The 70195-nt window shown below is 41.1% G+C and overlaps 6 protein-coding genes across 9 annotated transcripts in view; 3 read left to right on the top strand and 3 right to left on the bottom strand.

The window, feature by feature from the left end:
* The window catches only part of rab3ab (RAB3A, member RAS oncogene family, b), a 17499-nt gene extending 15623 nt beyond the window's left edge, over window positions 1–1876 (top strand). The window contains exons 4-5 of the mRNA XM_021567287.2: window positions 571–695; window positions 1156–1876. Of these exons, the coding sequence (XP_021422962.1) occupies window positions 571–695; window positions 1156–1346 (316 nt within the window). The 3' untranslated portion in view covers window positions 1347–1876. The remainder of the gene's footprint in view (window positions 1–570; window positions 696–1155) is intronic.
* A 7694-nt stretch (window positions 1877–9570) lies between these two features.
* On the bottom strand, window positions 9571–12067 carry LOC110492686 (transcription factor jun-D). The gene has a single exon (XM_021567175.2). The coding sequence runs from the start codon at window positions 10902–10904 to the stop codon at window positions 10086–10088; it is 819 nt and encodes a 272-aa protein (XP_021422850.1). The 5' UTR covers window positions 10905–12067; the 3' UTR covers window positions 9571–10085.
* Window positions 12068–24509: 12442 nt separating this feature from the next.
* Window positions 24510–28973, bottom strand: LOC110492606 (U6 snRNA-associated Sm-like protein LSm4). Of its 2 annotated transcripts, none has more exons than XM_021567067.2 (5): window positions 28836–28973; window positions 28144–28185; window positions 27863–27961; window positions 26237–26420; window positions 24510–26079 (listed from the first exon to the last, which is right to left on the bottom strand). In XM_021567067.2, exons 1-5 carry the CDS (start codon window positions 28836–28838, stop codon window positions 25958–25960), a joined length of 450 nt encoding a protein of 149 aa, XP_021422742.1. In that variant the 5' UTR covers window positions 28839–28973; the 3' UTR covers window positions 24510–25957. The 2 variants fall into 2 exon arrangements, with proteins under 2 accessions (XP_021422742.1, XP_036810700.1); XM_036954805.1 differs by having other exon boundaries at window positions 27920–27961.
* A 45-nt stretch (window positions 28974–29018) lies between these two features.
* On the top strand, window positions 29019–36253 carry LOC110492528 (pyroglutamyl-peptidase 1). 2 transcript variants are annotated; one of them, XM_021566956.2, is made up of 5 exons: window positions 29019–29156; window positions 31807–31859; window positions 32507–32623; window positions 32746–32978; window positions 34687–36253. In XM_021566956.2, exons 1-5 carry the CDS (start codon window positions 29123–29125, stop codon window positions 34877–34879), a joined length of 630 nt encoding a protein of 209 aa, XP_021422631.1. In that variant the 5' UTR covers window positions 29019–29122; the 3' UTR covers window positions 34880–36253. The 2 variants fall into 2 exon arrangements, with proteins under 2 accessions (XP_021422631.1, XP_036810626.1); XM_036954731.1 differs by lacking the exon at window positions 31807–31859 and having other exon boundaries at window positions 29022–29156.
* Window positions 36254–40478: 4225 nt separating this feature from the next.
* Window positions 40479–60528, top strand: LOC110492327 (regulator of nonsense transcripts 1). Of its 2 annotated transcripts, none has more exons than XM_021566754.2 (24): window positions 40479–40898; window positions 41238–41377; window positions 42056–42145; window positions 45166–45333; window positions 45561–45741; window positions 45941–46102; window positions 46452–46539; window positions 46771–46869; window positions 47424–47532; window positions 47787–47946; window positions 48197–48315; window positions 48522–48686; window positions 49005–49119; window positions 49305–49448; window positions 49730–49943; window positions 50380–50497; window positions 54145–54301; window positions 54550–54692; window positions 55136–55310; window positions 55526–55607; window positions 56367–56528; window positions 56805–57031; window positions 57415–57537; window positions 57684–60528. In XM_021566754.2, exons 1-23 carry the CDS (start codon window positions 40728–40730, stop codon window positions 57532–57534), a joined length of 3309 nt encoding a protein of 1102 aa, XP_021422429.1. In that variant the 5' UTR covers window positions 40479–40727; the 3' UTR covers window positions 57535–57537; window positions 57684–60528. The 2 variants fall into 2 exon arrangements, with proteins under 2 accessions (XP_021422429.1, XP_021422262.1); XM_021566587.2 differs by having other exon boundaries at window positions 47409–47532.
* ddx49 (DEAD (Asp-Glu-Ala-Asp) box polypeptide 49) lies at window positions 59821–69759 on the bottom strand. Its single transcript, XM_021566464.2, has 13 exons — window positions 69487–69759; window positions 69158–69281; window positions 68976–69061; window positions 68766–68887; window positions 67550–67737; window positions 67055–67195; window positions 61929–62004; window positions 61725–61801; window positions 61510–61607; window positions 61339–61413; window positions 61094–61182; window positions 60907–60978; window positions 59821–60801 (listed from the first exon to the last, which is right to left on the bottom strand). The coding sequence occupies exons 1-13, from the start codon at window positions 69599–69601 to the stop codon at window positions 60631–60633; spliced, it is 1434 nt and encodes a 477-aa protein (XP_021422139.1). The 5' UTR covers window positions 69602–69759; the 3' UTR covers window positions 59821–60630.
* Window positions 69760–70195: the final 436 nt, after the last annotated feature.

Here is a 70195-nt window from a genome sequence, read left to right as displayed (position 1 = left end):
ACTTTGTATACCAGGGTTGGCTGGCCTTCTCTAGTCACTTGTAGGCTCAGGCACTGGTATACTTTTATTTACAAGCCATTTTGGGTTTACTACCTTTTTATTTGGGCATTTTTATTGTTCAGAAATGTGGTGGGTACTCTCTTTGTTCGCTGGACTTTATCCTGCTAACTGTTCCAAATGTCCAAACTGAATTTGGTAAAAGGGCTTTTATGTACTCTGCGCTATCGTCTTGGAACGCCATACAAAATACTTTTAAACTGGAAGAACTTGTCCTGATTGGTATTTTTAAATCACTGATGAAGGATTTTGAGGCTGATTCCCTGACCCGTCTATGTTTTTAATTTGCTGTTTTTGATTTTGTTATTCTCTTGTGAATTCTATGGTTTTTACAAGATTACTTGTAGTTTTTCATGTTGTCTGTCTGTAATTTTTGTAATTACTTGGTGCTGCCTATCTTTGCCAGGACGCTCTTGAAAAATAGATTTTAAATCTCAATGAGCCCTTCCTGGTTAAATAAAATTTAAATGTAAATAAAAAAAAAATAAAAAAAAAATTGTATGGCTGCCACAGGTCAACCCAGATCAAGACTTACTCTTGGGACAACGCGCAGGTCCTGCTGGTGGGAAACAAGTGTGACATGGAGGACGAGAGGGTGGTGGCAGCAGACCGGGGTAGGCAGCTCTCTGAACACTTGGGTGAGTTTACATCACACAACACCAACTCACAGGTCTCACCACAACTACATTAGCTATGTATGGATATTACATGAGGTACATTCAATGATACTGGTGATGTTAATGCTGCTACTTATCTGATGATTTGATTATATCGTCTGAGTTGTCAGCTAAACAATAACATGTATAATTTGGTTGCAATCGCTTAGTAGAAGTTGCTTTTATCCAGAGTGCATGCCGGAGCAGCGGCATAAGCAAACAAACAATTATAATTGTGCCTAACTGTTTGTTGAACACAGATCTCACATCTGACACCAAATGTCATACAGGGATGACACAATGGCAATACAAAGTTATCTTGTTTAGCTTAATCCCAGACATTAGCTTTAGAAGCCAATGGGCAAGATTACATAAAACATGAGGCTAGCTTGACAAACTACCTCCACCACATTATGATCCAAATTCTGACACCATGTTCCAGGGTTCGAGTTCTTTGAGGCGAGTGCCAAGGACAACATCAATGTGAAGCAGACGTTCGAGCGGTTGGTGGACATCATCTGCGAAAAGATGTCTGAGAGCTTGGATGCCGCCGACCCGGCCATCACCGGGGCCAAACAAGGGCCCCAGCTTACCGAGCAGCCCGCAGCCCCCCAACAGGACTGTGCATGCTAAAGCTTAACGACCCCCCACATCAACCCATCCTCAGGTCCCCTCACCCTCACAACCCCCCACTCACCCATCTCCCCCCGAATGAACCTATCACTCCATATGGGTGAATGGGTGAAGTTCACTCTGTTTTTCCCATGATCCTCTTGTGCCCTCTGCACCCTTTACTCTGGTTGTCACTAGTTACCACAGACACAAAGTCATAATTATGGCTAAACCCCACTTATTTCTACAATGTAAATTCTTCAAATCTGATTTTTAACCTAACCTTAACCACACTGCTAACCTTATGCTTAACTCAAACCTTAAATGAAGACCAAAAAGCTTAAAAAAAAAAAATCATACATTTTATTAGCCAATTTTGTCTTTGTGACTGTGGTAACTAAATCAAATCTAATTTTATTTGTCACATGCACCGTAAACGGGTGTAGACCTTATAGTAAATGCTTACTTACAAGCCCTTAACCAACAATGTAGTAAAAAAAATACCTAAAAAAAAGAAGAATAAGAAATAAAAGTAATAAATAATTAAAGAGCAGCAGTAAAATAACAATAGCGAGGCTGTATACAGGGGGTACCGGTACAGAGTCAATGTGCGAGGGCACCGGTTAGTCGAGGTAATTGAGGTAATATGTACATGTAGGTAGAGTTATTAAAGTGAATATGCATGGATAATAACAAAGAGTAGCAGCAGCGTATGGGGGGGGCCAATGCAAATAGTCTGGATAGCCATTAGATTAGTTCTGGGATATTATGGCTTTGGGGTAGAAGCTGTTTAGAAGCCTCTTGGACCTAGACTTGACACTCCAGTACCGCTTGCTATGTGGTAGCAGAGAGAACAGTCTATGGTGGCTGGAGTCTTTGACAATTTTTAGGGTCTGCCTCTGACACCGCCTGGTATAGAGGTCCTGGATGGCAGGAAGCTTGGCCCCAGTGATGTACTGGGCCGTACGCACTACCCTCTGTAGTGCCTTGCGGTCGCAGGCCAGGCAGTTGCCATACCAGGCCGTGATGCAATCAGTCAGGATGCTCTCGATGGTGCAGCTGTAGAACCTTTTGAGGATCTGAGGACCCATGCCAAATCTTTTCAGTCTCCTGAGGGGAATAGGTTTTGTTGTGCCCTGTTCACAACTGTCTTGGTATGCTTGGACCATGTTAGTTTGTTGTTGATGTGGACACCAAGGAACTTGAAGCTCTCAACCTGCTCCACTACAGCCCCTAAGAATGAGGGTGTGCTCAGTCCTCCTTTTCCTGTAGTCCACAATCATCTCCTTTGTCTTGATCACGTTGAGGGAGAGGTTGTTGTCCTGGCACCACACGGTCAGGTCTCTGACCTCCTCCCTATAGGCTGTCTCGTTGTTGTCAGTGATCAGGCCTACCACTGTTGTGTCATCGGCAAACTTAATGATGGTGTTGGAGTCGTGCCTGGCCGTGCAGCCATGAGTGAACAGGGAGTACAGGAGGGGATTGAGCACGCACCCCTGAGAGGCTCCCGTGTTGAGGATCAGCGAGGCAGATGTGTTGTTACCTACCCTTACCACATGGGGGCGGCCCATCAAGAAGTCCAGGATCCAGTTGCAGAGGGAGGTGTTTAGTCCCAGGGCCCTTAGCTTAGCGTTGAGCTTTGAGAGCACTATGGTGTTGTATGCTGAGCTGTAGTCAATGAATAGCATTCTCACATAGGTGTTCCTTTTGTCCAGGTGGGAAAGGGCAGTGTGGAGTGCAATAGAGATTGCATCATCTGTGGATCTGTTAGGGTGGTATGCAAATTGGAGTGGGTCTAGGGTTTCTGGGATAATGGTGTTGATGTGAGCCATGAACAGCCTTTCAAAGCACTTCATGGCTACAGACGTGAGCACTACGGGTCGGTTGTCATTTAGGCAGGTTACCTTAGTGTTTGTGGGCACAGGGACTATGGTGGTCTGCTTGAAACATGTTGGTATTACAGATTCCGACAGGGAGAGGTTGAAAATGTCAGTAAAGACACTTGCCAGTTGGTCAGCGCATGCTCTGAGTACATGTCTTGGTAATCCGCCTGGCCCTGCGGCCTTGTGAATGTTAACCTGTTTAAAGGTCTTACTCACATTGGCTGCGGAGAGCATGATCACACATTCGTCCGGAACAGCTGATGCTCTCATGCATGTTTCAGTGTTACTTGCCTCGAAGCGAGCATAGAAGTTATTTAGCTTGTCTGGTAGGCTCATGTCACTGGGCAGCTCTCGGCTGTTCTTCCCTTTGTAATCTGTAATAGTTTGCAAGCCCTGCCACATCTGATGAGTGTCGGAGCCGGTGTAGTACGATTCGATCTTTGTCCTGTATTGACGCTTTGTCTGTTTGATGGTTCGTCGGAGGGCATAGCGGGATTTCTTATAAGCTTCCCGCTCCTTGAAAGCGGCAGCTCTAACCTTTAGCTCAGTGCGGATGTTCCCTGTAATCCATGGCTTCTGGTTGGGGTATGTACGCACAGTCACTGTGGGGACGACGTCATCGATGCACTTATTGATGAAGCCAGTGACTGATGTGGTGTACTCCTCAATCCCGGAACATATTCCAGTCTGTGCTAGCAAAACAGCTTAGCTCTGCTTCATCTGACCACTTTTTTATTGACTGGGTCACTAGTGCTTCCTGCTTTAATTTTTGCTTGTAAGCAAGAGTCAGGAGGATAGAATTATGGTCAGATTTGCCAAATGGAGGTCGTGGGAGAGCTTTGTACGCATCTCTGTTTGTGGAGTAAAGGTGGTCTAGAGTTTTTTTCCCCTCTGGTTGCACATTTAACATGCTGGTAGAAATTTGGTCAAACGGATTTAAGTTTCACTGCATTAAAATCCCCGACCACTAGCAGCTCCACCTCTAGATGAGCATTTTCCTGTTTGCTTATGGCGGTATACAGCTCTTTGAGTGTGGTCTTAGTGCCATCATTTGTCTGTGGTGGTATGTAGACAGCTATGAAAAATTCAGATGAAAACTCTAGGTAGATAGTGTTGTCGAGCAAAACCTTAAGACTTTCTTAGATATTGTGCACCAGCTGTTGTTTACAAATATACATACATCGCCACCCCTTGTCTTACCAGAGGCTGCTGTTCTATCCTGCTGATACAGTGTAAAATCCGCCAGCTGTATGTTATTTATGTCGTCGTTCAGCCACGACTCGGTGAAACATAAGATATTACCATTTTTAATGTCCCGTTGGTAGTTTCATCTTGCTTGTAGGTCATCGATTTTATTTTCCAATGATTGCATGTTGGCCAATAGAATGGATGACAGTGACAACTAGTGACAACTCTTTACTCTTCTCCTGATTGTGGTCATGATGGAGTTCTCTATCCAGAGTCTGTCCCAAATCCTTATCATTGTTTACCTTTTTTTCTCTCAGATTAATGCTTTTCTGATATCAGCCTTTGTTGGGGACTGATGGGAATGCCATATTAAACTATGTGTTGTCATAAAAAGGTCAATAATTTGGAAACATTGTGTTGATATTGAAGCCTAGTACATATATATACTGGTCTTGTCCCTCCTCTCTGTGCGAAATATAAGTAAACATATTTCATTTACATCAGTCATTGTTTTTTGTTGTTGTGTGTATTTATTAGAATCCCCAAATAGCTGCTGCTGAGGCAGAGGCTCCTCTTCCTGGCCTCCAAAAAGGAAACAACATAGATTTTTTTAACACCATTCCTTATTCCAGTCTCAAATTTTTGTCCAATCAGCTTTTATTTTTGTATACTGGTACCTCTTTATTTTTTTTTAAAGCTTTTCGTACATAAAAAAAACCTGTAAGGGAATAACGAACAAATTATAGATGAGTTAAAAAAAACAGAGACACCTCTTTATTTATTTTTGTTTTAAATGTTTATGTAAATAATGTGCACTACAAGATATCTATGGTATACATTTCAAAAAATGTAGTTTTCTTTTAGTATAAAGAAAATATCTATGAAGATGTATCAAATGAGAGATCAATGTTGTATATTTTCTCTGGATCCATTTATATATTGTTTAATTAATTTCATTGTCACCCCCCTTTAGCCCATTTAAACATAACTTCTCAGCTCCTACTAGCCCCTCAGATATGTACAAATACACTCACTAATAGCAGTAAAGATGAATGCTAGTTTGCATGGAAAAAAGCTGAAGCCACAAAAGCAGAGCATACTATAGCTGCGTGTGTGTCAGCATCGTTCACCGTTTACATCTGTTTCAATTATCTTGTTTCAAATATTTGGGAGAAATAATGAATTGCAGTGTGCATGTTACATCAGAGGCAAAAATATGAAATAGGCTAAATGAGACTGCACAAGTGAGATAAGATTAAAAAGAGAAATCATACTATCACACATAGGTTTTTAAAAAAAATGCTTTTTAGTAAACTTTCATTTAGGGACAAAAAATATGAATTACCTTTTGCCTCTTGTCTGTGAATTGGTTATTCAGTCCAAGGTCTCACTCCAGGCACGTTTCCATCTAAATGAGAGAATATATTACTAATTGTATGTGATCGAAACCACTATCTCCCTTAAGCCTTTCATTATATTATACCAATGGTTGTTTCAATGGCCTTTACTAGAGAACGGATGAGTGCGAAACAGTTACACAGGTCTTTCAATCATCCTCAATAGATGAAGAGGTCAAATTTATACTTCATTGAGTCCCACCAAAGTTTTGATGTGGGACAATAATGGTAAGTGTGTAACACTAATAATAGGGATAATACTACTGTAGTAACAATTACAATAACAACAGTATCGGATCATCGTGAACTTGAGTACCTTGCAGTTCAGTATACATTTTCAACATAATTTTCTATACCACATGGCTGTGAGTTCTCAGTAGTATCCAGAGATCCCCCTCTGTAAACTGTCCTCCTCCTTTCCAATGCGGTCTTCCTTTCTATGAAACAAACTGTAAATACATTTTAGTTACAGTATATATGTTTAATGTGTGGATTGCGTTGTATTGACTCCAGGCTTGCAAAACAAAAAGGAAAAAAAAGCTGTAACTTTCGTTATTACAAAGCAATACAATACAAATAGCAATTCCGTACTTGATAATTAATATATTTATTATTTTTAAAGGTTTAGTACCTCAGGTTCATTTGGAAAGTGTCGGGTCAGTTTGTCCTCATTCCTATTTCTAGGTAGTATAGAACTGAATTAGTGGATTTATTGCGTTTGTGGTGAGAAATGTTGTATCAGAGATGGCACCAAAGTTACAAAAAAACAACAACTACAAACATTTGACTTGAGTGTAAATTTTGAAAAGTACTATAAGAGTATTTTTGAGCTGATGTTTTTATTCTTTGCTTAGAAGGCAACCTTGTGTTTCCAAACCGACCAATAAGGTTTGCGTTGTCATGAAGGTATTGTAATTTTAGAAAAAGACCCAAAGTGTTGCTTGTTTTTGGAATTTATTTAATAGTTTTATTTGTGTTCTTTTTTTTATTATGCATCCACCAAACACTGTTCTGGAAAGTACTGTTGACTTGGTTTACATGTATTTTTACTTTGTTTTTCAATTGTGAGAATACAACAACTATTATGCAGTAGTTTGTGTAATATAACAAAAAGGGAATATGGTGTCAATGTTAAATTGTGAACATTACCAAATCTACTGAACATGTGGAATTCAATGACAAAAATACAAGTTTGTGCTGTTACAATATTGAAGTGTTCTTTATTTCATGACTACCGTAATGTAATGTAGTGTGCATCTCATATACAAACAGCAGTTGCACCATCTCATTTGGCTCGTAACATTGCTTCCAGGAGCCTGCCACTCGCTGAAACATCACATATTGTATAGCCCCTGTCTATGATGCTGCATTTGAAGCATGTTGAGACCATCTGCTATTCACTATCTCATAGGCGTCTGGCTCATAGGCGCCTACGCTACCCTATACTATCTATAGAGTGGTCTCTGATGCTGCATTCATAGCAAACTCTGACCTTCTGATAGCTACTATCTCATAAGTGTCTGGCTGTCTACACTATGGTGTCTACACTTGTCATAAAATTATCCATGAAGCATCCAGGCTTGATTTAAATTGGGGGGGAAAAACAACGATCTGTGCTACCACAACTTGGTCCTATGCAAACGCTTTTATACTGTACAAAGTAGTCTTGTTTTTCATGTTTTGGACTTAATTATAATATGTAGACTTACCAAATAGCCTGATAAGGCAGCATAGCCAGCACTCAGTTGAACTTAAGATATCAGAGCAAAGAATTCCTATACTCAGAATTCATGCAATCATATTATACCAGTAGAGGGCACAAGACCCCATGATAATACAAATGTTACTGACTGACATCACAGTCAACAGAATTCCTGTGATGAATGGACAGATTTGTATCCAATATGTTGACGGTAAATGCTACAATTTCACGATGGAATGCATTCTCCGGATGCGATGCCAGGAATAAGAATAACAAAGCATGTTATCAAACAATTTATACTACTGAGTCAGCAAAGACCCAATAATGTTGGCTAAAATGCCAACTTTTAAAATTCACATAAATTAGTGGAAAAGTGTGCCATTGGCATACAGAACCAGTCAAAAGTTTGGACACAGCTACTCATAGAAGGTGCTTTTCTTTATTTGTACTATTTCTACATTGTAGAATAATAGTGAAGACATCAAAACTATGAAATAACATGTGGAATCATGTAGTAGCCAAAAAAGTGTTAAACAAATCTAAATATATTTTTATATTTTATATTCTTTAAAGTTGCCTTGATGACAGCTTTACACAATTTTGCCATTCTCTCAACCAGCTTCACCTGGAATGCTTTTCCAACAGTCTTGAAGGAGTTCCCACATATGCTGAGCACTTGTTGGCTGCTTTTCCTTCACTCTGCGGTCCAACTCAGCCCAGACCATCTCAATTTGGTTGAGATCAGGTGATTGTGGAGGCCAGGTCATCTGATGCAGGTCTAAGGCACTGCATCTCAGGGATAGAGGCGTCACTACAGGCCCTGGTTCAATTCCAGGCTGTATCACAACCGGCCGTGATTGGGAGTCCCATAGGGCGGTGCATAATTGGCCCAGCGTTGTCCAGGTTAGGGTTTGGCTGGGGTAGGACGTCATTGTAATTTGTTGTTAACTGACTTGCCTAGTTTAATAAAAATGTCCACTGTTCTTGTTTCTTGGCCCAAGCAAGTCTCTTCTTCTTATTGGTGTTCTTTAGTAGTGGTTTCTTTGCAGCAATTTGACCTGATTCACGCTGTCTCCTCTGAACAGATGATGTTGAGATGACAGTTGATGTTGATGTTACTTGAACTCTGTGAAGCATTTATTTGGGTTGCAATTTCTGAGGCTGGTAACTCTAATAAATCTATCCTCTGCAGCAGAGGTAACTCTAGGTCTTCCTTTCCTATGACGGTCCTCATGAGTGCCAGTTTCATCATAGCGCTTTATGGTTTTTGCGAATGCACTTGAAAAAACGTTCAAAGTTCTTGACATTTTCCAAATTGACTGATCTTCATGTCTTAAAGTAATGATGGACTGTAATTTCTATTTGCTTATTTGAGCTGTTCTTGCCATAATATGGACTTGGTATTTTACCAAATAGTGCTTCTGCCCTTACCTTGTCACAACACAACTGATTGACTCACATTAAGAAGGAAATCAATTCCACAATTTTTTAAATTTTTACAAGGGACACCTGTAAATTTAAATGCATTCCAGGTGACTACTTCATGAAGCTGGTTGAGAGAATGCCAAGTAAGCAAAGCTGGGATCAAGGCAAAGGGTGGCAAGAATCTCAAATATAAAATATATTATGATTTAACACTTTTTTTAGTTACTACATGATTCCATATGTGTTATGTCATAGTTATGATGTCTTCACTATTATTCTACAATGGAGAAAATAGTAAAAATAAAGAAAAATGTGTGTCCAAACTATTGACTGGTACTGTATGTGTTGTGCAACTCCATAAACAAACTGTTGTACAAAAAAAACATGTTTTTATTCATATGAAATCATATATGATTTGAATAAGCTACAAATGTAGGTATATCATTGGATTTTAATGTTGGGTTGGACACAAGTTTTAACTTATTGGAATTCCCAAATATGTATTGAGCAATATCTTACTGTGCCCCACCCATTAATTTAGTCTATTGTGCAAACGCAACTGGTATAAAGGCCTACAGTGGAGACATTGGGTACAGGATCTTGCATCAAAATTTATCAGAAAATTAACACAACAGACAGCAAAACATGTGACTTGTATTATCAAGCAAAGTTTATTTGATATCAGAATCCAAGTAAAAATAGGAATGTGAAATAAACTATTCAGTGCAACAAAAGATGACAGCTTCACATTAATATAAGAAAACACTGAAATAAGACACTGTGGAGCATTGAATATAAAATGTACATGTAATCTGTTCATAAATGCTTGTTTAAAAACGTTAAAATGCATAAGAAATGGCATGTGCCCAACCCTGTTAGGTAACATTCGAGTTTGTCAATAAACATGCAAATACTTTTTACTTTCAGTATAAGGCTATGATATAGTAATACAATGACGGTATGCTGGTTTGGTCAAGTCTTGGGACTGTCTATGTAAAGTACACCAATGAGAAATAATGTGTAAACAGTATACAAAAACGTACATTAGTGAAGTCCTTTCAGTCTGTAACGTCGTTGGCTCCATGCACATAGTGGAAATATTTGAGAGCCAACAAGAAAAGGTTCATGAGCTTATTTATGCTGGTTGACAAATGTCATCCTGCTACTAGTACACTTGAACTTGATGTGGTGATAACTGGCATCCGCTGTTCACATGATTCAAAACCTTTTGTTTTAGCTGAGCCACTTGTTCCCGGAGTACATTTGCCGTTGAGGCTAGGTCAGTGTTTTGAGTTTTTAGGTTCTTAACTTTGTCCTCGAGCCTGGATATCCTCTCCAGTTTCCTCTTTCTACACTTGGACGCAGCAATTCTATTCCGCAGCTTTTTCCTCTCGGCTTTAATGCGCTCCTGCGTGTCCATGTTGATAGGCGACAGTGGCGGACTGTCGCCGAAGCTGTGCACGTCAGGGACTGTCTGCGGCTCATCCTTCAAGGATTGCAGCCGGGAATGAGCTTGCTGTTGTGTGGAGCCTAAATGATGAGAGGGGGGTGGTGGGAAGGGGACAGTGTCTGTGGAGTAATTGACAGTGGTGCCCAAAGGCCCATTGCCGTAACTGTTCAAGTTCGTATAGACGGGTAGGTCCAGGTGTATGGTGACAGGAGCAACGTTGGTGCTTAAGTCCATACTGTTCGTTTGAGCGCACGTTCCGCCGTTCAGCTGGTTCTGTTTGTGTAAATCCTCGAGAGCCTTGACGAATCCCTCTGCAAACTCCTGTTCGTCGGTTACCGACTTGGGGTAGAGGAACTGAGAGGTCGGTGTTGTTGTGACCATTCCGTTGGACTGAATGATGAGTCTCTCTAGCTCCGGGGAGGCCAGTTTCAGCAGGCCAAGGTCCGGGGAGATGAGGATGCTCTCGGTGTCGCGGAGATTGGGCTTTAAATGTGTGGAATTTGCCAGGTTTAAAATCATGTCCTTCTTCATCATATTAAAACAAATAATAATAATTCTTAGATGACAGCAGCTGTAACAATTCAGCACACCCTCACAACAGAAAGAGGGGTTCCCATAACAGCTCAGTTGTTGAAGAGAAAACGATGCGTAATTTGCGCACAATCAAATCAAATACGCGTTTAAAGTTTTCCTACCCTTGTCCACGTTCAGTGTATTGGACGTATTTTCCTTCATTAATGATGTCCTTTTTTTGTTTTTCCTTAATAAGAAACAATTAATAAGAAACAATAGATGACCAGCCTCCAGCTATAGAGGTAGAAGTTTCTATGAGTGCGCTCGCGCGCTGCCTCCATCTTTTCTATCCTCGTAGGTTCCATTGTGTCACTTCAGAGCGCGGAGATTGGACAGAAATGACGTTTTTCCAGTATTTTATTTGAATAAGGGGACGTACCATTCATATTACCATGGAAAAGGCGGGTAAACTGCAAACAGTGCGGTGCATTGTGGTTTGATGTCATAGCAAACCTTTGGATCGAGGCGTGGGGGTTGGTCAGTGCTTGTTTTCTTCCCTATTCTATTTATTTTGCATTTTGTACAGTAAAACAAGTCACTATTAAGTGTCCCATAACATTATTTTGACTTTATCTAAGAAGTGTGGTGCAGAGCTGGTTATAATTCCAATGTCATCCCCCTGAAAATATATAACAAATATTACAACAAATATTATGGTAGAACTCAAATGTGCTGGTTGATAAAAGACAGGTGGCAGCGTGACGATGTGGCGAACTGGTCTGTCTGCCCAATATAAATGATCAAATCAGTTGGAGGAATAAAAATACCATAAATAGGAAAGTATCCCAGTTTCATTTGAGGACCAGGATGTTGACTGCTGTGCTATACAGATTGCAAAATAGCTGGGAACAGATTTTTTGTGTACCGATGCCATGGCACAGGGTGTATGAGTTGATATATAAAACGATGCAAGATTCAAGAGGTATTTTTAGTATTATTATGATTTTTCGGCAGGAGTGTGAGGCGATCTTGGAGGGTTGGTGGCCTGGCGGTTGGGAGCTTGGGCCAGTGGCCAATAGGTCACTGGTTTGGGTCCCCGTTTTGACCTGGTGGGAGACCTGTCGACATGCTCCTGGGCAGGGCGTTGACCCTGGTTGCTTCTGTGGGTTGCTCTGGATGGGAGTCTGTTAGATGACAATGTAATGTAAATGTTGAGCAACTTCACTGCAGGTAGATTGTATGTTTTAATATATAAAAAATAAAAAAACATTTAAATAAAAAGTGTGGTGAAAAGTCAGACAAAGAAAAAAACAAATGGAGAAAAGATGTTGGGCCAGTAACTGAAAAGTAAACAAACCCAAACCGACTGGGTGACAAATCTGTCAATGTGTCATTGAGCAAGGTACTTAACCCATATTGCTCCTATATGTCGCCGTCTGCTAAACTGTCACAATGAGTATGGTTTTTATGTGTTTTTATAATTAGTTTAGTGAAAACATACATAAAATGACTGTCAGTGGATTCAAGGTCACACAACAACTGATTGACACAGGAAAGGCACACTCACATGTAAAGTGCTTGCCAGAATCCCATTACTACTACAGAAACATCAGATATCAAATTACCCTCAATCAACCTCACTGGTGTATATCTGTGTTGTCACTGTAAGGGGATATACAGTTCCTGCTGCCATTGCCTGCCTTTGTGCCCTTTAGCAAGGCACTTAACCCCCCACAACAACTGATCCACAGGCACCCTGCTCAATACTTATGTAAATAAGGTATTTCTGTTTTTTTTTTAAATAAATGTGCAAAACATTTCTAAAAAGCTGTTTTCGCTTTGTCATTATGGGGTATTGTGTGTAGATTGATGAGGGAAAGAAATGACTTAATACATTTTAGAATAAGGCTGTCTACTTCCCCAGCATGGTAAACTGTTCCTGTAGATGTCTAGTCATTGTGCTAATGCTAGTTTGTATTAGTTTGCGAAACTACATTTAACTTCCTTCATACTGGACACAGAGACATAAAAATGGTATCCACCAGTTCATCTGACTCTGGAGAAGTAGCTTCATTGCCAAAATCTTGAACTATTCCTTTAAATACCTGTCCCATAGGCCATACTAAATCAACATATTGTTTCTACACGCAGATGTTATAGAAGATAATTTTCCACTGCTGTTATTAGACACAATCCGATTTGTCTCCTGTGAATGGAGCTGCTCAATTTCTAGAACAAAACATTGAAGTGCATGCACTTTTAATCTTATTTTTGAAACTGGCTCCCCCAGTCTTCATACTGGCATGGTAAGGGTTACACCGAGGAGGCGTGTGTGCGTCATAGGTAGGCCCATCTCTGCAAGGCATCGTGGGGGCGGACCCGCTCAGTGGGCGGACCACGTCTGTCTGTGATGTAAGAGAGAGAGCAGCAATGGAACTCTCAGTGGCGGAAGTAAGGGGTGAAAAGGGGGAGGGGGTGAACGCTGTTCACTGAACAGGCAAGATATTTATGTTAGAAAGAGCTGAATCAACAGTGCAAAGCATGCGGGGGTGGTCCTGTGAGAAAAAAACTGTCAGTTGAGGATAAAAAGAGGCAGTAACGTCTCCTATTTTTTTTGTTGCAATGTGATCAGGGCTGTTGTAGCCTGCTCATTCTATAATACACATGCTGTTGCTATATATGGTATTGTGGCATGACGAAAAAGGCCATGCAGTTGTATGTATTCAGATCATTAACATTGTTTTATGACATCATTTCAAGGCTGAATGATCTAATGATGATCTATTTTCAGTGAATAACCCAACAAGTCATAGATTTAATGAATACGACAAGGTGGTTATATCAGTTGCTGAGAAAGTATATTATGTACAGGGCAAGACCCTATATGTGTTACTGTCAAGGAAGAATGACATCACCCATGTACAGAAGAGTCATGCACCCCGAAAATCTGAGGGAGCACAAAGTACATGAGGATGGCTGGTGGGTGGTCCGGAGAGGGGCTAGGTCCTCCGACCATAAATTTGAGAATTTTGCATTTTTCAAACACGTGAAACAGCTCATTATGCTTAATTCTATGTCAAAAGTATGTACAGTTGAAGTCGGAAGTTTAAATACACTTAGGTTGGAGTCATTAAAACTCGTTTTTCAACCACTCCACAAATATCTTGTTAACAAACTATATTTTTGGCAAGTCAGTTAGGACATCTACTTTTTGCATGACACAAGTAATTTTTCCAACAATTGTTACCAGACAGATTATTTCACTTTTCTTTACTTGAGAACCATTTAGAGTTCAAATAAAACTTTCGAATGAGTGAAGCTTTTAGAGAGAGGTTTAGTGCTTTATATTTAATAATCTCAACCCACCCAATTCATATTCATATTTTGTCCCAGATAAAGCTAAATATTTTTTGCTCATATGATTTGAAAAATTAATCATCAGGAGTAGGCAGCGCCATAAGTAAGTGAGTAAACTGAGATATGACTAAGGAGTTAATCAGGGAAATTTTTCCATAAATAGACAGGTATCCACCTCTCCATGGTTGCAGGATCTTGTCTATTTTTACAAGTTTTCTATTGAAATTCATTGTGGAGAGCTTATTTATATCTTTTGTGATATGAATATCAAGTATGTCTACTTCACCATCAGCCCATTTTATAGGTAAGCTGCAGGGTAATGTAAACGTTGTCTTTTTTTAAGGATCCAATACGTAATATTGTCCACTTGTCAAAATTAGGTTTTAGTCCAGAGAGTACAGAAACGTTATCTAGATCTTTAATGAGACATTGCAGGGATCTAGCTTGTGGACTTAACATAGAACTTGAGTCATCGGCATACATGACACCTTTGTTTTTAAGCCTTGGATTTCTAATCCTCTAATGTTGTTATTGGATCTGATTTTAATAGCTAGCATTTCGATGTCCATAACGAATAGATATGGTGACAGCGGACACCCTTGTTTAACTCCTCTTGACAATTCAAAACTCTCCGAGAAGTAGCTGTTATTTACTATTTTACACCTGGGGCTGCTATACATTATTTTTACCCATTTTATAAGAGAATTACCGAAATTGAAAAAAATCCAGGCATTTATAAATAAAATCCAGTCTTACTTTATCAAATGCCTTTTCAAAATCTGCTATAAATACAATTCCTGGCTTCTTATATGTTTCATGATGTTCTATTATTTCTAGTAGTAGTTGTATATTATCTCCAATGTATTGTCCATGTAAAAAAAACCTGTCTGCTCAGGATGAACAATAACTGGTAAAACCCTTTAAATTCTGAATGCTATGCATTTTGCTAGTATTTTTGCATCACAACATTGAAGTGTATGGGGCCTCCAGTGGTTTAGATAGACTGGGTCTTTATATTTGCCATCTGGGTCTTGTTTTAATAATAGGTAAATCAGACCTTCCTGTTGAGTACCTGACAGACTACCATTTCTATAGGGGTAGTTAAAACAATCTAACAATGGAGCTTTTAGTATATAAAAAAATACATGATATACAGTGCGGCAAAAAAGTATTTAGTCAGCCACCAATTGTGCAAGTTCTCCCACTTAAAAAGACGAGAGAGGCCTGTAATTTTCATCATAGGTACACTTCAACTATGATAGACAAAATGAGAAAAGAAATCCTGAAAATCACATTGTAGGATTTTTTATGAATTTATTTGCAAATTATGGTGGAAAATAAGTATTTGGTCACCTACAAACAAGCAAGATTTCTGGCTCTCACAGACCTGTAACTTCTTCTTTAAGAGGCTCCTCTGTCCTCCACTCGTTACCTGTATTAATGGCACCTGTTTGAACTTGTTATCAGTATAAAAGACACCTGTCCACAACCTCAAACAGTCACACTCCAAACTCCACTATGGCCAAGACCAAAGAGCAATCAAAGGACACCAGAAACAAAATTGTAGACCTGCACCAGGCTGGGAAGACTGAATCTGCAATAGGTAAGCAGCTTGGTTTGAATAAATCAACTGTGCGAGCAATTATTAGGAAATGGAAGACATACAAGACCACTGATAATCTCCCTCGATCTGGGGCTCCACGCAAGATCTCACCCCGTGGGGTCAAAATGATCACAAGAACAGTGAGCAAAAATCCCAGAACCACACGGGGGGACCTAGTGAATGACCTGCAGAGAGCTGGGACCAAAGTAACAAAGCCTACCATCAGTAACACACAACGCCGCCAGGGACTCAAATCCTGCAGTGCCAGACGTGTCCCCCTGCTTAAGCCAGTACATGTCCAGGCCCATCTCAAGTTTGCTAGAGAGCATTTGGATGATCCAGAAGAAGATTGGGAGAATGTCATATGGTCAGATGAAACCAAAATATAACTTTTTGGTAAAAACTCAACTCGTCGTGTTTGGAGGACAAAGAATGCTGAGTTGCATCCAAAGAACACCATACCTACTGTGAAGCATGGGGGTGGAAACATCATGCTTTGGGGCTGTTTTTCTGCAAAGGGACCAGGACAACTGATCTGTGTAAAGGAAAGAATGAATGGGGCCATGTATCGTGAGATTTTGAGTGAAAACCTCCTTCCATCAGCAAGGGCATTGAAGATGAAACGTGGCTGGGTCTTTCAGCATGACAACGATCCGAAACACACCGCCCGGGCAACGAAGGAGTGGCTTCGTAAGAAGCATTTCAAGGTCCTGGAGTGGCATAGCCAGTCTCCAGATCTCAACCCCATAGAAAGTCTTTGGAGGGAGTTGAAAGTCTGTGTTGCCCAGCAACAGCCCCAAAACGTCACTGCTCTAGAGGAGATCTGCATGGAGGAATGGGCCAAAATACCAGCAACAGTGTGTGAAAACCTTGTGAAGACTTACAGAAAACGTTTGACCTCTGTCATTGCCAACAAAGGGTATATAACAAAGTATTGAGATAAACTTTTATTATTGACCAAATACTTATTTTCCACCACAATTTGCAAATAAATAAATTAAAAATCCTACAATGTGATTTTCTGGATTTTTTTCTCATTTTTTTCTGTCATAGTTGAAGTGTACCTATGATGAAAATTACAGGCCTCTCTCATCTTTTTAAGTGGGAGAACTTGCACAATTGGTGGCTGACTAAATACTTTTTTGCCCCACTGTACCTCTACCGGTATGCCATTAAGCCCTGGGGTTTTTCCAGACTGAAAGGATTTAATAGCCTCAAAAAGTTATTCCTCTGTAATTTGTCCTTCGCACTGATCTTTCTGTACATTTGTTAATTTTCCATTTTTTATATTATTTGGAAAGAAAACCTTACCATAATCTTCATTCAGTGGGAGAGGATGAGACGGAAAAGAGGACATCTGCCTAAAATAATTTGCTTCTTCTTGTAAAACATAATTTGGAGAATCATAGATGACTCTGTCTTCAGTAACGAGTTTTTGCAAATTATTTTTGTTAGCATTCCTGTATTGGAGATTCAGGAAGAATTTTGTGCATTGTTCTCCATATTCCATCCAGTTTGTTTTATTTTTGTAATAGATTACATTAGATCGTTCTTGAATAAGTTCCTCAAGTTCTTTTTGTTTTTCCTCTAACTTATTTTGTATCTCTGTAGTATTGTTTTTATTGCTATCTACCTGTACTATTAGTTCATGGATTTCCCTGTTAGTCTTGTTTCTTTAGCCAGAAACTGCTTTTTTATTATTGATGTATATTGAATTGAATGACCCCTGAAGGTACATTTAAAGGTATCCCAAACAATAAGGGGATTTACTGAACCTATATTATCCTGGAAGAATTCAGTTATTAATTATTTTGTCTTAGTTGAAAATACATTGTTCTCCAGTAAACTTTGATTAAATTTCCAATATCCCCGTCCATGTGGAAAATATATAGGAGTTATGTGAATGCCAATTAGATGATGATCCGATTGCATTCTGTCTCCTATTAAAACTTTCTTAACCTTTAATGCAAGAGAGAAAGAGACAAGAAAGTAGTCAAGACGACTAGCTTGATTAAGTCTCCTCCATGTATATCTCACTAGGTCGAGGTTTTTTAGTCTCCAAATATCCAGTATTTCTAATGTGTCCATAATATTTGTAATTTCCTTAAATTACAAATATGATAGTTTGATGATAGTTTGTAGAGTGATTACCTTTTTGTTAATTAATATAATCACACCCTTTGAGTTCCTTTGTCCATGACAGAAAATTATTTCACCACCCCATTCCTTTTCCCACGCAACGTCATCTAAGGATGTAGAGTGAGTTTCCTGTACAGTATATGTTATATTCCTTTTCTTTTAGCCATGTAAAGACGGATCTTTTAAAAAAATAATAATCTGCCAAACCGTTACAATTATAACTAACTATACTTATTTCCCCCTTACCATAACTAGATACTATTCTCAGGCTAAATTGACCATAATTAGTGCTTGTAAAGTTACTGCCATCAGATGTATTATGAAGGTCAAAACTAGAGCTTTCAAATGTTCAGTTTTTTTGCCAGCTGATTCCAAGCAACGCTAGTGTGTAAATACTAGCGCTGCTAAAAGCAGTTTGCTTCTGGGTAGCTAGTTATGAGGTTGAGAACCTATCTGGGCTAACTAAAGCCAACTTCATAAAATTGCTAGGTGGTTAGTAGTATTAGAGGGAAATAACAACCAAAAATAACATAATAAACATACCCCCCCAAAAAATGTTTACAGAACAAATGAGGGGCAACGTGCCCCAGTGCCCCGTCAGGGTATGACACCCTTGGATGTAAGGATCTTATTCCCTCAGCAATTGAGCTATTCTCCAAGTATATATCAACTCCTAAATAAGAGCATTCCACCTGCATTTAAACCTCTTGAATGCATCTAACATTTGGAGGCAAAGTAATACATTGCTATTGATCAGATACACATGTAACTATGAAAACCTGGGTCATATTTAGTAAACACGAAATCAAAGAAAACAGCCCAAAAGAGAGTGAAACAGGGACATATTATCTGAACTTGTGCAATAAGAAATGTTTGTATTCTGTTTAACAGATTCGCTACAGTTTACCCTAATGAACAGAAACCTTAACTATAATTGATACTGCAATAGCAGGTTCATTATAACAAAGCAGGATAGGAGAATCAAGCCTGTACAGACATATGGTGAATTTAGAGTACACATATTTCAGTGCTACAAGTCAAGGCACAGTGTGATAACACATCAGGAATGTTTGGCATCATTAATGCATGCTGGGAATGGAACACCTTTAAGCCGTGGCCAGGCCCAGGTAATGAATAGGTCTAGTGTGTGCTAGGGTTGAGCAACATGTCACTTGCTGAGCTGTTGTATCAGAGGAATCACCCAATATTTATGTCCCCGATTGGAGTGGTTTAACGTTGTTTAAGGTATTTGGTGAGAGCATGTCTTCATCAAATCAAATTCTTTTTTTAGATGCATGCTGTAGCCTCGTTGTTACAGAACACTTTACATCCCCTCCAATGACAAGTCTGAGATGGAAGTAACAAGCAAACCTGATGCCAGGTTTCAGTGCATGTTATCACGGCATGATTGCTTTGATGTGAGTGTGTTTTCTGGCTTCACCACAGTTCGGTTTTGCAGTGTTTTTACCGTTAAAATGAGCAGGGGCAGCAGTTTCATGATACATGGCCTGTCTTCACCTCTGTTCCCATCATGTGCACTCCTCTTGGCCCATGACGCAGTTTCAACGTGTAGGTGAGGCTCCACACTCACGGCTATGGGGGAAACCCTGTGTGCAAGGAGGTAGAGGACTAGTTTCATGTGAGGTTAGAGCCTACGGTGGTTAGAGGGACACTATAATACCTGTCACACACACACAGACCCACACACACTCAAAGCCACAAAGCCACAGTAAGCCCACGTATCACAGCAGTGGTATTGTGCAGTGATTTCAATGCTGATGTGTTGACTGACATTTATCAATTAGTTGATTAATCATCAGATGTCCTTCTAAATAAGAAAAAAAAAGTTTTTGAAATGTCAAAGGTTTTTCCATTCATTCTCATCTCACTTTTGAAAAGAAAATAGAGGCATGCATATTAAGGATGTTTGGGGGGGGGTCAACAACACATCAATAATTGAACAATATTTTCATGGAAACCATACGATTAGTATTGGTGTATGAGCGAAAAAAGTTTGTTTAGTGGGATCAACGGTTCTGTGTGTGAATTGACTACTAGAGAGAGGAAATGACATAATAAACTATATTCTTTGTTGATTTTTCCTGATAGTCAAAGAAACCATAAATCACTGCAGTGAACTAAGCCTGGAAGGAATTCTGTGGTTCAGACAAAAAAAGTTGACCTGCCCTCAGTGCCAAAAACAATGCCTTTTTCAACATGCCCATCTCATATCAAGTCACAATGAAAAAGTAATCACTTTGACAGTGACACCTACTTGATGAAAACACAAAGATATGGGAATGCATTTAAGACATTTCACAATGGCAAAAAATATATATATGCCACTCAGCCACACAAATATGCCAAGGCTTTTAGCACTTGTGTTTGCCTAAAAAAAGGGTTGAGTCAGTATAATGCAATGAAGCGGAAGCATAACGGAATCAATGCAAACAGCCTAGAGGGGCTCAAAATGTTGACAGATGTCCTTACAAGAGAGCATGCTGTAGGCCTTCGATGTCTCAGATTAATCTAGTCAGTGTTAGTTCAAGGAAATAACCCTGTAACGTCATGTCTCACAGTCAGTGTTAAATACATTGACAGGAGACTAGGCAAACTCAGACAACCACTGGGGAGACAATCTCCAAAGTAATAGGAGGCCTTTCAAAACAGCAGCACTGAAATTCTCATTTCACCACTGAAATTAAATAGAGGAAAGGAAAAGCTTCTCTTTAATGGTAATGGTGAGAGAAACTGTAATGTTTCCTGGCAGCCTACATTAGATATGGGTTTCCATAAATACATGGACAGGCTGGTATATTTGTGCCCTGCAGTAAAAAATAACCCAGTTTCCCAAGAGAAGTGATGACATCAGCAGCCTGCCTGCATCAGCAGCCATCATCTTCCTCGGGTAGCAAGGAGGGGGCCATCGCCACGGCAACACCGTCATGCAATGTGACGCAGGTGAGAGAGTTGCAGATTAGAGCGAGGCTGCGTTTGGGTGAGCTGGTGCAGTGGTGTATTGGCAAACAATGCGTGGGAGGATGGGAGAGAAGGAGCGGAGGAGAGGAAGACAAAGACTAACTCTGAAATTACCCCCTCCTTCCACCCCCCTGGTCAAAGCCAGTTATCACAGCTAACATTTCAGGAAATAAATTACAGCAGATCTGATCCGCACGCAGATCTGATCCACACACCCCTTAAGCAATGACTGAGAAGCAGAGCAAATGGTTTTCCTCCCTCAGCAACTCACCTTTTTACGTCGTTCTGCATTTATGGTGAAATTCTGTCTCTCAGAATGAAAGGGAAACTGACAGCGAATGAATTCCAATGCAGCAAGAAAAAAGCTTTTAGCAACACAGTTAACACTAGGCATACTAGTGATTCAGAGATGCCGAATCCTTTTTTTTTAAAGAGAGGTTTCCTTTTCTTTAGTCCAGCCACATATATGGTATTGTAGGGATAGTGGGAATGTGTGTTCCAATGCATCTGACATGACACAGATTGATCAACCACATGAAAGCTGATGGTAAAATGTATATCCTTCCAATCTTCAACTCCTTGGGGACTACTTCCTTTGTTCTCGCGTGATTTACGTGAAATATGTGGACACCTGCTGGTTGAACATCTCATTCCAAAATCATGGACATTAATATGGAGTTGGTCACCCCTTTGATCCTATAACAGCCTCCAATCTTCTGGGAAGGCTTTCCACTAGATGTTGGAACATTGCTGTGGGGACCATTTAGCCACGAGCATTAGTGCGGTCGGGCACTGATTATGCCTTGCTCGCAGTCGGTGTTCAAATTCATCCCAAAGGTGTTCGATGAGGTTGAGGTAGGGCTCTGTGCAGGCCAGTCAAATTCTTCCACACCGATCTTGACTCACCATTTCTGTATGGATCTTGCTTTGTGCATGGGGACATTGTCATGCTGAAATAGGAAAAGGCCTTCCCCAAACTATTGCCACAAAGTTGGAAGCACAGAATCGTCTAGAATGTACGCTGTAACGTTAATATTTCCCTTCACTGAAACTAAGGGGCCTAGCCCACTACATGAATAACAGCCCCAGATCATTGTTCCTCATCCACCAAACTTTACAGTTGGCACAATGCATTTGGGCAGGTAGCGTTCTCCTGGCATCCGCCAAACCCAGATTTGTCCGTTGGACTGCCAGATGGTGAAGCGTGATACATCACTCCAGAGAACTCAAGAGTCCAATGGTGGCGAGCATTACGCCACTCCAGCCGGCAGTTGGCATTGCGCATGGTGATCTTAGGCTTGTGTGCTCGGCCATGGAAACCCCTTTCATGAAGCTCCCGACGAACAGTTCTTGTGCTGACTTTGCTTCCAGAGGCAGTTTGGAACTCGGTAGTGAGTGTTGCAACCGAGGACAGACGATTTTTACTTGCTTCAGCACTCGGCAGTCCTGTGAGCTTAAGTGGCCTACCACTTCGCGACTGAGCCGTTGTTGCTCTTAGACGTTTCCACTTCACAATAACAGCACTTAGTTGACTGCGGAATCTCTAGAAGTGCAGAAATTTGATAAACTGACTTGTTGGAAAGGTGGCATCCTATGATGATGCCATGTTGAAAGTCATTGAGCTCTTCAGTACGTGACATTCTACTGCCAATGTTTCTCTATGGACATTGCATGGCTGTGTGCTCGATTTTATACACGTGTCAGCAACGGGTGTGACTAAAATAGTAGAATCCATTAATTTGATGGGGTGTCCACATACCTTTGGACATTAAGTGTATGTACGTTAGTGATGTGCGGGTTGACTCATATCCCACAGTCCCTGTGGTTATATCCACACAGGTTGATTAAAGAGAAAACAATACCTTAAAAAATCCATAAATGTATCATTCTTGTGCAATTCATATCTATAGGCTACATTGAGGTCTGTACACAGACTGTAGGTCTAAAGCTGCTCACAGAGCCATAATATTAACTCCTGCAGAATTTAGCATTTCTTGATGCCAGGTTACACCAAATGCAGGCAAAATGTTTTATCCGGGAACAGTGTGAAGAAATATGATTTCTTTCTTTCAGCATCTTGAAAGAATGCTGATAGTATTTCAACCACATAAAATATGTATCCAAGCTGAACTAAAATCTTATGAAAAACATGTTGGGTGGTTTTCACAGCTTACAAACAGTCGAACAGATTTTATTTTGAAAATATGATATATTTTTTTCCCATTTTCTCCCCAGTCCCGCAGTCTTTGACTGTAGCCGAATAGCGCATTTGCTATATTTGGGGGTTAGGTTCAGGTGCGGGCATCAGATTTTCTCTTCATCACGTACACTGAGTGTATAAAACATCACAAACAACTTATTTCCATGACAGATTGACCAGATAAATCAAGTTGAAAGCTATGATCCCTTATTGATGTCACTTGTTAAATCCACTTCAATCAGTGTAGATGAACAGTAAGACAGGTTTTAAGCCTTTAGACAATTGAGTCGTGGATTGTGTATGTGCCATTAAGAGGGTGAATGGGCAAGACAAAAGATTTAAGTGCTTTTGAACAGGGTATGGTAGTATGTGCCAGGCACACTGGTTTGAGAATGGTCCACCACCTAAAGGACATCAAGCCAACTGGACACAACTGTGAGAAGCATTGGAGTCAACATTGGCCAGCATCCCTGTAAAATGCTTTCCACACCTTGTAGAGTCCATGCCCTGACAAATTGAGGCTCTGAGGGCAAAAGGGGGTGCAACTCAATATTAGGAAGATGTTCCTCCTAATGTTCTGTACACTCAGTGTATAGTCGGGTGGTTGCAGAAGGGTTAGCATCCATTGTGGGTGGGTGCGGGTGAACAGCTGACCTGTGCACCACTAATGTACGCCTACATTCATACAGGGTTATTATCATCATGAGTCACAGGCCTTCTGATGTCCATTGTCTACTAGCTAACTGTACTAGTTCCAGTTAATTAGTATGGGGACAAAATAATTGCAATCTATATCTATAATCTATATCTATAATATTTTACAGTCTACAACGTTTTAAACTATGAGCAAAGAAATAGGCTAGTAGTTATTGGATTGGCATTAACTCTATGGTTATAATTTTAAAATGGAAAGACAGAAAATGTTTATTAGTCACAAGCTTGAAGGCTTTATCTTGGAGAGAGCCATTTGTCTTTATCTCAGGGGTCTTTATCTGTGGCATATCTTGGCAGAGGAAAACCTTCAACTGGAGACCATTAACCATCTCTCCCCCTCATTCACACACACATCAATACCCTATTCTCTCTCATAGTAGTTGCCCACAATGGTTTGGAATTGTGGCTTATAGGGACAACTAATACTTAGGAGTAATGCTATAGCCATGGATTTGGGTATAGGGTAACTTCAACATTCATTAAAGTATCTCTCATTATCGAGGTCTCTACAAACTAAAAGAAATGCCAGCAAAGTCGGAAAAAGAAAGCCCATTGGCTTGAAACTTCTGTTAATGGAATCTTTCACGTCCTAAAAGTGCTGTTAAAAACAAAATACATTCACCACAGGCAGAAAAAGGCAAACAAGCGTTTTTTATGACTGAGCGCCAAACTTGGAGAACAAAATTCTGTTAAAGTGCTACATAACTTTGATATCCAGGGTCATATTCTTCAAGAAAGAGATGTGGCACATTGGTCTCATAACATTTATGGGACACTAAACCAGTGCTTAGGGAGTTTGGTATTGAAAAACACTTTTTTTTGCCTGATACAAATATTTCAGAGGTAGAGAAACCATCTCCTCATAATTTCCACCAACCCATTGTCAAATAACTACCATGCATTTTACATTTTCAATTGAAGCTAGCTTTTCATGCAAATTAAAGTGAGAATGTTTTTTTCCAGAGCTTCATGTTTTAACTGAAACTAACAGCGATTATGTTCCATTCTGATTCATTTCAAAACAGCCACAAGACATGCAAGACTACAGTAATAAAACTCATAGAACAGCATCATAAATCAGTCACCATCTCACGTGATATTTAACTCCATGAATTATAGCGTCATGTTAATCAGGGCTGCATTATTGCTGATTCAGCAGCTGTGTGATTGCGGTTGTGCTTTAGGGGGCTAGAGAAAGGGTTACACCAGCTTTGTTATATGCATGCTTGATTGTTTATGTTGACTTTTTATTTTTATAGCTGGTTAGTTATACAAGAACATAAACCTGCCATGCAAATTGTGTTTTGTCATTTTAGAGGTAAGCTAGCATGAGCGTAGCAAAATACCTTTTCATTATGTATGTAGACCCATTCAAAACAAATCCAATAGTTATTGTTCTTTCATACATTCAAGTACAGTATACTTAACAAAACATTTATTCTCATGTTATTTTGTATAGGCTAAATTACAACATTATTGTCTCATGTTGCAATTTGCAAATAAACTCCACAAAAGTAAAACATTTAGAAACCCCCAATTGGGACTCTGAAAATAAACTGCCAGACTTCTTGACATTTCTTTAACCAACTAGGTATTATTCCTCATAACACAATCAACTTAAGTCTTCAAATTCCAAGGGCATAAAATGGATGCCAAAAATGGGTGCTTTACATAGCTTATATTACACTGAAGACAATTGGGTACAATCAACGTAGTCGATTGCTCTGGGCACAATAAAACAATAACATTGAACTTCTCAAATTTCGGTTACTGTTGAGTTCTTGTGGACGATAATTACATGTTTCTGACGGTGGCCCAAATTGAAAACTAAACAAAAACTTTAAGGCAAAAATCTGTCTACAAAACCCTGCCCTTTCTGAACTGCACAGAATATTCATAGTTCTCACGTTGTGATTTCACAAATTGGTGGAGGTCAAACACAAATGACTAAGAAATGGCAGTGAGGGAGCAGTAATAGCCATTACAACAGCCATTGTGTAAGGTGACCTCCACTGACTGATAGAGTTGTCATTCTGTGAAAACTACACTCGTTCCTTACATTTGACCTGTCTGTTCCTCTCCTCAGTGCTGGTTCTTGACTCCCTGAGGTTTGCCACCAGCAGGCTTCTTCTCCTGCTGCTGGCCTCTGCCCACTCCTGGCATTCCCACTCCTGGCATGCCCCGACCACGGCCTCCAAAAACACCTAAACATAGAGCATGCATATACAGCATGACACAAACCATTTCAACAAGGAAACACTTAGAAAATGATACTGTCATATAGGCCCCAATTGCTTCACCCTACAAGCACCCCAAACAAATTTTCTCCATTTGCCACTCCAGAGAGGGGTTCCATCTTACCTCTGCCTGCTCCTCCCCCTCGACCCTTGCCCTGCTGTTTGTTCTGCTGCATGCCTCCTCGCCCACGGCCCTTGGACACCACCTCTTCCTTCACCATGTCAATGATCTCATCAGGGATACGCAGGTACTTTATGGTGCTTCCTCTGATGTAACACTCAGGCATCCTCCAAAATTTATCTCCATCCTAAACGATGGGAGCGAATGGGATAAGGGGAGAGTTTCAGCATTAACTTAGTCTCAGTAGAACTCCTACAAACTGAATCTTTTAACTGTCAATAGTGCCATCTTGTGGTGGTTATACATGGTCATTTTTCTGATCGTTGATTCGGAAGTAAGACTTGGCCATGTAGCAAGCCTCTTTTAGAATCAGAGAGTAAAATACGTACACACTCAAGTCTAACATGTAGGCGCAGCATTCCCATTGTAGCGCAACAGTCCCATTACAAGTCAAAATGTTGAACAAACTTAATTTCAACTTACTTTACCTGTTGTTCCTATGTCAAAAGGTAATCTGATATAAAATATCCACAAGGAAGTGTTATCAACCCAATCTGCAGTTTGCTGGTCTGTATTTACGGTTTTTACTTCCAATACTGATGCAATTTGCACAATATAGCCATACCTAACCGAATGGCAAACACTTCCTGCCGGTTGCGAGGAAAAGTGCTTCGGTCGACTACGTTCGGCTATTGTTTACATATTGTGCTTTGCGTGTAATGCATCAAAGAGATAGAAAACACACAGTGACAGAACATACCGGCGCCGCAAAAAAAGAAATCTGGTCTCCACCTGCTGCCAAAAGGACCAACAGCATGTTCAACCAGTAAAATAAGTGTAAATATAATTTTATTCAACATTCTGTCTTGTAGAGACTATTGCATATTTTTTAGGGCGACTTCCGACAGACTGATAATCGATGGAGTAACCATGGTAACAGTCTGATGTTTAGGCAACAATCTAGCCTATTCATTTGTGGTTGTCACTCACAAGCAACCAGTGGTGCTCAAAAGTCATACTTGAGTAGAAGTAAAGCTACCTTAAAAGAAAATGACTAAAGTAAAAGTCTCCCAATAAAACACCCACTGAGTAAAAGTCTAAAAGTATTTGGTTTGAAATATACTTAAGTATCAAAAGTAAATGGAATTGCTAAAATGTACTTAAGTATCAAAAGTAAAAGTATTAAAATGTCAAATTCCTTATATTATGCAAACCTGACAGCACAATTTTCTATTTTTTTAATTTACAGATAGCTAAGGGCACACTACAACACTCTGACATTAATTTACAAATAAATAATTTGTGTTTAGTGAATCCGCCAGATCAGAGGCAGTAGGGATGACCAGGGATGTTCTCGAGGTGTGTGAATTGGACCATTTTCCTGTCAAAATGTAACATGTATTTTTGGGTGTCAGGGAAAATTAATGGAGTAGAAAGTACATTATTTTCTTCAGGAATGTAGTGAAGTAAAAGTTGTCAAAAACATAAAAAGTAAAGTGTAGATACTAAAAAAAACTACTTAAGTAGTACTTTAAAGTATTTTTACACCAATGCAAGCAACCATGTACATATTTCAGATCAGTGGTCACAACTCTTGAGTCTCGACAAGTACTCAGACAAACCCTTTACCCTTGAGGTGCAGATGACTTCTCGTAAATTTATATTCATCCAGTTGTCACAACTGACCAAGTGTCCGTTATACGTCTCTCCATTCTTCAACTCCACCAGCTGAGAAGTATAGGGAAGAAGAATTGGGGTTAGAAATCAAAGCTGTGTGGGTTATGTTTGCACCACAAAAACTAAGGACCAAATCGATATGAACAAACAGAGACATTTGAACTCACATGACTCAAAACTATTCGGAGTAAAATACCACTAGGCAAAAATTGACTAATTTAATCCGTCCTTACCATAGGGTGGTTCTGTGCAGTCTTCAGCAAAGATAGAGGTAGCTGTGAATTTCAAATATAGAGTTAAAAAGTCATAAACTGGGTGGTTTGAGCCCTGAGATCTGATTGGCTGAAAGCCATGTTATATCAGACCGTATACCACGTGTATGACAAAACATTTAGTTGTACTGCTCTAATTAAGATGGTAACCAGTTTATAATAGCAATATGGCACCTCGGGGGTTTGAGGTATATGTCCAGGCACTCCACGATGCGTCGTGTTAAGACCAGCCCTTAGTCGTGGTATATTGGACATATACCACACCCCCTCGTGCCTTATTGCTTAATTATACCAGTACATGTTCAGAACACATGTAAAGTTAGCCATGCACATTTTTACCAACTGACGTTAGCTGGTTTATAATAACCAGTTAGCTAGCACGATAGGTCACATTTGACTTGAAATGCAAACCGTGTTTAAATACAAAATTCCAATCTGTTTATTCTTATAGTAGCTATTTTATATTTTGTGTTAGCTATTAGCGTTAATACAATTAATTAGCAATTTAACTACGTCCACGTTACATTAGCACATAGCTAACGTTAGCTGCATGGTAAACAACAGCCGCGCGTTTGTGCTCGACCCATTCTACGGTCCCACACAAGCAAATAACAGTCGTCATATTACTGTAACTCTATAAAATATATACTTACCATTATAACAGATTATATTACAAACTATCCGGTCAACTGAACTGAATATTTTGGGCATTAATTCTTTACTAACGCTAATGTTTAACGTGCGGAAGTTTAACGGAAGTTGTCGACACAAGTGTACCATAAGTCAATACGTCAGACTTTGGGAGAAAAACGAGACGCGAAAAGCAGCTCGAGAAATAGATGACTGCTTTGGAAGGACAGCAAAATCGGAGACAGGAAAGCTGCGTTCCTTGTTAAATGTAGAATAACAATCGAAAACATTCTCTACAGATACGAAGAATATGGACAATAGTAAGCGGAATGTTGTTGTAACAGGTTAGTGGGTTTTCCTCTACTTGCTCGACTGTACGTAGTTTCTAGTTGGGTCTTTTCAGTCAAGCTCGACACATTAATAATGTGTTTCTTGTATTCGAAAATAAACAGGCCCATGAATAACTGAACATACTAGACATAATTGCACTATTGTTTAACGTTAACGTTAGGAACGTGTCAATGTATACCCTGACCAACTGTATGTTGCAGAATAATATGAAAGTTGTAATATTTCAGACCTCCAGACATGCAGTATTGAGGCTATTTGGCCCATTTTGCATGTGTTTTACTAAATCAAATTCTAGTTTCTAAAAACATGTTTTACATACTGTTGCAGTCTTAAAACAACATTTTGAAACTATGAAACTAGTAAAGCTTTATAGGCATACTGTATTTCTTCTGTCTCCCAGACACAAAGGCCAGTTGAAGACGGGATAGCCCGATAAAATATATGTAGATTGCCTGGGAACAGAGGGCTTCACAAAAGAGAATTGGCCAGCTGCCGACCCTCGCTTGCTCCTTTCACCTCCCTGTCAGACAGATCCCTTGGTCTCCAAGGGAACAACAGACCAGCCCATTAATCCCATAGGGATTCCGAGTGGTGTCTCAACGTTACTGCAGCCACAATCACACATACACTCAGGTGGTGGAAAAAGTACCCAATTGTCATACTTGATTCAAAGTATAGAAACCTTAATAGAAAGTTACTCAAGTAAAAGTGAAAGTCAGCCAGTAAAAGTCTAAAAGTATTTGGTTTTAAATATACCTAAGTATCACAATTAAATGTAATTGCTAAAATATACTTAAGTATCAAAAGTAAAAGTATAAGTCATTTGAAATTCCTTATATTAAGCGAAGCAGACGGCACCATTTTCTTGTCTTTAATTTACCGATAGCCAGGGGCACACTCCAACACTTGGACATTATTTACAAAATATGCAGAGGCAGTAGGAATAACCAATTGTTCTCTTGATAAGTGTGTGAATTTGACCATTTTCCTGTACCGCTAAGCATTCAAAATGTAACAAGTACTTTTGTTTGTCAGGGAAAATGTATGGAGTAAAAAGTACAATATTTGGGGGGAAATGTAGTAAAGTAAAAGTTGTTAAAAATATAAATAGTAAAGTAAAGATACCCAAAAAAACTACTTAGGAGGTACTTTAAAGTATTTTTACTTCAGTACTTTACACCACTGCATACACTATACTGTGTATACAAAAGTATGTGGACTCCCCTTTAAATTAGTTGATCCGGCTATTTCAGCCACACAATGCAATCTCCACAGACAAACATTGGCTGTAGAATGATGAGCTCAGTGAATTTCAATGTGGCACCGACATAGCTTGCCACCTTTCCAACAAGTCAGTTTGTCAAATTTCTGCCATGCTAGAGCTGCCCCGGTCAACTGTAAGTGCTGTTATTGTGAAGTGGAAACATTGAGGAGCAACAATGGCTCAGCCGCGAAGTGGTAGTCCATTCAAGCTCAAAAAATGGGACCGCTGAAGTGCATAGCGTGCAAAAATCGTCTGTCCTCGGTTGCAACTCTCACTACCGAGTTCCAAACTGCCTCTGGAAGCAACGTCAGCACAAGAACTGTTCGTCAGGAACTTCATGAAATGGGTTTCCATGGCCGAGCAGCCACACAGCAGCCACACACAATGCAAAGCATCGGCTGGAGTGGTGTAAAACTCGCCGCAATTGAACTCTAGAGCAGTGGAAACGCGTTCTCTGGAGTGATAAATCATGCTTTATCATCTGGCAGTCCGACGGACGAATATGGGTTTGGCGGATGCCAGGAGAATGCTACCTGCTCCAATGCATAGTGCCAACTGTAAAGTTTGGTGGAGGAGGAAGTCTGGAGCTGTGATTCATGGTTCAGGCTAGGCCTCTTAGTTCCAGCTAAGGGAAGTCTTAATGCTGTAGCATACAATGACATTCTCGACGATTCTGTGCTTCCAACTTTGTGGCAACAGTTTGGGGAAGGCCATTTCCTCTTTCAGCATGACAATACCCCCGTGCACAAAGCAAGGTCCATACAGAAATAGTTTGTTAAGATCAGTATGGAAGAACTTGATTGGCCTGCACAGAGCCCTAACCTCAACCCCATCGAACACCTTTGGGATGAATTGGAACGCCGTCTGCGAGCCAGGCCAACATCAGTGACCTCACTAATGCTCTTGTGGCTGAATGGAAGCAAGTCCCCACAGCAATGTTCTAACATCTAGTGGAAAGCTTTCCTAGAAGATTCAAGACTGTTATAGCAGCAAAGGGGGGACCAACTTCATAATAATGCCACTGTTTTTGGAATGAGATTTTCGACGAGCAGGTGTCCACAAACTTTTGGTCGTGTAGTGTATAAACGCATTATAAAGCTAGCTTTTTATGGGGTTTAGCTTTTTTTTGAGTGGCTCTTCTAGCATAGGTTCTTAGTAGAGTTGTTTTTTCCCCTTCAAGCAAATGTATTGCCAATCAAACCTGGCAAATGTTTGTATAAAATGTTTTTATAAATGTGTATAACACAGATGTAGACCTATAAGTAAGCAACAATCTCAAGTTAATTGAACTTGAGAGAAGCCAACCTGACATTGAACACATTACACACAAAAATCTGCAATTTTTTTAAACAATTTTTAAACGCTGCCATATTTTTTAGGGTTTGAGCCATTTGGAGCGCACACCATTAATGCCAGTTGGGTAGCAGTCCAGGTATGTATATATTGCATATTTTACATAGGCTATATTTAATGGATTAATTATCTATTCTGCCTGAAAACAGTCTCTTTAACTATTATCGTTAAGGATTAATTTATTTTCCTGACAATAACTCAAAACCGCCTATCTTGTTCATGCCTATTTGATAGAACACATCTGTTGTCATGGGATGACAAGTACATCTCACATATGGCTAAATTTGTAGCCATATGTTAGCCATATAGTGTGAGAGAAGCATTATAAGGCTGAAGTGGTGGTGTGGGGCTGTATAGGGATATTGTATAGGGACAATGGTTTTCAGGGTGTCTAGACTGCTTTTAATATCCTTATCAAGTACATTAAAAGCAAACAAAGGGCTGCTTTGTGGCAGGGTCAGGCTGTGGTCAAACAAACCTTAGTCAGTGCTAAAATTCTCTCCTCCAGATTCCAGATATTTCCATCTTTTCCTATTTGTCCTTTCCCAATTTTTATGTTTATGATATCGTCCAATCATATTTATGTTTGTGTTCATTTTTAAATGGACTGAATAGATAAATTAAAGATGACGTCTATTTATTTGAAAAGCAATGAGTGTCGAAATAATGTGAAGACATTTCTATGATCTTTTATGAATATGAATCACCTGTCTTCTTTGTTATAAGGAACTGAAAAAGCTGGGCTTGGGAAAGGACGTAGACCTGCATGTGTATGAGGTGCCTGTCGAGTACCAGGCAGTCCAGAGTTTGGTTCCGTCATTATGGAAGCAGTATCATCCCCAGGTAAGAAAGCAACAAATGGACTATCCTGTCTCCTTTCCTGCTGGTAATATATTCAATATTAAAATTATATGCACCATTTTTGAATTAGTTTGTTTTGTGTCCTTCTCTGCATGGGGAATCAGTTAGTGGTCCATGTTGGAGTCTCGGGTATGGCCACCACCGTTACCTTGGAGAAATGTGGCCGTAACCTTGGCTACAAGGGTCTCGACAACAGCCGCTTCTGTCCCCATTCTCAGTGTTGCATTGAGGGGGGTCCTGACTGCATTGACTCTGTTATTGACATGGAATCGGTCTGCAAGAGAGTGACAGCCTCTGGCCTAGGTGTAGCAGTGTCCGTCTCAAAAGATGCTGGCAGGTAAACATCCTCTTGTTGTGTGCCTTTGTGTTTGCGACATTGATTTTGTTAGCAATGTGCATGCATACCTGTAGTTCAAATAATATTTTAGGTCTACGTTTTCCCAACACTTACTGTAGAACCACCGCTTAGAGCAGTGGTATTCAAACTTTTTACACCAGAATTCCTGGAACCCCATTTTTTCCTCAAGAATTTCTTGCGACCCCATCCCAAATCGAATGACACAACCTTAAAATCTTAAAAATAAACCAATAAATACATTTAGTCAATAAAATAAAAAATGTCTAATTATCTTTCTCAAAAACATTTGTATATTGTCCCATACAATTATTATTTATTTTTTTCACCTTGATCTAACCGGGTAGGCTAGTTGAGAACAAGTTCTCATTTACAACCTGGCCAAGATAAAGCAAAGCAGTGCGACACAAACAACAACACGGAGTTACACATGGAATAAACAAACATACAGTCAATAATACAATAGAAAAAGTATATTTACAATGTGTGCAAATGAGGTAGGACAAGGGAGGTAAGGCAATAAATAGGCCAAAGTGGTGAAATAAATACAATATAGCAATTAAACACTGGAGTGATAGATGCGCAGAAGATTAGTGTGCAAGTAGAGATACTGGGGTGCAAAGGAACAAAATAAAAAATCAAATAAACAACAGTATGGGGATGAGGTAGTTGGATGGGCTATTTACAGATGAGCTATGTACAGGTGCAGTGATCTGTGAGCTGCTCTGACAGCTGGTGCTTAAAGCTAGTGAGGGAGATACGAGTCTCCAGCTTCAGTGATTTTTGCAGTTCGTTACAGTCATTGTCAGCAGAGAACTGGAAGGAAAGGTGGCCGAAGGAGGAATTGGCTTTGGGGGTGACCAGTGAAATATACCTTCTGGAGCGCGTGCTACGGGCGGGTGTTGCTATGGTGACCAGTGAGCTGAGATAAGGCAGGGCGTTACCTAGCAAAGACTTATAGATGACCTGGAGCCAGTGGGTTTGGCGACAAATATGTAGTGAGGGCCAGCCAACGAGAGCATCCAGGTCGCAATGGTGGGTGGTGACAAAACAGATGGCACTGTGATAGACTGTATCCAATTTGCTGAGTAGATAGTTGGAGACTATTTTGCAAATGACATCGCCAAAGTCAAGGATCGGTAGGATAGTCAGTTTTACGATGGTATGTTTGGCAGCATGAGTGAAGGATGCTTTGTTGCAAAATAGGAAGCCGATTCTAGATTTAATTTTGGATTGGAGATGCTTAATGTGAGTCTGGAAGGAGAGTTTACACTCTAACCAAACACCTAGGTATTTGTAGTTGTCCACATATTCTAAATCAGAACTGTCCAGACTACTGATGCTGGACAGGCAGGCAGGTGTGGGCAGCTATCGGTTGAAGCGCATGTATTTAGTTTTACATGCATTTAAGAGCAGTTGGAGGCCATGGATAATCTGTACTACAATAATCTGTACTCTTGATTTTTTGTTCACCAAAAAATACGTTTTATTTTATTTAAGTTTTAGCCACCCCGGCAAGAGTTCCCTGGACCCCAAATTTGAATGCCGCTGGCTTAAAGGGTGTCTCAGGAAGAGTTGGGATATGCAAAAACCACATTTTCAATTCACACATGCATAGGATAAATATAAGCACCCACCAAAGTATTATTATTATTAGAACCATTATCTTCATTCCTGTCTTTCCTGACAGATACCTCTGTGACTTCACCTACTACACCTCTCTGTACCTGAGCCACGGGCGCTCAGCGTTCGTCCACGTGCCTCCCATAGCAAAGCCTTATAGTGGAGAGGACCTGGGTAGAGCCCTTCAAGCCATCATACAAGAGATGCTGAACATGCTAGACAGAGCCGAAGAGAAGATCCACTGCCAGCACGTGCACTAAGTGACATGCTAGACAGAGCCGAAGAGAAGATCCACTGCCAGCACGTGCACTAAGTGACCTGCGAAAGCCAACTGCCTTTACCCCTTACACACAGGAGATATTATGCAGTTAACCACAAATACCCCAATAACGTGCAAATGAGGAAATGGCAACGAAACGGACACTTCCAGTTGACTCATTCCACAGACATTTTTTCACGTTCTTCGTTGATGTTGCCTCAAGCACTTTACCTGGCCCAGTATTTTTTTTTTTTTATCTTAGTGGTTATGGATAGAGGTGAGGTGAGTAAAAGCTGATCCAGGTCTAGTGTTTAGGTGTAACTTGAGCTTTCTCCACATCCGTGTTCTGGGGAATTTAACTGGAATTACTGGAATTGACAGAAGGGAGCCACCTGCTTGCGTTAAGAGTGCTACTCTTTTTTAATCTGTTTTCATGGTTTCCTGGTTTTGGCTCTTTATCCATACTTTCACTGTAATCTCAGAAACAGTGTATGGAAAATTCCTTTTCTACATCAACTCACTGTACAAGTTCCACATTATTTATTGGGGTCTTTCCTTTTTCCTTTCAGTTATTTTAAGGGGAATTTCTGACTTTGGTTGTTACTCATCATCTTGAAGAGTTGTTTTTCTTACCAGCTTTTTCATTGAAGTCTGAGGCATCCACTTGTTGGTACTACTTAAGTCATGCTAGTACTTTCTGTATTTATGTATATTATTTAATGGTGTTAGCTTAAGGTGTTTAGCTAGATTTATATGTTCTGAATGTGCCTGAAACATTTTCTGTAAAGCATTATTTAAAGAGAAATTCACATTGTTTTTGCATATTTCCCCCGTTCATTATCTGAACATTTGTTTGTCGTTTTTTGTATAAAAAATGTTTTAAAAAACAAAATTCAGATAGTTACTTTTAAATGCAAAATGTTGCTCTTTTACATTGATAACGTATTGTTTCTTGAGTCTTTTTATTTATCAGAAGTTGTACATTTGCCTTCTTTTACTAAGGTATCAAGAAATGTGTTTTGACTGGTAGCTCTTTGGTATTGTTTGACAGATACGGCATTAGTTCAATGAACTTCATCAGATCAGTATTGTCACCGGTTTATTTCTCTATTTGGTTAGGTCAGGGTGTGATTTGGGTGGGCATTCTATGTTTTCTATTTCTTTGTTTTTGGCCGAGTGGTTCCCAATCAGAGGCAGCTGTCTATCGTTGTCTCTGATTGGGAATCATACTTAGGCAGCCTTTTTCCCACCTATGTTGTGGGTAATTATTTATTTTCTGTGAGTGTTTGTGTGCGCCACGGTTGCGTCATGTTCGGTTTCTGTTTACCTGTTTTTTTTGTGAAAGTTTCACTTTATTAAAAGATGTGGAATTACATGCATGCTGTGCCTTGGCTCATCTATGACAGGGAGTTTGAAGACCAAGCAGCGTGCGCCAACTTGGAGGACGAGCTGGACCGGGGAGGAGATTATGGTAGGGGACAAGGCCCGGTCACGGAAGCCCGAGAGGCAGCTCCAAAAAAAAATGGGGTGGGGCACACGAGGAGATTGGCGGAGTCAGGGTTAAGACCTGAGCCAACTTCCCGTGCTTACCGTGGGGTGCATGTGACCGATCAGGCACCGTGTGATGCGCACTGTGTCTCCAGTGAGCATTCACAGGCCGGTGCGCTCTGTGCCAGCGCCCGGAATTGGCCCGGGCGGAAGTGGGCATCCAGTCAGGACGGGTTGTGCCAGCTCTATGCTCGAGACCTCCAGTGCGCCTCCATAGCCCAGTGTATCCGGTGCCTGCTCCACGCACCAGGCTTCCAGTGCATCTCCCCAGTCCGGTGAGACCTGTTCCGGTTCCACGTACCAGGCCTTCAGTATGTCTCCGCAGCCTGGTAAGCCCTGTGGCAGCTCCACGCACCAGGCTTCCAGTACGTCTCCCCAGTCCGGTGAGACCTGTTCCGGCTCCACGTACGAAGCCTCTAGTGATGATCCATGGCCCGGAGCCTGTAGTGATGATCCATGGCACGAAGCCTCTAGTGATGATCCATGGCCCGGAGCCTGTAGTGTTGATACATGGCCCTAGAGCCTGTAGTGATGATCCATGGCCTGTAGCCTCCAGTGATAATCCATGGCTCGGAGCCTCCAGTGATGATCCATGGCACGAAGCCTCCAGTGACGATCCATAGTCCGGAGCCTCCAGCGACGGTCCCCAGTCCGGAGCCTCCAGCGACGGTCCCCAGTCCGGAGCCTCCAGCGACGGTCCCCAGTCCGGAGCCTCCAGCGACGGTCCCCAGTCCGGTTCCACGGAAGGGGAGGGATCAGCGTGCGGAGCGGGGGCTACGTCCCGAACCGGAGCCCCCACCCGGGCCCTCCACTATAGAGTCAGGTTTTGCAGCCGGAGTCCGCACCTTTTGGGGGGGGGGGGGGTACTACTATCACGCCATGACCTTAGAGCCGTTTTATTTCTCTACTTGGTTAGGTCGGGGTGTGATTTGGGTGGGCATTCTGTGTTTTCTATTTCTTTGTTTTTGGCAGATTGTGGTTCCCAATCAGAGGCAGCTGTCTATCATTGTCTCTGATTGGGAATCATACTTAGGCAGCCTTTTTCCCACCTATGGTTGTGTGTAATTATTTATTTTCTGTGAGTGTTTGTGTGCGCCACGGTTGCGTCATGTTCGGTTTCTGTTTACCTGTTTTTTTTTGTGAAAGTTTCACTTTATTAAAAGATGTGGAATTAGATAGATGCGCCTTGGCTCATCTATGACAGTTTGAAGACAGTGAATGTGACAAGTATGCTTATCACAGTGAAATGCCTTTTACTGTACTAGTGCACAGGATGTAGGCAGCTAGTTGAGAATTGGACCCTGTACTTGCATTTCTATAGCACTTTCATTTTTACTTTATCAAATTATTTTGGATGTTTCAACTTTATGAACATCGGTGAGTAGGTTTAATTTTGCTCATTTTTTGTCATAAATAACACAGTATTTGTTTTCTGTTATCTCCCATTATTGGTTATTCCAGTGTTGTGTATATGCAGGACCAGTCAAACGTTTGGACACGCCTACTCATTCCAGGGTTTTTCTTTATTTTTACTATTTTCTACATTGTAGAATAATAGTGAAGACGTCAAAACTATGAAATAACACATATGGAATCGTGTAGTAACTAAAAAAAAAAGTTAAACAAATCAAAATATATTTCAGATTCTTCAAAGTAGCCACCCCTTGCCTTGATGACAGCTTTGCACAGTTGTCATTCTCTCACCCAGCTACATGAAGTCGTCACCTGGAATGGATTTCAATTTACAGGTGTGTCTTGTTAAAAGTTAATTTGTGGAATTTTTTTCCTTAGTGCGTTTGAGTCAGTTATGTTATCAGTTATGTTGTGACAAGGTAGGGGTAGTATCCAGAAGATAGCCCTATTTGGTCCATATTAAGGAAAGAACAGCTCAAATAAGCAACGAGAATTACATTAGACATTCTGTCATTAGTCAGTCAATCCGGAAAATTTCAAGATCTTTGAAAATTCTTCAAGTGCAGATGCGAAAACCATCAAGCGCTATGATGAAACTGGCTCTCTTGAGGACCGCTACAGGAAAGGAAGACCCAGAGTTACCTCTGCTGCAGAGGATAAGTTCATTAGAGTTACCAGCCTCAGAAATTGCAGCCCAAATAAATGCTTCACAGTTGTGTCAAGTAACAGACACAACTGTTCAGAGGAGACTGTGTGAATCAGGCCTTCATGGTCGAATTGCTGCATGAGACAAGGATATCCCTACCGGCCAAACCCTCCCTAACCCGGACGACGCTAGGCCAATTGTGCATCGCCTCACGGACCTCCCGGTCACGGCCGGTTACGATAGAGCTGGCGCTGCAGTACAGTGCCCTTAACCACTGCGCCACCCGGGAGGCCCAACTAGTGATTATGATTGATTTGTTTTTTATAAGATAAGTTTAATGCTAGCTAGCAATTTACCTTGGCTTACTGCATTCATGTAACAGGCAGTCTCCTTGTGGAGTGCAACGAGAGAGAGGCAGGTCGTTAATGCGTTGGACTCGTGAAAATCTGTCGTTCTGCCCCTGAACAAGGCAGTTAACCCACTGTTCCTAGGCCATCATTGAAAATAAGAATGTGTTCTTAACTGATTTGCCTAGTTAAATAAAGGTATAATAAAAAATAAATCGGCGCCCAAAAATACCGATTTCCGATTGTTATGAAAACTTGAAATCGGCCCTAATTAATCGGCCATTCCGATTAATCGGTCGACCTCTAATCTCAACCCAATTGAGATGGTCTCGGCTGAGTTGGACCGCAGAGTGAAGGAAAAGCAGCCAACAAGTGCTCAGCATATGTGGGTACTCCTTCAAGACTGTTGGAAAAGCATTCCTCATGAAGCTGGTTGAGAGAATGCCAAGAGTGTGCAAAGCTGTCATCAAGGCAAAGGATGGCAATTTTGAATAATCTCAAATGTAAAATATATTTTTTGATTGGTTGGTTACTACATGATTTGTTGGTTTCTTTTTTGGTTACTACATGATTCCATGTGTGTTATTTCATAGTGTTGATGTCCTCACTATTATTCTAAAATGTAGAAAATAGTTTTAAAAAAATACAAAACTTGAATGAGTAGGTGTGTCCAAACTTTTGACTGGTACTGTAAATTTCAAAAGCCATGTAATCTTCTAGTGGTACAGCCACATAATAACATGTAGCTGATCCAGATTAATAGTATCTTCTTCCCAGAACAACTGTCATACACAATATTTTGTTTTTGCCCAAAATACAGTATGTTTTATAGACTAAGGGGTAGTGGGTATTGTAGCATTCATGGACTCTATGGAGATTCATCTTTGTGTTTTTGTTTACCTGTTCCTCCACACATACCTCCACACATACTGTCACATACCAGTAATTACCTGGTTATTCCATATGTGTAAAATGTGTATGATAAAAAGCATGAGTCATCAGGGAATTGTCATTGTGAGAGAGTTGTGAGAGAGTTTACCAACTGTAATGACTTTACTCAAATGCTTTCACATCTTTATGTCCCTAAGTGCTTGTTGAAGTGGGCAATTTCCTTTAAGATCCTCTTTTGACCTGTGCCTTGTTGTGTTATGGAAAGGGAACACAGAATATCCACTAGGTTACTATTTAGAAATAAACATAGTACATACATCGATCCCAGTATGCCCAAAACCTATACCAGCATATAAATTATCTGCTGTCTCAATGTGTATGCCTTTTGTTCTTGGATGTATATCATATTTTATTATGGCATCTAGATTTAAATCCAATCCAGATTTCTATTTGGCTTTGAGCTGAACAATTGTTTTGAGAGAAAGAAACATTGTGAAAAGGATTATCCTCATTCACATTTGAATAAATGAAGGAAAATAATGTGGCACACGGGAAACCAAATCTCGTTGAGAATAACCCACACACAATACTTTTCCGACGTGTGATCATTATCTTCCAATCATAATTATATTGATAGTAAACTCTTGTAGTTGATAGCAACTGATTTTATTTAACAACAATAAAAGTAGATTTTTGTCATTAATATCAATCAATCAATAAATCCATCCTCCTTCCTTTGTATTTGTGTAAACGTCAATCTTTCGTGCTCAACGCACTTACGTTGTGTGGCGCTAGGAAGTTCGTCACTGTTTGGAGTTCAGGCGCGTCTCGAGCTGTGTTTTCTGTTTAATTTCAGGTGCGGTTCGAATTTTGTTTAGGTTCAAATCTGACTCGAAGCAGAAACTGTGATCGCAAATATCCGCTTGGATAAACATATCACCGAGGATCTTGATCATATTCATTACTGGACCGAAGTCCATTTAGTCAGCGTAACTTGTGTCGAGATGAGTGTGGAGGCGTACGGGCCGAGTTCTCAAACGCTCACCTTCCTGGACACGGAGGAAGCGGAGCTACTTGGGGCTGATACCCAGGGCTCGGAGTACGAGTTTACCGATTTTACTCTCCCCAGCCAGACGCAAACTCAAGGCCAAACCCAGAGTCAGCTGGACAATCAGGTTTGTAATTCTTCATGTGAAGCTAGCCAAACTCGCATTCTTGCCCGCCATCAATTCCTACAACTGCTAACGCTAGCTAGCTAACGTTAATGTTAGCCAGCTAGCTACTACTAGCCATGTTCGCTAACTAGTTAACTCGTGTTTGCTAACATACACTGGTAAATTGTCAACTATGACTATGTAGCAATCACTGCTGGCTGGCTATTATTAAAAAAGTAGCTATAACTAGCTAACGTCAGAAATATTATTTAGCTATCAAACCTCTACCTAGTGCCATAGCGATGCCTCCCATGTTTTTGGCATTGTTGCAGTCCTAATTCAACCATGGTCCATCTGTAGGTGAATGGTCCTGATGAAGGGCTTCACAATGGAGGAGTCGATGATGTGGCCAAGGCGAGCCAACTCCTTGCGGAGTTGAACTTCGAGGAGGATGAAGAAGACACCTATTACATCAAAGACCTCCCACTGCATGCCTGCAGGTAGGAGAGCGAGCCAAACACTTGATTACAAATGTATACGATTGTCCCACAGTATCAGACTGTTAAACAGCTATCACTAACATTGATTGGCTGCTGCCAACATACTGACTCAAATCTCTAGCCACTTTAATAATTAAAAATTGGATTAATAAATGTATCACTAGTCACTTTAAACAATGCCACTTTATATAATGTTTACATACCCTACATTACTCATCTCATATGTATATACTGTACTCTATACCATCAACTGCAACTTGCCTGTGCTGTTCTGCCATCGCTCATCCATATATTTACATGTACATAATCTTATTCATTCCTTTATACTTGTGTGTATAAGGTAGTTGTTGTGAAATTGTTAGATTACTTGTTAGATATTACTGCACGGTCGGAACTAGATGCACAAGCATTTCGCTACACTCATATTAACATCTGCTAACCATGTGTATGTGACCAATAAAATTGGATTTGATTGGTTGAATTGTTAGAGTAACATGTGGACAAACACTTTTTATATATGCAACACCCTACTAACTAAGATTTAGAGTTTGCTAATAAGGTAACATTTCCTTTTTTGTAATATAAAAATATTTCAACTCTGTTATTGTTTTCTGCGCCCAATGCACCCAATACATATGTATGTCATATAAGGGCCTTTTGCTATGTTTATTTTTTCAGTTACTGTGGCATCCATGATCCTGCATCTGTGGTGTACTGCAACACAAGCAAGAAGTGGTTCTGCAATGGACGTGGCAATACTTCTGGCAGGTATGCAACACTCCAGTGTCTCATACACTAAAAATGTGTATTCATAACATGCATTTGTATTTATTATTGATCCCCATTAGCTGCTGCCAAGGCAGCATCTACTCTTCCTGGAGTCCAGCAAAATTAAGGCAGTTTATACAATTTTGAAAGCATTACAATACATTCACAGATTTCACAGCACACTGTGTGCCCTCAGGCCCCTACTCCATCATTACCACATATCTACAGTACAACATCCCTGTGTATAGTGTGTATGCATGTGTCTGCCTATGTTTGTTGCTTCAGTCCCGCTGTTCCATGAGGTACATTTTTATCTGTTTTCTTTTAAATCTAATTTTACCACTTGCATCAGTTACTTGATGTGGAATAGAGATCCATGTAGTCATGGCACTATGTAATTTCGTACGCCTCCCATAGTCTGTTCTGGCCTTGGGGACTGGAAAGAGACCTCTTGTGGGTTATGCATGGGTGTCCGAGCTGTGCGCCAGTAGTTCAAACAGACAGCTCGGTGCATTCAACATGTCAATACGTCTCATAAATACAAGTAGTGATAAAGTCAATCTCTCCTCCACTTTGAGCCAGGAGAGATTGACATGTATGTTATTCATATTAGCTATATGTTGTTCGTCCAAGGACCAGCCATGCTGCCCTGTTCTGAGCCAATTGCAATTTTCCTATGTCCCTTTTTGTGGCACCTGACCACACGACTGAACAGTAGTCCAGGTGCAACAAAACTAGGGCCTGTAGGACCTGCCTTGTTGATAGTGCTGTTAAGAAGGTAGAGCAGCGCTTTATTATGGACATACTTTTCCACATCTTAGCTACTGTTGTATCAATATGTTTTGACCATGACAGTTGACAATCCAGGGTTACTTCAAGCATGTTAGTCACCTCAACTTTCTCAATATCCACATTATTTATTACAAGATTTAGTTGAGGTTTAGTGTTTAGTGAATGATTTGTCCCAAATATAATGCTTTTAGTTTTAGAAATATTTAACTTATTCCTTGCCAACCACTCTAAAACTAACAGCAACTCTTTGTTAAGTGTTGCAGTAATTTCAGTCGCTGTTGTAGCTGACATTTATAGTGTTGAGACATCTACATACATAGACACACTGGCTTTACTCAAAGCCAGTGGCATGTCATTATTAAAGTTTGAAAAAGGTAAGGGGACTAGACAGCTGCCCTGGGGAATTCCTGATTCTACCTGGGTTATGTTGGAGAGGCTTCCATTAAAGAACACCCTCTGTGTTCTGTTAGACAGGTAATTATTGGTCACAATATAGCAGGGGGTGTAAAACCATAACACATACGTTTTTCCAGCAGCAGAATATGATCAATGATGTCAAAAGCCACACTGGTCTAACAAAACAGCACCCACAATCTTTTTATCATCAATTTCTCTCAGCCAATCATCAATCATTTGTGTACGTGCTGTGCTTGTTGAATGTCCTTCCCTATAAGCATGCTGAGTCTATTGTGAAATTGTTTTCTGTAAAATAGCATTGTATCTGGTCAAACATGATTTTTCCCAGAAGGGTTGGTAACAAGCTGATTGGTCGGTTATTTGAGCCAGTGCAGGGGGCTTTACTATTCTTCGTGGAATGGCCTTTTGCTTCCCTCCATGCCTGGGGGCACATACTTTTTAGTAGGCTTATATTGAAAATATGGCAAATAGGAGTGGCAATATCATCTGCTATTATCCTCAGTAATTTTCCATCCAAGTTGTCAGAACTCGTTGGCTTGTCCTTGTTGATAGGCAACAATTTTTTCACCTCTTCCACACTCACTTTACTGAGTTCAAAATTACAATGCTTGTCTTTTCATAATTTGGTCAGATATACTTGGATGTGTAGTGTCAGTGTTTTGTTGCTGGCATGTCATGCCTAACTTTGCTAATCTTGCCAATGATGAAAAAGTAAAGTATGTATGAAAGTATGAATGAGTATGAAGTATGAATGAGTCATCTGATTCAATGAATGATGGCGCTTAGTTAGCTTTTTTTTCCCCAAAATATAATTTAAGGTGATCCAAAGCTATTTACCATCATTCTTGGTCATTATGTTTATTTCATAGTGTAGTTTCTTCGTCTTTTTATTCAGTTTAGTCACATGATTTCTCAATTTGCAGTACGTTTGCCAATCGATTGTGTAGCCATTCCCTTTGCCTCATCCCTCTCAACCATACAATTTTTCGATTCCTTATCAATACACTGCGATTTTAGTCATTTTCTTAATAGTTGCATGCTTATTAGTATCTGGAGTAAGCAATTTCACCACAGACCAACATATTTTCTTTGCTTCAACAACATAGGAATCACTACAAAATGTATTTTATGACCTCTTATACACTATATTAGGCCCAGCCTTCAGAACTTTGGTTTTCCTAGATATGGCTACTATATTGTGATCACTACATCCGATGGATCTGGATACTGCTTTCAAGCTAATTTCTGCAGCCTGGTAGGTTAACTGATAACCTGAACCAGGTTGCAGTCACTGGTTACAGTTTGAAGCTTTTTCTTGAGTGGGTGGCTTGATGAAAGCCAGTCAATATTTAAATCACCTAGAAAATATACCTCTTGGTTGATGTCACATGCATTTCACACATGCTATCCAGATACTGACTGTTCGCACTTGGTGGTCTATAGCAACTTCCCACGAGAATGGACTTTAGGTGAGGCAGATGAACCTGTAGCAGTATTAGTTCATCAGTATTTAGCTCTCTAATCTTTACAGGAATGTGGTTCTGAATATAAGCAGCAACACCTCCACCATTGGCATTTCTGTCTTTTTTTTGTAAATTTTATAACCATGTATTGCTATCACTGTATCATCAAATCTATTATCTAAGTGAGGTTCAGAGACAGAATATGAATATCATATTTTACTAGCATGTTATTGATTTCATGAACCTTGTTTCTTAAGCTACATATGTGTACGTTAATGTGGGCTATTTTGAGCACTCAGCTTACATGCGTGTGCATGTAAGTTGATACTCTCCCATGCTCTCATTCAGCCACATAGTGAACCACTTGGTGAGAGCCAAATGCAAAGAGGTGACTCTGCACAAAGATGGGCCACTGGGCGAGACGGTGCTGGAGTGCTACAACTGTGGCTGTCGCAACGTCTTCCTCCTGGGCTTCATCCCCGCCAAGGCCGACTCGGTGGTGGTGCTGCTGTGCAGGTGTGTACAATCAGATGAAAAGGGGGGAATGGTGGCTAACAGTGGGTGTGATGTGATGGACTGATTCTGCATGTGTGATTACCATAGATTTGACAGTATGTGTAATACCATGATTTAAGCATAAGTATGTCATATTATGGCAAGAGAGCAAGACAACCATTTGTCCATGAACAGACTTTCGATAATGCAAATATATGTTGACAGTATCCATATGTTTGTGCTACTAGGCAGCCATGTGCCAGTCAGAGCAGCCTGAAAGACATCAACTGGGACAGCTCCCAGTGGCAGCCACTGATCCAGGACCGCTGCTTCCTGTCCTGGCTGGTGAAGATCCCCTCAGAGCAGGAGCAACTCCGGGCCCGCCAGATCACAGCCCAGCAGATCAACAAGCTGGAGGAGCTCTGGAAGGTACTAGGCTGGTTTAACCTATCCAGAGCCATGAAGTAGACATAGCTTAACCTCAGAAATAATCATATAACACCACAGCATCTGACATACTGGGCAGGGGAAGCCCCCACCTATCAGTAGCTGTAGAAGGAAGCAGTCAGTGTTCCCATATATGGACATGAATGAAAGCATGAACTTGTGCATCATCCGCTCGTCTCAGGATAATCCCACGGCCACTCTGGAGGACCTGGAGAAGCCCGGCGTAGACGAGGAGCCCCAGCATGTGCTGCTGCGCTATGAGGATGCCTACCAGTACCAGAACATCTTCGGCCCCCTCGTCAAGCTGGAAGCTGACTACGACAAAAAGCTTAAAGAGTCCCAGGTACAGCCTCCACATCCCCCTTAGATAATCCATTAACTCCCCTTTAAGTCAACATGAGGGCAGTCACAACTGCGTCTACTGTGCCACGTTCTACTATAACGTACACATTCAATGCTGTAACAGTATTATGTCTTGTGTGAGGTGAAATTATAATGGTGGAAACCTTGCCCTAACCCTGCCAAATTTATGAAATCAGTGAAAATGTTCAGGGAAGGATGCAAGTTCAAAGAAACATAAATTGTACTTGAACATAGCAGGGTGGCTGGGTTGTTTTTTATGTAGCTAATGACAGTATGACTAATTTGTTATACATTTTTCCCCCTTTGTTCTCATCTGTAACTCTTCACAGACCCAAGATAATATAACAGTCAGGTGGGACCTGGGGCTAAATAAAAAGCGGATTGCCTATTTCTCCTTGCCCAAGACGGATTCAGGTGGTAATTATTTCAATGGGCTTTTCTCTGTCTGCCAGTGGTTCTGTTGTGCATAGAGAACCCACGCATCCCATACCTGCATCCCCAGTGGTGTGTGTGTGTTTTTGTGCTGGCCGTTTTGTGTACGGTATTGTATTTTGTCCACCTCCTTGGAACCATTATTCATATATTTTTGGATGTACTGTAGGTTTGAGCAAAGCGTTTCTAACTTCTCTGTTGTGGTTGTTTGCACAGACATGCGGCTGATGCAAGGAGATGAGATATGTCTGCGCTACAAAGGAGAGCTGGCCCCACTCTGGAAGGGCATCGGCCATGTCATCAAAGTCCCAGACAGTATCCTTTAACTGAAAGATCACTCTGAAGAAAAACACATTTTCTTCACAGTGGTTGCTCATCCCTACCTTTTGATCTCAGTGTTCCCTTTTTTAGCAAATAGGATCCACATCTCCATCTTTCCTTTTCCATGATGGGGTCAGGGGGAAAAGTTGTTTTGCGTCTCAACTCGTCAGCCAATCTGAACAATCTAAATGTCTCAAACGAAAACTAGTTTTTGGGTCGCCATCGCAAAACGTGAGGTAAGCAGTCTGAGGCTAGCCACGTTATTGGGTTGTAACGTTTAAAGCCTTGCATAAATAAATCATATTTTATTGGGAGATAGTTAAAGAGCTAGTCTACCATAGCACTCCCTTTGGAGAGGCCAGGGGTTATCACCCCGCTAGTGTATCTGATGTATGCTAATGTTGGGAAAATCTACAGTTTTGTAGACCTTTCATCCCTACTATTAACCCCGTTCAAGGGGAGAGAAAAACCCCCATCTTTTTCTTTCTACCATTCCACAAAGAAAGGCTATTTTGCTGTACTTATTTCCTTAGCACCCTTTGTGAAAGACTATGGAGATGAGATTGCTATAGAATTGCGCAGCAGTGTTGGAGCTCCTGTGGAAATACCCCACAACTTCCAGGTGGATTTTGTGTGGAAGTCCACTTCCTTTGACAGGTACGAATATTTAATCAGTTCTACTTTGGTTTTTGATGCTCTGATGTTTTTAACGTGACTTGATTTCCAGAGAGTACTGATTGCACAGCTAAAGCTTCATTTCACACGAATTATCACTAACATAAATTCTGTTGGTTATACATTAAAGTATTTCATGAATAAGACATGAAATGAAGGTACTAGCTTGTATTATCATTGTTAACCACATCACTCTTTATCTCCACTATAACCCATTGGTTTCCACTGGGTTTCAGAATGCAGAGTGCCCTGAAGACCTTTGCTGTGGACGAGACATCCGTGTCAGGCTACATCTACCACAAGCTGCTGGGCCACGAGGTGGAGGATGTCATCATCAAGTGTCAGTTGCCCAAACGCTTCACTGCACAGGGCCTGCCTGACCTCAATCACTCTCAGGTCTGACCCCCGCTCCTGACACCTCACTGACCCACCTGACCATGGGGCCTGACACTTTTGAATTTCTAACCAATTCGTTTTAGTGAATGAATGATTATAAAAGGAAGACATTTCCTCTTGATAGTAATGCCGTCTTATAATCAAGAGGTACTTCATATGAAGTTAAATGTTAATTTCCCGTACTTCCATGTGCTTGTCTTTATGTGCAACGTTCATAAGTGTTTTGGCTTTAATTTGTGTGTTAAAATAGGTGTATGCTGTGAAGACTGTGCTGCAGAGACCCCTCAGTCTTATCCAAGGCCCCCCCGGCACTGGGAAAACGGTCACCTCTGCCACCATAGTGTACCACCTCGCCAGGCAGGGCAATGGGTAAGGCAGTTCACACTCAGAATCTCACATTCTCATGATGTATTTGTTAAAAGCAAGTCATTTTAGTGGAAGCTCTTATCCACAGCAATTAAAGGTAGGCTATGTACAAGAAGGCTGATCATCAAAGCGAACTATGAAAGTATGCTATAGCATCTGCTCGTTGTCATTGCATTCTGCATTCATTCGTTGTGTGTTTGGTTCTGCAGGCCCGTGCTGGTGTGTGCTCCCAGTAACATCGCAGTGGACCAGCTGACTGAGAAGATCCACATGTCTGGCCTGAAGGTAGTCAGGCTGTGTGCTAAAAGCAGAGAAGCCATTGACTCCCCTGTCTCCTTCCTGGCCCTGCACAACCAGATCCGCAACATGGACAGGTGGGGCATGCTGGGAAATGAAGTCCTTTTTTGCCTTTTTTTTCACACCGTTCTGAACTTGAATTGTACTGCTGTAGTGGTGCTGTCATAATCACTGTGGTTAATATCTTGAGCACTGTATTAGCCTTGTTTAAATATCAAATAATGAAGAAACGGGACGGATGCATTTGTTAACTGCTTCAATAGAACCATTGAATAGTTCTGCCAGATTTGCTAATAGGGGTCATGCTTAGTTCTCTGCCCTTGCCAAGTGTTACTTTTTAATATAATGACTGTAATTCTGTGTGTTGCTAATGACTCAACGTGCTGTGACCCCAGTATGCCAGAGCTCCAGAAGCTGCAGCAGCTGAAGGATGAGACCGGGGAGCTGTCGTCCGCTGACGAGAAGCGCTACCGGGCCCTGAAGCGCACCGCTGAGAGAGAGCTGCTCATGGTGAGGAGGACACTTAACACTACCACTTTTGTCGCCCAATAAGTCACGGCAGTTACAACAGTCTTATGAGAACAGTACGGCAAGTCCTGTGATGTAGAATGTTTTTTGACCTAGTGACGATATGGGTTCCCCATTCCTCTAATTTTAAACCAACTGATAACCTGTTTGCCACTGTCCCTCATTAGAATGCAGATGTGATCTGCTGTACCTGTGTGGGGGCAGGAGACCCCCGTCTGGCCAAGATGCAGTTCCGCTCCATCCTAATCGATGAGAGCACCCAGGCCACCGAGCCAGAGTGCATGGTGCCCGTGGTCCTGGGTGCCAAGCAGGTACACACAAAAACAACTATTTATGCTTAAGATTGGTAAAATCCCAATGTTCTTTGCATTGACACTTTTTGTCAAAACATGTCAATGGTTCAACACAGGCAGTTTATGTGACCTACTCAATCCAGACTTAAAAAAAATAAATTGAGCCAAAGAAATGGACATGGTCTGTTTAAAAGACTGTACCAGACAATGTAATTTCCCAGTGTTGATTTCACTACAGCTCGGGAGAGGCTTAACATTTCTGGTTAATTGTCATTTAATCGTTAACTCCCCCTCCACAGCTCATTCTGGTGGGAGACCACTGCCAGCTGGGCCCAGTAGTGATGTGTAAGAAGGCAGCCAAAGCAGGCCTGTCCCAGTCTTTGTTTGAGCGTCTGGTGGTGCTGGGCATCAGGCCCATCCGTCTGCAGGTGCAGTACCGCATGCACCCGGCCCTCAGTGCTTTCCCCTCCAACATCTTCTACGAGGGCTCCCTGCAGAACGGAGTCACTGCTGGTGAGTTAGATGTTTTTTTACCAAGCTTCTTGCTCATATTATAGCTTTTGAATTGGTCATATGTACAACAATAATTAACTTATTATTAGCAATGTACTGGTGCCTACTAACATTTCCCCACAAAATATACAGAAGAGCAACTAGAAACGTTTCTGTAGAAACCATGTTTGTTTGCAATCTAGAAGTAGCAGTGTATGGATTCAAGCAGTGTTTCAGATTCCAATGATTTTGTGTTCAAACACTGACTGTCAAACACTTACTCCACTGTGGAAGTTTAAAATTTGGCCACTCTGAAATCTTCTGTAACTCGAAGTGTATTGCTTTTGGGCACATATTTGCTGCCAATTTAGGTTTGTTCACAATCTCACTGGCTTATTGAAGACAAAGTACCATACTAATGTACAATGTTGATTTTGATATTTTTTTTTCTGGGCAGCTGACCGCATCAAGAAAGGCTTTGACTTCCAGTGGCCACAGCCAGACAAACCCATGTTCTTCTATGTGACTCAAGGCCAGGAGGAAATCGCTAGCTCTGGAACATCCTACCTGAACAGGTACGGCTCACAGTCCAGTCAAGGTTAATCTCAAAGTATCAACAGAATTGTAAAGTCCATGGAGAATAAGATCACCTGCACTGAGGCTAGGAAACACTGTCAACACTGTCACCACCAATGAAATTATTGTAGATTTAATAAGCATTTTTCTATGGCTGGCTATGCTTTCCACCTGGCTACTCCTACACCGGCCAACAGCTCTGCACCTCCCGCAGAAAGCGGGATGTTCTGAAAGAGCTGCAAAATCTGGATCCCTACAAATCAGCTGGGCTAGACAATCTGGACCCTCTCTTTCTGAAATTATCCGCCTCCATTATTGAAACCCCTATTGCTAGCCTGTTCAACCTCTTTCGTATTGTCTGAGATCCCTGAAGATTGGAAAGCTGCCACAGTCATCCCGCTCTTCAAAGGGGGAGACACTCTAGACCCAAACGGTTATAGACTTATATCCATCCTGCCCTGCCTTTCTAAGATCTTCGAAAGCCAAGTTAACGAACAGATCGCCGACCATTTCGAATTCCACCGTACCTTCTCCACTATATAATCTGGTTTCAGAGCTGGTTGTGGGTGCACTTCAGCCACGCTCAAGGTCCTAAACGATATCATAACCGCCATTGATAAAAGACAGTACTGTGCAGGCTTTCGACTCTGTCAATCACCACATTCTTATCGGCAGACTCAGTAGCCTTGGTTTCTCAAATTATTGCCTCGCCTGGTTCACCAACTACTTCCCAGACAGAGTTCAGTGTGTCAAATCGGAGGGCCTGTTGTCCGGACCTCTAGCAGTCTCTATGGGGGTGCCACAGATCAATTCTCAGGCCGACTCTTTCCTCTGTATATATTAATGATGTCGCTCTTGCTGCTGGTGATTCTCTGATCCACCTCTACACATACGACACCATTCTGTATACTTCTGGCCCTTCTTTGGACACTGTGTTAACAAACCTCTGAATGAGCTTCATTGCCATACAACAATCCTTCCGTGGCCTCCAACTGCTTTTAAATGCTAGTAAAACTAAATGCATGCTCTTCAACAGATCGCTGCCTGTACCTGCCCGCCCAACTAGCATCACTACTCTAGACGGTTCTGACTTAGAATATGTGGACAACTACAAATACCTAGGTGTCTGGTGTCTCCTTCCAGACTCACATTAAGCATCTCCAATCCAAAATTAAATCTAGAATCGGCTTCCTATATCGCCACAAGCCTCCTTCACTCATGCTGCCAAACACCCTCATAAAACTGACTATCCTACCGAACTTTGACTTCGCAGATGTCATTTACAAAATAGTTTCCAACTCTCTACTCAGCAAAGTGGATGCAGTGTATCACAGTTCCTTCCGTTTCGTCACCAAAGCCCCATATACTACCTACCACTGCGACCTGTAAGCTCTCTTTGGCTGGCCCTCACTACATATTTGTCGCCAAACCCACTGGCTCCAGGTCATCTATAAGTCTTTGCTAGGTAAATCCCTGCCTTATCTCAGCTCACTGGTCACTGTAGCACTTGCTCCAGAAGGTATATTTCACTGGTCATCCCCAATGCCAACACCTACCTTTCCTTCCAGTTCTCTGCTGCCAATGACTAACGAATTGCAAAAAACACTGAAGCTGGAGACTATCTCCCTCTCTAACTTTATAAGCATCAGCTGTCAGAGCAGCTTACCATCACGGTACCTGTACACAGCCCATCTGTAAATAGCACACCCAACTACCTCATCCCCATATTAAATATACACTGCTCAAAAAAATAAAGGGAACCAACACAATGTAACTCCAAGTCAATCACACTTCTGTGAAATCAAACTGTCCACTTAGGAAGCAACACTGATTGACAATAAATTTCACATGCTGTTGTGCAAATGCAAGACACCCCCAATAAAGGAGTGGTTCTGCAGGTGGTGACCACAGACCACTTCTCAGTTCCTATGCTTCCTGGCTGATGTTTTGGTCACTTTTGAATGCTGGCGGTGCTTTCACTCTAGTGCTAGCATGAGACGGAGTCTACAACCCACACAAGTGGCTCAGGTAATGCAGCTCATCCAGGATGGCACATCAATGCGAGCTGTGGCAAGAAGGTTTGCTGTGTCTGTCAGCGTAGTGTCCAGAGCATGGAGGGGCTATCAGGAGACAGGTCAGTACATCAGGAGACGTGGAGGAGGCCGTAGGAGGGCAACAAACCAGCAGCAGGACCGCTACCTCCGCCTTTGTGCAAGGAGTAGCAGGAGGAGCACTGCCAGAGCCCTGCAAAATGACCTCCAGGAGGCCACAAATGTGCATGTGTCTGCTCAAACGGTCATTAACAGACTCCGTGAGGGTGGTATGAGGGCCCGACGTCCACAGGTGGGGGTTGTGCTTACAGCCCAACACTGTGCAGGACGTTTGGCATTTGCCAGAGAACACCAAGATGGGCAAATTCGCCACTGGCGCCCTGTGCTCTTCACAGAGGAAAGCAGGTTCACACTGAGCACGTGACAGAGTCTGGAGACGCCGTGGAGAACGTTCTGCTGCCTGCAACATCCTCCAGCATGACCGGTTTGGTGGTGGGTCAGTCATAGTGTGGGGTGGCATTTCTTTGTGGGGCCGCACAGCCCTCCATGTGCTCGCCAGAGGTAGCCTGACTGCCATTAGGTACCGAGATGAGATCCTCAGACACCTTGTGAGACCATATGCTGGTGCGGTTGGCCCTGGGTTCCTCCTAATGCAAGACAATGCTCTAGACCTCATGTGGCTGGAGTGTGTCAGCAGTTCCTGCAAGAGGAAGGCATTGATGCTATGGACCGGACCGCCCGTTCCCCAGACCTGAATCCAATTGAAATCTGGGACATCATGTCTCACTCCATCCACCAACGCCACAGACTGTCCAGGAGTTGGCGGATGCTTTAGTCCAGGTCTGGGAGGAGATCCCTCAGGAGACCCTCCGTCACCTCATCAGGAGCATGCCCAGGCATTGTAGGGAGGTCATACAGGCATGTGGAGGCCACACACACTACTGAGCCTCATTTTGACTTGTTTTAAGGACATTACATCAAAGTTGGATCAGCCTGTAGTGTGGTTTTCCACTTTAATTTTGAGTGTGACTCCAAATCCAGACCTCCATGGGTTGCTAAATTTGATTTCCATTGATCATTTTTGTGTGAGTTGAATGTGCTGACAACAAAATATGTAAAGAAAAAAGTATTTAATAAGAATATTTCATTCATTCAGATCTAGGATGTTATTTTAGTGTTCCCTTTATTTTTTTGAGCAGTGTATATATTTTTTGCTCCTTTGCACCCCAGTATCTCTACTTGCACGTTCATCTTCTGCTCATCTATCACTCCAGTGTTTAATTGCTAAATTATAATTATTTTGCCACTATGGCCTATTTATTGCCTTCGCTCCCTAATCTTACTTCATTTGCACACACTGTATTTTGACTTTTCTATTGTGTTATTGACTGTACGTTTGTTTATTCCATGTGTAACTCTGTGCTTGTGTCGCACTGCTTTGCTTTATCTTGGCCAGGTCGCAGTTGTAAATGAGAACTTGTTCTTAACTGGCCTACCTGGTTAAATAAATATTTATTACTATTTTGGAATGTAACTAGCGTGTCTTTATTTTTGTTTGTTTGGAACTATTTGAACTACCATCCCCTTCTCCCCAGAACTGAGGCAGCTAATGTGGAGAAGATCACCACCAGGCTGCTGAAGGCTGGAGCCAAGCCTGACCAGATAGGCATCATCACCCCCTACGAGGGCCAGAGGTCCTACCTGGTGCAGTACATGCAGTTTAGCGGCTCCCTCCACACCAAGCTCTACCAGGTACAGCAGTATAGCTTAACTTACACTGTAAAAAAAAAAAAATACAAAGACAATTTTATTGATTTTTGTTGTCGCTGTCTGCTTAAGAACATAATTTGTCATATTGATTTGCTTTATTGTTCTGCACGTGGTAGCAGATTTATAAAATCTTAAATCAATATTATGTTACTACTAATATGTCGCAACCTGTTGCATTTGACCAATGCATGCGTTAGAAAACTGTTCTGTCTTCTTTTCTCTGCTGTCAGGAGGTTGAGATCGCCAGCGTGGACGCGTTCCAGGGCAGGGAGAAAGACTTCATCATCCTGTCCTGCGTCCGAGCCAACGAGCACCAGGGCATCGGCTTCCTCAACGACCCGCGCCGTCTCAACGTGGCCCTCACCAGAGCCAAGTAAGCATCTGGACCATTAGTCTTCATTCTCACCACAGCTTCTCTGGAAGGATTGTTCTAGCCCGGCTGGAAATCGTAATAGTGGTTCAGCAGGAATACGTGATTAATTTAGATGCGATTCATGTGTAAATCATTTTATATCATGTATGAATAAATTTGACCCGTGACCCCAACCCCCCTTTTTCGATGGGTATAGCGGCTCGGCCTGCGAGGCTATTTCCCTCAGAAATATTAGTGACTACCTCTGATTTTAGACTGTAATTATTGACCATTTTGTCTGTCATTCATTAGAATTTTTACCCTTCCTGTCAATGTGAATGTAGCTAATGCAAATGCATCTTGTCACCGAAATAGAAATGCCTGCAACACTTAATGGTTAATTCTATGATAGCAGATTAAAGGCATTCTCCCACTGACCAGTGTTGTGTAATGTATGTTTACAGGTATGGGGTGATCATTGTGGGCAACCCCAAGGCCCTGTCCAAGCAGCCTCTGTGGAACCACCTGCTCAACTACTACAAGGAGCAGAAGGTTCTGGTGGAGGGACCCCTCAACAACCTGCGAGAGAGCTTGATGCAGTTCAGCAAGCCCCGCAAGCTGGTCAACGCCATTAACCCTGTGAGTTATCACAGGAGTGTACAGTTGGCACATGTTTTCAGTGTGGTTATTTATGTAGAGTCATACTTTTAACACTTCTTCCCCAGTAACATTTGTAACACCTTTTCTCAGTTACACTCTGAACAATTACACTTTTGTTGGCCAATATGTTACGACAACAGAACAGCAGTGCTTCTGTATTTTTCCTGGGTATTGAACCCATGTCTGTGTTCCAGGGAGCCCGGTTCATGAGCACTGCCATGTATGATGCCCGCGAGGCTCTCATCCCTGGGTCTGCCTACGATCGCAGCAGCGCAGGTCAGTGGAAAAATACCTCTTTAATCATTGTTTTATAATGTGTTGATTTTGTTCTGTTCCTCCTTCAATAGCTGCTAACATTTTCACACCTAGACCTCCTCTTCATATAGGCTAATGCATGGACAGCGCCATTTCCTTTTGAAGTAGTCAACTGGGTGGGACTTCCTATGGGTTAAGGAAGGGTCATCAGGAGGGATCAGACAATAAATTATGCTTTTGAGTAAACGTTCCATAACTGCAGGTGACAGTAAATCGCCAACCTTGGCTTTTTACCTGTTCAAACAACACACTCCAGGTGGCAGTGTGCACCCTTTCAGTTTTCCCATCTCATAGAAGTAGTAGAAGAAGAATACTGACCTTATTTCAGAATGGAGATGGCCTCAATGGCGCTGCTCATGCCCTCACAGACACCATAATGGGACAGATACAATGAAAAGTCCTATAATTTGGGCTCCCGAGTGGTGCGGCGGTCTAAGGCACTGCATCTCAGTGCTTGAGGCGTCACTACAGACACCCTGGTTCGATTCCAGGCTGTATCACAACCGGCCGTGATTGGGAGTCCCATAAGGCGGAGCACAATTGGCCCAGCGTCTCCTGGGTTTGGCCAGTGTAGGCCATCATTGTAAATAAGAATTTGTTCTTAACGGACGTGCCTAGTTAAATAAAGGTTACATTAAAAAAAATTGCTACATGGAACAAATACATTCTCCAGTGATGTGACCACTCACACATGCATGACTACTACTGTTCTTTCAACAGGGCGTCCATCCAACATGTACTTCCAAACCCACGACCAGATCGGCATGATTGGGGCCGGGCCAGCCCACATGGCAGCCATGAACATGCCCATTCCATTCAACTTGGTGATACCTCCCATGCCTCCACCAGGCTACCTGGCCCAGGCTAACGGCCCTGCTGCAGGTGAGCAGGAAGCAAGCGGACATTATTCATTAGTTGTGCATATATTGATTGGTGGAATATTTATTTGGCCCTGTCAAGTTGGACTGTATCCAAATAATATCCAGTCTCTGTGTTCTACTTGGACCTCGGAGTTGCATGTGTCACTGTTGTGGTGATGGTATGTTACAAGGCTTTGGAGATGTCCTCGTACCCCTACTATTTCTCCTCTGCAATGCATGTTTACCTTTTGTTACTGTTTGATAAGTGAGCTGACGTTTGTCTCTCTCTGCCACGCAGGCCGTGGTGGGGTGCTGAAGGGCAAAGCGGGGCGTGGCGGGCGCCAGAGGACCCGTGGAATGGGGAACCACAGTGGCAGTGGGCAGAGCAATGGGCCAAACAGCCAGGCCAGCCAGGACGTGTCTTCCCAGCCCTTCTCCCAGGGGCCACTCACCCAGGGCTACATCACCATGAGCCAGCCCTCACAGATGAGCCAACCTGGCCTCTCCCAGCCTGAACTGTCCCAGGTAACAATACTGGCTTAAACTCCACTCTCTACTACCTCAGCTATACCAAATTAGACTCTGGCCTCGTACTCTTATGCCCAATCCCAAATTGTCCCCACACTGCAATTGTGGAGATCTGAGAGGATTAGATGGGTATGAATAACAATTTTAATAGCTTCACCTTGCCCAGTGGCTATATGTAATGTTTGTCATATTGTTTACACTAAGCAAGAAGCCAGTATGGTAACAATAAAGTATCCAATATGATAATGGCGCCACCGGTGATTGGCTGGGTGAAGGTTTATTTTGATGATATAATCTAATCCTCTCAGGGAAATGTTGGAAGAATTATTGTTTTGTTTTATCTTGAATGTTATTGGGTGTTTCTCCTTCTCTTGTAACAGGACAGTTATCTAGGCGATGAGTTCAAGTCCCAGATCGACGTGGCCCTGTCGCAGGACTCGACTTACCAGGGTGAACGTGCATACCAACATGGTGGGGTGACTGGACTGTCACAGTACTAAAGTGTAAGATAACTATTCCCATTCCTCACAGTACTAGAGTTGAATCAATAACTGTTATTGATTTGTCCTCTACTGCACAGTCTACAATGAGCTTCAGAAAATTGTTGGTGGAAGGCATTTTGAATATCCTTCTCATTTCCTCTTCTCAGGTTGTTGGAAGAGGAGCTAGGCTTGAGCTGAGCTTAGTTCATCAGCATTTTAATCTGGGTAATAATAAATAAAAAAATGGATACCTGTTTTCCTCTGCTACAACTGAAGCACCACCGTGTGAAATCAACGGGAGAGAGAAACCAACCAATCACGAGAGAGAAAGAAAGCGATAGAAAGGAAGAACGGATGGCCAGGAAGAGCGAACGAGTGGGAGTGAGGGACCACTGCCGGCACATGGGGACGAGAACAAGAGGAAGGCGACGGCAGGCAGTCGAGCTGTCGTGAGGAAGACGAAACGAGAACGAAGAAACAAAATGAGGCACAACTCCCAATGAAAGATGCCCACCCACCCCCCTCTCAACCCCTTCCCTTCAAACCTCACGCCTCTGTCTGAGGGCATGACCAGTTGTCCAGAGGACCTTTCTCTTTGAGCAGTGAACAGGGGAAGACAAGTTCTCAAGCAACTTGGCTGGGGGAGCGCATTCCGCTAACTCTCAAAAGCAGATAACAAGAAAGTGGGGGGGGGGTACGGAACGCTTCAAGCAGGCAACATAGGAAATCCTCACCTCAAAGTTGATCGGTTGTCACACCCGTTTGATACCCAGACTCATTTGATTAGATTGATGTGGAGGAAGAGTGGCGGTGTCGATCCCGACTCGTAGACCTGAAATCTCATCAAATGACAGCAAGAGGAGCACTTCACGTCGTCGTTCAATTTTGAGTTGAAAAGGTTTCTGCGCTAAAGTCTGATATTAAAGAACTCTTAATTGAAATGCCTTTGATTGCCTTGGGAACCATTGGCTTTTTCAACAGGTCTTTTCAGAAATAGGTGGTTAACTAGAAATCCAGGGGAGTTGAGTGGCATGGGGATTTCGGAGGAAAGTTTCTCAAGATGTGAGCTCTGGATCCGAGAGTAATCCTATATCATAATGACCAGCATTGAAGTATATTAACTCAATGTTATTTGAAGTTGCGGCAAAGGCCTTTTTGATCTTTTGAAAGTTTGGGTGATGTGAGATATCGCCCACTATGCTACTGGGCGGATCATTTTCAATTTTTTATATGCTTAGATTGGCAGCGGCTTTGAAGTAACGCTTTACTCGGGGGAATTCCTTGTTGATGTAAGATCCGTCTGCATGAAACAAATTCCCATGCAAAGTGAAGACGGATATAGTCAACACACAATTTTGTGTCACTATTGAAGTTGCAAGAGGTAGGTGGCTAGGTGTGAAACAAAGAACAGGTAAGGTATAGCCAAGGTAGAAAGAGAAGGCTTGTGAACTCCTTGAATGGATACAAATCCTTTGATTCTAGTTCTTTTATTTAATATGGAATAGTGAATTGGGGTTCAAATTTGAATGTGAAATGCAGTCGCCCATAAAGAATGCTAGCTACATTACTAGAATTAAGTTGTCAAATCCAAAGCATTTGAAACCATTTCACACCATCCGTAAAATGACGACTGGTACTGATTTTCAGAGGTGACAAAGTGATTTCTCACATGAAAGTATGTGTACATCCGAATCAGTGGCCATAACTTCCTTTGATTATTTGCAAGTACAAAACAGCACAAAACATGAATGTAGGTCAAAGCATGGTTGGCACTTTTAAGTGAAAGCGACCTTAGCCAGCATATACCAACTTATTAGGAAGAATCAGTGAACATGGCCAGTATGTTGTGACCTTGAAACAACGCAATGCTAGTTTCTCAAAGGACTAACTGATACAAGCCACCATCTCTTAGGAGGTTGCCTGGCGGTTAAGAACATTGGACCAGTAACCAAAAGGTTGCTGGTTCTAATCCCTGAGCTGACTAGGGGAAAAATCTGTCTGTGCCCCGAAGCAAGGCTCTTAACCCTAATTGCTCCTGTAAGTCGCCCTGGATAAGATTGTCTGCTAAATGACAAAAATGTCAAATGAGTTCCCACCAAACCAGGAGAAGGGCTTTCCTTTTGTAACTTCGATTTTATGTGCGTTTTACATTTTTGGCTTCCCTGTAGTTTGCCCATTGTAGCTGTTTACTCCAGAGTATTATGGCTCCAAACCCTCCATTCTTTTCCCCCTATGTGAATTCTAATGTAATCTATCCGCACCCTAGCATTTCCTTCTTTGGCCGATTTTCTTGTGCACCATTTATTTTTTTGTGTGTGTGTTGTGGGGAGGGGGGGGGTTGTAGACAACATTTGACCTAAGTAGTTATCTGATGACAAAGGGTGGTGAAATAATGGTTTTATTTTTAGGTTTTAAATCAATCCCTAAAGGGAAAAGCCACAAACTATTTTTTTCATTAGTCCAACTGGTGATGGCCCCAAAAGTTAAGATATTGGACTTAATCAGTGTCACCTCCACGTCATTATGATGACATGCAAAACATTTTGGGACTGTATCAACAGTGGACTAATAGTTTTTGTGGATTTGTCCTTTAAACTATCCATGGGACTTTTGTATTTAGAAATCCTTGTCTATCAGTTTTTAGAAATGTTTGGGTGCTTAGCACCAAATTGAGAATATTAATTTTAGCTCACAACCTGCTTTGTCTTCCGATGTCCATTAATTTTTGTTTGTCATCACTTGACTTTGAATTTGTCAATCCAAAAGACATTGTATGACAATCATGCTGTCAAATAGCTAGTCGTGGTTGAAACATGCTTAGTCGTTTGATCGACATTATCTATTGATTCCTGACATGTTTTAGGATATTTTAGTACAGTAATCTCTGCCTTCCTTCCCAGCATTTGAAAATATGTGCAATTCATGGAGTTGCAGTGAAAATTAATTCCAGACATTTCGCCTTGAGTCCTTTCTTGTAAAACATTAATAAAGTTTGCTTCTGTCAAAGGTTTGGAAAGCAAAATGTTGATGCACTGCCATTTATTTGGAAACGTACAGATAAAACATGTTGAAATGAAATTTCAATGAAACAATTCATAAATGTACAGTGTTGCTTTATGTGGACTTCACTGCCTTTTCCTTTTGAATGTGTTTTTGCTTCATCAGTTTCTTCTGCATCCCATGTTGTTTCTTCTGAATTGTTTCCTGTATCCTCTCCTTGAACAACTTCTTCTCACTCCTTATCTTCTCCAGTTCAGCCTTTCTCTTTGCCTCCACGTCTGGATCCTGTGACAGGCAAGTAGTTGGAATATCAGAACAAATCGACTAAAACCCTCATCACAGCAAAACCTTTAACTCGGACCATGGAGGTGTGGCTCATGGTGAACATACTTTCCCCTCCAAAATCATCTGTTTTCTCTTGTTGATCTCCTTTTTCTCATCAAAATCCGTTGACTCAAGTTTCTGCAAACAAAAGGAATGGTGAGACAAGTCACAGCAGTAATATGAGCCCTTGTTATCCAACAGCCACATGTTCACAACAGAAATGTCTGTGTATAAATAGAATGGGTATTTGTACAATTTCACACTCCCGTCTGGCCACGTTGACTTGAGTGAGGATCTTCAGAACCTCTTTCTCCTCCACTGGATATTCTTTCAGTTTGGCCTCTGGACAAAGGGGAAAGCAAAACAAATTCATTTGAGCTTTCTGCCCTGTGATCATATTCTATGTAGTGACACTCACAAATGGCTAATGGGCATATCTGATTTGGAAATACTAAAACAACTGCTGACTCTACTTTTCAATGCATGTTTGACACTTACGGATCTGTCCCTCAATGGAATGAACCAAGTGGATGTCATACTGTGTCACCAGTGTGATCGAGACACCATGCCTTCCTTTAGACAAATCAGAGAAAAGTTGTTTATACGTTTAAGTCTGTACAGTAGCAGCCTATGTTGTAACAGGCAGAGATACTGAAGGAGGATTGTTACCTGCTCTGGCAGTTCGGCCGACTCTGTGAATGTAGATCTTGGGCAGACCTGGCGTGTTGTGGTTGATGACAACCTGGACTGTTGGAATATCTAGACCTCTGACAATGTGGACATGAAAATAGATGAGATTCACAATGGTTTGTAACCTGTCCATATATTGATAATGTTTTGTGAAGATTATACACACACACTAACGTTGAATAAAGCTTTCTTACCTGGAAGCCACATCAGTTGCAATCAGGATTTTAAAGACACTGGACTTGAACTTCGCGAGGTTGGCGAAACGTTGTTTCTAAGACAAAGCCAATGTCCAAATTAACATGAGTTATTATTATGAAGTACATGTTAAATGTGTTTCAACTTGTCATGTAACCCATCAATGAATATAGAGCTACACCCCAGGAGCTGGGGTTGTTTACCTGCTTCATCATTGAATGCAAGGAGATGGTTGGAAAGTTGAATTTCTGCATCATCATTGTGAGGATTTGGCAATTTCTGTAGGAAGAATGCAATGCATTAATGATTCAATGTCTAACAGTAATTCTATATGGACAAAGTATGTCAAAAGGCCGATACAGCAGCATGTTCTACTGGTTATTTTCTTATCTTCATATTTTTCCAGGGTCTTCAGTCATTTACATTTTTATTTCTAGGGATTAGATCAGCTTTAATATTGCAGATTGTTGGAATCTATGTAATTGTCGGCATCATTTCCAATCCCCCATATTTTTGTAAATATATATACAGTACCAGTCAAAAGTTGACTCCTACTCATTTAAGGAATTTTCTTTATTTGTACTATTTTCAACATTGTAGAGTGTCTTCACTATTAAACTAGGTAATCATGTAATAACCCCAAAAAGTGTTAACAAATCAAAATATGAGATTCTTTAAAGTAGCCACCCTTTGCCTTGACAGCTTTGAACAATCTTGGCATTCTCTCAACCAGCTTCATAAGGAATACTTTTCCAACAGTCTTGAAGGAGTTCCCACATTTGCTGAGCACTTGTTGGCTGCTTTTCCTTCACTCTGCAGTCCAACTCATCCCAAACCATCTCAATTGGGTTGAGGCCAGGTCATCTGATGCATTACTCCATTACTCTCCTTGGTCAAATAGCCCTTACATAGCCTGGAGGTGTGTTTTGGGTCATTGTCCTGTTCAATAACAAATGATAGTCCCACTAAGAACAAACCAGATGGGATGGCGTATTGCTGCAGAATGCTGTGCTGTGCCATGCTGGTTAAGTGTGCCTTGAATTATAAATAAGTCACAGACAGTGTCACCAGCAAAGCACCCCCACACCATCATACCACCTCCTCCATGCTTCACGGTGGGAACCAAACATGCGGAGATCATCCGTTCACTTACTCTGCGTCTCACAAAGACACTGCAGTTGGAACCAAAAATCTCAAATTTGGACCAAAAGGACAGATTTCCACCGGTCGAATGTCCATTGCTCATGTTTCTTGGCCCAAGCAAGTCTTGGGCCAAGAAACGGTGTCCTTTTAGTGGTGGTTTCTTTGCAGCAATTTGACCATTTAGGCCTGATTCATGCAGTCTCCTCTGAACAATTGATGTTGAGGTGTGTGTTACTTGAACTCTGAAGCATTTATTTGGGCTGGTAACTAATAAAACTAACCTCTGCAGCAGAGGTAACTCTGGTCTTCCTTGCCTGTGGTGGTCCTCATGAGAGCCAGTTTCAACATAGTGCTTGATGGTTTTTGCAACTGCACTTTTTGCCCAAATGCATTAAGAAGAAAGAAATTCCACAAATTAACAAGGCACACCTGTTAATTTAAATGCATTCTAGGTGACTACCTCATGAAGCTGGTTTAGAGAATGCCAAGACTGTGCAAAGCTGTCATCAAGGCAAACTGTGGCTACTTTGATGAATCTCATTTTAATTTGTTTAACAATTTTTTGGTTACTACATGGTTCCATACAGTTCACTCCTAATATTGGCATCCTTGATAAATATGTGCTAGATGGGCTGTGAAAATGTTTTCTTTGCTGTTCATCCTTTTGGTATTTCATTCAAATTATTCACAAAAATCAAACCTTTAATTTTAGTAAAATTGGGGGAAAAATGTGAAAAATATTTTTCTCTGAAACGTGTGCCACAATTATTGGCACCTCTTATGAGTAAAATCTAACTGAAGTATCTTCCCATTCATATTTAATATTTGTAAGTTCACCTGAGTGATTAGGAACACTTAAGTGGTAAGCCATGACTTCCTGTTTCACTGGGGTATAAATATGAGGTGACACAGGCCTAGTTCCCATAGTCATCCATCACTATGGGAAAGACCCAAAAAATACAGCAATGATGTGTGACAAAAGGTTGTCGAGCTATACAAATCAGCAAATGGCTATAAGAAAATAGCTCAACGGTTGAAAATGCCCATTTCCACCATCAGGGCAATAATAATGAAGTTTAAAGCAACTGGAGATGTTAACAATCGGCCTGGAAGAGGACGTGTGTCTATATTGACACAAGGCACAGTGAGGAGGATGGTTAGAGTGGCCAAAAAATCTTCAAGCATCACAGCTGGAGAATTGCAGACGTTAGTTGGGTCTTGGGGTCAGAAAGTCTCTAAAACCACGATCAGACGCCACCCACATAACCACAAGTTGTTTGGGAGGGTTGCCATAAAAAAAGCCTTTGCTGTCATTAAACAACAAACTCGAGTACTTACAGTTTGCCAAATGTGGAACTGGGTTCTATGGTCAGATGAGACCAAAATAGAGCTTTTTGGAAACACACCAGAGAGGTGGGTTTGGTGTCGACAGAAAGATAGCCATGCAGAAAAGTACCTCAGCCCCACTGTGAAGTATGGTGGTGGATCTCTGATGTTGTGGGGTTGTTTTTCTTCCAAAGGCCCTGGACAACATCTTAGGATACATGGTATCATGGACTCCAAGTACCAGCAGATATTAAATCCAAACCTGACTGCTTTTGCAAGGAAGCTTAAACTGGGCCGTGGTTAGATCTTCCAGCAGGACAATGAGCCAAAACACACCTCAAAATCAACACAAAAATGGTTCACTGACCACAGAATTGGGGTTTTGCCATGGCCACCCCAGTCCCCTGACCTAAACCCCATAGAAAACCTGTGGGATGAGCTGAAGAGGAGAGTCTACAAATGTGGACCTGGGAATCTGGAGAGATTCTGTATGGAGGAATGTTCTCAGATCCCTTGCCATGTGTTTTCCAACCACATTACACATTATAGGAGAAGACTCAGAGCTGTTATCTTGGCAAAGGGAGGGTGCACAAAGTGCTGAAAGGGTGCCAATAATTGTGTCACATATATTTGAGAAAAACATTTGTTTTGATTAAAAAAAAACAACTTTCAATTAGGGTGCCAATATTAGTGGAGGGCACTGTATGCATTATTTCATAGTTTTTATATCTTCACTATTCTTCTACAATGTAGAACATAGTAAAAATAAAGAAAAACCCTTGAATGAGTAGGTGTGTCAACTTTTGACTGGTACTGTGCGTTTATATATATATACGGACACAATGTATTTTTACGGACACAATGTATGGGACGTCAACCCATCCCATCTATCTCTGAAACTCATCAATATTTTTAACTGTTCTGTTCCACAAGAATTCTGGACCTAAATACATTTTATGAACACAGCATACAGTGGCTTGCGAAAGTATTCACCCCCTTGACATTTTTCCTATTTTGTTGCCTTACAACCTGGAATTACAATGGATTTTTGGGGGGGTTGTATCATTTGATTCAACATGCCTACCACTTTGAAGATGCAAAATTATTTTTTTTGTGAAACAAACAAAAAATAAGACAAAAAAAAAAAACTTGAGGATGCATAACTATTCACCCCCCCTCACCCCCAAAGTCAATACTTTGTAGTTTGGAGAGCTCTTTGGTCTTCATAGGGCCGCTTGCTTGGTGGTGCCCCTTACATTGTTGTTATTCTGTCTCTCACTGTTCAAATAAAACTACCATTAAAATTATAGACTGATCACTTCTTTGTCAGTGGGCAAACGTACAAAATCGGCAGGGGATCAAATACTTTTCCCCCTCACTGTATACAGTACCAAAACAAATGATCTAATGATTCAGTCTCTTCGCAGCAAATTCTGCAGAACTGGGATGGTTATATCTCCCATATATAACATTCTATTGGTTGCAAGAATTTTGTATGAAATTTCAATTGAAAAATTCTGTGTTTTGAATCCGGCTTTGTTTTGTGTATCAGTTCATAAACCATGTGCCATGGAATCGGTACTTTGCAAAATAGTTGGGAAGAGATTTTCAATCTATATGGCACAGCTGTACATTTTTTTGGTCAATAAATGAAACTGGTATACTTTTTTATTTATCACAATTTTCTTTAACCAATTTTGGTCTTTAATGCAGGGCCAGCAGACAAGTTCCTTACTTTTTCCCTCTTTCACTTACCTCTTCCATTTTTTGCAGTAATGCTGCTATTAGTTGGTTGTAGTTTTGGGTAGAGTAGACATTACCATATATTTTTGTTAGCTGCATGTGTGACACAACTCCACCAGTCCTGTTTATGATATCTATCTTTGTAAATTATACCTTTTTTTTTTTTTTTTTTTTAACTTTCTTTTATTTTTAATAATGTTTTTTTAATTAAATGAGTATATTTGAGTTTAACTGGTGGATTAAACTGAAATAGCAACCACATTTCTATGACTTTTTAAATAGCGATATTTTGGAGATGATTTCGTTTTCAAATAACCGAAATTGAGAGGTTGTAATCTGAATAAAGGGAAAAAGGCCATTCTTGAACATGGGGTGAGACATTGTTACTAATCTGCTAGAGAACCAGTTCGGATTTAAAGGGATCCAAATGGTGTATTTAAAAGAAAACGTGAATAATCAGCGTATAATGACACCTTTGTTTTTAAGCCCTGGATTTCTAACCCCTTGATATTATTGTTCGATCTAATTTTAACAGCTAACATTTCTATGGCAATAACCAGAAATGTTGATAGTGGATAACCTTGTTTTACTCCACAAGACAGTTTAAAACTTTGAGACATAGCCATTATTTACTATTTTACACGTAGGGTTACTATACATAACTTCAACCCATTTTTAGAAGAGATTCCCCAAAATTGAAATATTCCAGGCATTTATATACTATAAACACAGGTCATACATTATCAAAAGCCTTTTCAAAAACAGCTAGAAATACCAGGCATGGTTTCCCAGATTTTTCATAGTGTTCTATTGTTTCCAGTACTTCTCTTATATTATCTCCAATGTATCGTCCATGTAAAAAACCTGTCTGATTAGGATGAATAATATCCAACAATAACTTTTTAAATTCTATGCAACTTGCATCACAACACTGAAGTGTAAGAGTCCTTCAATTGTTTAAATTGACTGGATCTTTATGTTTACCACTTGGATCCTGTTTCAGTAATAATGAAATCAGACCTTGTTGAGTGTCTGATAATCAATTGTTTGGGTAATTTAGCAGACGCTCTTAACCAGAGCGACTTCCCGGAGCAATTGAGATCAAAGGCATTCTTACTTGCAGGTGTTGGTGAAGATCATGATCGACCAGTCGTCGTGCTCATCTTGAAACTTCTGGATCAGGTGCACTAGGTAGGCATCTTTCACTTTCTCTGGTGTCAGGATGTACCTTTGATCCAACTCCTCTACCGTGCGGACCCTATGAGAAAAATATACTTAAAATTGAATTATGTTGAACCAATATAGCACACTGTTTAAAAAAAAAAAAGAGCAAAGAGCTACTCCATTTGTTGATAATCAAGAAAGAAATAACCTTAATTTAACCAGTCAATTAAATTGAGAATCTTTTATAACTCAGTTCAGTGTACAATTTACATTCCAAAATGTTTAAAATACACACAGGCACACAAATGATATACAATTATGGAATAGAACATAAGACAGACATGTCCTGTTTTGAAGAATGAGGTTTACCTCTACATGCATATTTAAGCAACTAATCATGTAATGTTCCAATGTAGTGATCATGTTGTCAGTCATGCTAAGAGCTTACTCGGACTTGCTTTCCCAGAAGAAGGGCTTGTTCATGGCGATGCCCTTGAGCTCCTGTAGTGTGTCTGTGAGGGTGGCACTGAAAAGCAGCGTCTGGCGTTTGACAGGCACCGCGGCCAGGATCACCTCCAAGTCTTTGGTGAAGTCTGTGCAGCCTTGCTCAAGCAGGCGGTCGGCCTCATCAAGGATCTACCAGAGACAATTACCATTTGGCCCGTGCATTACAATTAGTATTATGTCACAAAATAAAATGTCACCGTTAGGCTCTATGACTTGTCACATTTTGCAGAAGATATTTAACTAAATTGATTTTTACTTCCTAATAGAAGGCGTGCAGACGACCGTGCATCCTGACAAGTACAATGATAAATCAAGAATAGGCTATATATATATATATATATTTTATAAAAAAGCCGAAAAGCCTTAAACATTTATGGAAATTTAGATAGTTAGCATGCACTTGCTGTTGCTAACAAACGTGTCCTGGGATATAATCATTGAGTTGTTATTTAACCTGAAATGCACAAGGTCCTCTACTCCTCCAATTAATCCACACATAAATGGTCAACCGAATCGTTTCTAGTCATCTCTCTTCCTTCCAGGCTTTTTCTTCTCTTGACTTTATATTTCGATTGGAAACTTTCATATATTAGGTGCAGTACTGACACTGACATCCTTCGTCTTTCAGTCACCCACGTGGGTATAACCAATGAGGAGATGGAGCGTGGGTACCCGCTTCTATAAACCAATGAGGAGATGGGAGAGGCAGGACTTGCAGCGTGATCTGCGTCAGAAATCTAACTATTTTAGCCCTTGGCAACGCAGAAACGCAGACTCTCGTTGGCACGCGTGAGCAGTGTGGGTGCAATAATTGAATAACAGATTTCTAAATGTATTTTGCGTGGTCTGCCAATGGGCTTGTGGGACTGCATCATTGTTGGTGGAATGGGTAATGTTGATTACCAAAAACACTGCCTCTCATTGCATTCTTATTCAGTCGTCCATATGTTCTAATGTTCTAGTGATTTTCCCAACAGATATGATCACACAGGCCTTGGATCAAAGGCATTCAATTCTCAACACACAAGGTAGTTATAATATAAATGTAGTTCATAACAGTCTCACTGTTTTGGTTGACAGTGAGACATCCTCACCTAGACAACCTCCAACATAATTGCCTTTGTGGACACATTTAATTTCTTCTCCAACAAACTCACCAGAAACTGGATCTTCTTGATGCTGAATGTGTCGGAGCTCCGAATGTGGTCTGCCAGTCTTCCTGGAGTGGCTACAACGACGTGTGGCTTCTTAGAGAGCTCCAAGGCCTGTGTGATCATATCTGTTGGGAAAATCACTAGAACATTAGAACATATGGACGACTGAATAAGAATGCAATGAGAGGCAGTGTTTTTGGTAATCAACATTACCCATTCCACCAACAATGATGCAGTCCCGCAAGCCCATTGGTTTTCCCAGGACTCTAAACTGTTCAGCAATCTGGTAAGCCAATTCCCTGCAAAAGACACACGTTTAAACATTACACAACATTGAACATTATATACTTGCCTTTTCCAGAAGATAGTTCACAATTATCAGAAGATTCACCAACCTGGTAGGTGTGAGAACTAAACAGAAGATTCCATATGGGTCCTCAGATAATTTCTGTAGCACTGGTAGCACAAAGGCAGCTGTCTTTCCACTGCCAGTCTTGGCACAACCCATACAATCCCGACCTAGACAACAGAGGGGCAAAATCATATCTCAAAAAAAGTATTGATAGCTAGTTAGTTTACTCTCTTGATCACGTCGTTATTGTAGCTAGAAGTTATGTGTTCTCTTTAAACTGCTACCTGGGTAAATAAATGTTAAACCTTATATTAAAAAATATATATATTACAAGAAATAATACATCGTTTGTTAGCAAACGTTAAGTGCTACCTTCCAGAATCGGTGGCATACAGTTTTCCTGGACTTGAGTTGGTTTACTGATCCCCATTTGTTTACATTGTTGAATCAGCCAATCTGACAGACCGAGAGAGGAAAAATCCGACATTTTGCAGTTCTCCAAAATTCCAGATTGAAAAGTATATATTATACTTGGTTTTGTGAGCCAAAGTGTTCAAAATTATCCTCTGAAATCCCAGAAGATCATCCTCGTGTTATTTTACGTCTGTCGCATTTTGGTGACGTCAATATTAGCTCCTCCTATGGATGACGCAATTGGTCATATTTTCAACACAGTAGACAGCAGATATCTGTATAATGAATGACAAGATGTCTCCGGCCTATCAATGGGAGTCGTTGTCCCAAAGATGGGAAAGCACAAGCGACAAGTTTAGTTCCAAAATAAGCCCATAGAAACGCACTGGGTTTATTATTTTGGACATATCTTCGCCTCTTCCTCTCTGCAGGCAGTCAATCATCATTGCAGTACAAATGTATTTTGGATCAAAATATTCCACTTCATTAACAGAAGGTATTGCCTCACAAATAATGGCAAAGTATGTCCCAGGAAACAAGTTTGCAGCAAGCAAGGATGTCATTTTAAAAAGTCCATGATCTGGAAACTCACAATCAGGAATTCAGCTTATTTTGTATTCTTTTTTTACTCAACAGTTAAAAATAATGATACAAATGAATTTATGAT

Source organism: Oncorhynchus mykiss, chromosome 1 (genome assembly GCF_013265735.2).
Source record: "Oncorhynchus mykiss isolate Arlee chromosome 1, USDA_OmykA_1.1, whole genome shotgun sequence".
Lineage (NCBI taxonomy): Eukaryota > Metazoa > Chordata > Actinopteri > Salmoniformes > Salmonidae > Oncorhynchus > Oncorhynchus mykiss.
The sequence above is the reverse complement of the archived record's forward strand: the minus strand, read 5'-3'. Positions and strand labels throughout refer to the sequence as shown.

What these genes read in the sequence shown, in the direction of transcription:
- LOC110492686 (XM_021567175.2), bottom strand. Translation starts at nt 10,904, where the DNA reads ATGATGAAGAAGGACATGATTTTAAACCTGGCAAATTCCACACATTTA.
- LOC110492606 (XM_021567067.2), bottom strand. An exon ending in CTGCACAGAACCACCCTATG is followed by an intron (nt 27,962 to 28,143) that starts GTAAGGACGGAT and finishes TATACTTCTCAG; the next exon opens with CTGGTGGAGTTGAAGAATGG. An exon ending in AAGTCATCTGCACCTCAAGG is followed by an intron (nt 26,421 to 27,862) that starts GTAAAGGGTTTG and finishes CCCATCGTTTAG; the next exon opens with GATGGAGATAAATTTTGGAG.
- LOC110492528 (XM_021566956.2), top strand. Translation starts at nt 29,123, where the DNA reads ATGGACAATAGTAAGCGGAATGTTGTTGTAACAG. An exon ending in CCAGTTGGGTAGCAGTCCAG is followed by an intron (nt 31,860 to 32,506) that starts GTATGTATATAT and finishes CTTTGTTATAAG; the next exon opens with GAACTGAAAAAGCTGGGCTT. An exon ending in GTCTCAAAAGATGCTGGCAG is followed by an intron (nt 32,979 to 34,686) that starts GTAAACATCCTC and finishes CTTTCCTGACAG; the next exon opens with ATACCTCTGTGACTTCACCT.
- LOC110492327 (XM_021566587.2), top strand. Translation starts at nt 40,728, where the DNA reads ATGAGTGTGGAGGCGTACGGGCCGAGTTCTCAAACGCTCACCTTCCTG. An exon ending in AGAGTCAGCTGGACAATCAG is followed by an intron (nt 40,899 to 41,237) that starts GTTTGTAATTCT and finishes GTCCATCTGTAG; the next exon opens with GTGAATGGTCCTGATGAAGG. An exon ending in TGTCATCAAAGTCCCAGACA is followed by an intron (nt 46,870 to 47,408) that starts GTATCCTTTAAC and finishes TTATTTCCTTAG; the next exon opens with CACCCTTTGTGAAAGACTAT.
- ddx49 (XM_021566464.2), bottom strand. Translation starts at nt 69,601, where the DNA reads ATGTCGGATTTTTCCTCTCTCGGTCTGTCAGATTGGCTGATTCAACAA. An exon ending in TTAGTTCTCACACCTACCAG is followed by an intron (nt 69,062 to 69,157) that starts GTTGGTGAATCT and finishes TGTCTTTTGCAG; the next exon opens with GGAATTGGCTTACCAGATTG. An exon ending in TTCCATTGAGGGACAGATCC is followed by an intron (nt 61,183 to 61,338) that starts GTAAGTGTCAAA and finishes CCCTTTGTCCAG; the next exon opens with AGGCCAAACTGAAAGAATAT.